Source organism: Mus pahari, chromosome 10 (genome assembly GCF_900095145.1).
Source record: "Mus pahari chromosome 10, PAHARI_EIJ_v1.1, whole genome shotgun sequence".
Lineage (NCBI taxonomy): Eukaryota > Metazoa > Chordata > Mammalia > Rodentia > Muridae > Mus > Mus pahari.
In genome coordinates this window covers 15,878,692-15,934,214 of record NC_034599.1, presented here as the reverse complement: position 1 = coordinate 15,934,214, position 55,523 = coordinate 15,878,692, and the positions used below count along the sequence as shown (strand labels likewise).

The window sequence follows — 55,523 nt, the reverse complement described above, 5'->3', positions numbered from 1 at the left end:
AACATTTCCACAATGGAATATTACTCAGCTGCTAACAATAAATCATTAAATTTGTAGATAAATGGATAAAACTAGAAAAAAAATCCTCCTGAGTCAACCCAGACCCACCCCAGAAAGATAAAGATGGTATGTATCCTCTTATAGGTGGACATTACCTGCCAAATAAATGATAACCAAGCTACAGTCTTAGAGCCAGAGGGGTTTGGTATGGAGGAAGGGATTAGGTGAGGATGTTGGGTCTCCCTGGGACGGGGAAATAGAATAGTTGTAGGAGGACAACCGCAATGGAGCATTGACCCTTCCAACTAGTGTTCACGATGCCGAAAGATAGCATGCACACTAACAGAGGAGAAAGGGATACTGAGTATCACCCAGCTACAACCCTGTTTAGTCTACAGTGGTGACCAGCCGCAAGTCACTGGTGTGATAGTGGCACAAAGCGTGTGGGAATAACCAGTCAACATCTCACTGGAGTTAAGGTCTATTCCATGAGATGGAATTCATCCCCAGCACTGCTCAGGTGGCCAAGAACTTGAGACTGGACAGGCCATGGACCTGGGGAAAAATCTAAATACTACTGTTCTGCTAAAGGAATATAGCAATAAGATGACTCCTAACAACATTCTGCTATACTCACAGATCAGTGTCTTGTTCAGCCATCGTCAGAGAAGCTTCCTCCTGCGTAGATGGGAACAAACACAAGGACCCACCACAGTACAATGTGCAGAGAGGGAGAGACCTTGGAACACTCTGTCTTAAATAAATTCCTCCTGATTTATATCGAAGAGACCAAGGAAACAAGGCATTCTAAACACAGCAGGAATGGCACACACATAAACTCAGAGACTATGGCACCAACCACAGGACCTGCACAGGTCTAAGCCAGATGGGTTTGTCCCAGCAGTTAGTGGGGAAGTGCACATAAGCCCCTATCTCTAGCCCTGAAGCTATTTCCAATTGACTACTTCCCGCAAAGGAAAAATTAGTTTTCTCCTATGGAATTTCAATGGGCACACAAACCACTCTAAGGACAGGTCCCATGTCTGAAGTAGATGGGCAACACAAAATGAATTTAATGGCATTATTGGAGATTTGCCTCACAGGTCTTTGCATTTATATTGGTTTCTGAGTTTGTGTTTTATTGAATTTCTATTATGTACAAATGTGTCTATGTTTCTTGCTTTTATCCTTTGTTTTTTTTTCTCCTGAATGTTTGTTTATGTTATATCTTATTTTATTTTATTACCCCCCTCTTTGTCCCTCACTCTCTCCCCCTCTCTCTCTGTGATAGTTTCTCGGTATAGCCTTGGCTGTCCTGGAACTCACTCTATAGACCAGGCTGGCTTCAAACTCAAGAGATCTGCTTGCCTCTGCCTCCTAGAATTAAGGGTGTGTGCAAACCATCATGTCCATCTGAGTACATGAGCTCCGGAGCAGTTGGGACTACACAATAAAACCATATTATCAGAGAAATTGTATGGGGAAATGTGGAGCCAGGGATATATAAAAAGAAAGAAAGCAAAAAAAAAAATGTAACAATAAAAAAACCAACCAACCAAAACTTCACGAAACAGAACCAAACCCTGTAAGTATAAAAACATAAGAGGAGACTCCAAGATGGCTCAGCATGAAAGGGAACCTGCTGCTAAGCCAGACAACCTGAGTTGGATCCCTCGGACTCACGGCCTGCTGCGGGCTGTCTTCTGCTATGAATTGTGCATTTGCTGCCTTCTACAAAATAAAAATGTAATCGTGTGGCAGCTGTACCCTAGGTCCTTCCCAAAGCACAACAATACACAAGACACTATGAAGAAATGGTTGCTAGGAGTTTCTGTGCGAAGTCATAATGGTGCCTGACTAAATGAAGTTTCTTATGCATAGTACTGAGAGAAGGTTCAGTATGATGTACCATCCAGGTCTACCACAGGCAAAACACAGGGACAGGAGGCTGGGATGGAAGCAAGAAAAGCCTTAGCCACAATGTTTATTGAAATTTCTGCCAAGAAAGAAAAGTATGGCTGGAAAAAAATTTAAGATCAATAATTTTGAATAATTCTAATGAGCAAGAGTATATATAGGTGATGTCTCTATTTCTCTTCAGTTTTGATCTAGATTGATTAAGAACATGGGGCATATGTGCTTATGGGTTCCCAGAAAAGGATAGGGTTTGGGACTCTGTATTAGTTGTCTTTTTCCTTCTTTTAGACTTCATTATTTATGTGTTTGTATGTTTACTTGCCTGTGGGTACCCAGAGACCAGAAGAGGAAGAGTCTAATCTCCTGGAGTGTGTGTAAAGGCAGTTGTGAACATTCCAGTGTGAGTGCTGGGAACTCTGGTCCTCTGAAACAGGCTGTCTCGCCAGCCACCGTTTAGTTGTTCTGAATATGAAAAGTATGGTTCAGTGAGATGGCTCGGTGAGCTAAGGCTTGCCAAGACATGCCTGACAACCTGAGTTTTATCCTTGGGACCCACATGGTGGAAGGAGGGAACAGACTCCAGTGCGTTGTCTGATCTCCTCTCCTACTCCCAATACATACACCAGAAAACAACTACCAGTTATAATGATTATAAAACATGTCCCCAAGCAGTCGAGTTATTTGTAATCTTGAGGAATTACCAGAAGCCAGGAGGGTTATTGTATCTGAAATGTACCCCCAAAAGTTCATGTACTGAAGGCTTGGATCCTAGAACTGTAGAGTTCAGTGTAGGACGGGCGAGCTCTCTGGATCGTGAGGGCTCCGGCTCTTTCAAGGACTGATGCATTTATGAATTCCTAGCTCAATGCGCTTGTGGAAAGGACTCTGCTAGCTTGGTGCTTGTTTATTTATCACCCTTTATCTAAAAGTTGTGAAAAGGGAACAGGAACATTTTAATGACTATGAGGGCTGTATTATGAAACCCAGCTGCTATAAGCTACTATGGAGTAGCATGTTTAATAGGTGGTAAGCCAACAACAGAATCTACAGTACACTAAAACAATGTTTATAGTCCAAAAGTCCTCATAACACCAGCTTACTATCCAGAAGTTATAGCAACCAAGATAAAATGGTGTTGCTTGAAGGAAAGAAAACATAACTCCAGGAATATATCAGGACAGGAATCAGGGCGAAAGTTCACAATAAATATCACTCAACAGGCCTTATTGCTGCCAGCACACATGGACAGAATTTCCACAAAGTTAATTTCTCTTGGGTGTGAATTATACTGCTAACTAAACACTGAACATTGAGTTCATAGTTAACTTTCTAACATTCCTTATCTTCATGAAGGTTTTCTCAACTGTTGAGACAAGTGATTTTAAAATACTTAACAGAACTACAACCTTCTATGCATCTTACATCAGTGATTTCCCTTCATTGTGAAGTCTCACGTATTTTGTAAGGTCCTAGGAAGTAGTAAGGGCTACTTCCTTATTTTATTTCTTTCTTAAATTTACGGGTCATCTTGAGTATGAGTTCTTTTCATGTTTTCAGAGTAAACTGTCACAGATGGGGGCTGTTGCACATTCCTTGACTTCTTAGTGGTGTAAGTCCCAGTCTGACGAAACCAAGACATGAGGGGTGAAGGGTTTCTGGCATTCCTCCTATCTGAAGTGACTGTTGACCGTGAGTTACAAGTGTTTGGTTAGTAGGGAAAATCTATCGTAGGCTTCCCTATATTCTCAACAAAAGGTTTCTCTCTAGCGTGGATTTTTACGTGGTGAATGAGGTTAGATGAGGAGGTAAAGGTTTTCTCACATTCCGTACACTCATAGGGCCTCTCGCCAGTGTGAGTTCGGATATGTTCAGTTCGGCTTGAGGAAGTAGTGAAATCTTTCCCACAGTACTTACACTTATAAGGTTTTGTTCCAGTGTGAATACGAATGTGTTTATTAAGGTATGAGAAATACTGAAAGGATTTTCCACATACATCACATTCAAACGGCTTTTCAACTGCATGAGTTTTTAAATGGTCATGTAGCAGATTGTACCTACGGTAGGCTTTCCCACATTCCTTACACTCGTAGGGTTTGTCTCCAGTGTGAATGGTTAGATGCTTACGTAAGTACGAAGAGTTAAGGAAGGCTTTCCCACATTCCTTACATATGCATGGTCTCTCTCCACTGTGAGTTCTTAAGTGTCTACGCAAGTACGAGGAAGCATGGAAGACTTTCCCACATTCACTACATATATGAGGCATCTCTCCACTGTGTGTTTTTCTTATATGGTTGTGTAGGTAGGAGGAATTGAGGAAGGCCTTTCCACATTCCTTGCATATGTAGGGTCTTTCTCCACTGTGAGTTCTTACATGTCTACGTAGATTTGAGTAAGAATGGAAAGCTTTCCCACATTCTCCACATATATAGGGTCTCTCTCCACTGTGAGTTCTTCCTACATGGTTCCGCAGGTATGAGGACGTGAGGAAGGCTCGACCACATTCCTTACATATGTAGGGTCTCTCTCCACTGTGAATTCTTATATGCTGACTAAGGCGTGGGGATGAAGCAAAGGCTTTCCCACACTCTTTACATGCAAAGGGTTTCTCTGAAGCATGGGTTGATATATGAGTTATAAGGCCTGACCGCTTAGCAAAGGCTTTCCCACAATCCTTACATTTATATGGTTTCTCTCCAGTGTGAGTTCTAAAGTGTTCCACTAGCCTTGAGTAGGTAGTGAAGGCTTTCCCACACTCCTTACATTCATAGGGTTTTTCTCCAGTGTGGCTTCGCAGGTGTCTATTGAGATTTGAAGATCGTCCAAAGGCTTTCCCACAAATCTTACATGGGTACGTTTTTATGGTGTGCACTTGAGCAGACGCATCATGATCTGAGTGGGTGAGATGTCCAGTGTTCCATGCACTGTGAGTTTTCACATGGGTCTTGAAATATGAGTGCTCACTGAAAATTTCCCCACATTGTGTGTAGTAGCAGAGTTCGCGTGCACTGTGGCTTCTGCCCTGTTGATAAAGGGAGGAATCAGGGTTAGACAGTTTCTCAGACTTATTAAAGGATTCCTCTTACATGAGGGTGCAAAAAGGATGATTTTGCCATTTTGACTACAAGCAGGACTCCCTCCTTCCCTAAAGTCCAGAACCATGAGTTCTAATCTTGGAAAGGGGCCTCAGTATTCTAGTAGCTTTGTTAGTCTTTGAGACAGGGTTTTACTGTGCAGCCATGGCTGGTCTGAAGCTCTACGTAGAAAAGGCTGGCTTCAAAGTTAAGAGATCCACCTGTCTTTGCCCTCTGTATGCTGGGATTAAAGGCATATGCCACCATACCTGGCCTCTTGCCTCAGCCTTCTATCCAGTTATCTATCTATCTATCTATCTATCTATCTATCTATCTATCTATCTATCTATCTATCTATCTATCTATCTATCTGAAGTTGCCTCTCTATTATATAGTTCTTGCTGTCCTAGAACTGGATATGTAGATCAGACTGGACTCAAACTTACAGAGATCCATCTGCCTCTGCCTCCCAAGTGTTTGGATTAAAGGCATACATCACCATACCTGGGCTTCCTTCAGTATTTTAATGAAATTATTTTAAGAATCTCAGAAATATTCAGGAATATGTACTCAGGAGGGCTCTATCAGCCCAAGTTTTGACATAGACTCTTAAAACATTTCTCTTAATTAGGTAGATATTACTTCTCTTGTGTATTTATCATTTGTGTTGATTTTTCTACAAAATTCCCAAACTTTCCTGAGTGTGGCAAATAAAAAATCTCCTGGTTAATCTCATAATTTATTAAGACTATTTTTTCTCTCTTATTGATAAATGAATGAATGATAAAGTATGTTTAACTTTTTTGTAGCAAGTTTTCTTTCAAATTGCATGATGTGACAGTAGCTGCTATTTGACCTAAGCTCAAAAGAATCATTAAGATATACGTAAAACTGCCTTAAAAGCTAGTATTTAGTTACATATGTGGGGCCATGTAATTGTGATATCTTTTTTAAAATAATTATGCTGAGTGAGGTAGGCAGAGCTCACTGAGTTAGAGGTCTTTCTTGTCTAGATAATGGGTACCAGCCAGCCAAGACTACTCAAGTAAGACCCTGTCTCAAATAAATAAAATAAACAAATAAGATTGCATTTATGTATTTCAGAGGAGAGAGTGTAGTGCATATGGTAGTGTGCATGTAGAGATCAGAGGACACCCTGTGAGAGTCAGCTCTCCCTTCTACAGTGTGGCTGGACACCCAGTGAGAGTCAGCTCTCCCTTCTACAGTATGGCTGGACACCCAGTGAGAGTCAGCTCTCCCTTCTACAGTGTGGCTGGACACCCAGTGAGAGTCAGCTCTCCCTTCTACAATGTGGCTACTGTGGACCAAACTCAAGTTGTCAGGCTTTGCATCAAGAGTCTTTACCCACTGAGATGAGACATCTTGCACAGAAGAATTTCTTAAAGAACAGGTTTTGTGATAGGTTTGGGACACCTCAAAATTTATTATATTCAAAATACTTCTCAGATACACTGCTTATCCCTCCGGTGTGTATGCCATTTGGTTTGCTACAATGGAATTCACAATCTTCTGTGAGTGAGAGAAATAACAAGCGCCTCTGGTCGGTCTTACTGTTTGTATTCCACTGGAAGTCTGTCCCCTCAAAAAGTCCTGATGCAATGTTGACTCTTGAGTGCCAAGTGGCATTTCCCATTCTGAAGATAAACAGAAAAACAAAATTAAGGGTTGGAGAAAAATAAATGGTCAGTTACAAAGTTAACAATCATGGGCTTTTTTGATTGTCCCATGAACCTGGTTCAAAAGAAAGTAGAGTGTGATCATTTTGACAAGGTCAATAAACTGACTATACTAAGGATGTAAGTTTTCAACGTTTTATTTCAAACTGACTCTTTGAAAATTAAAACTCATGGTGAATGAAAATCGTATTGTTAGGGCTGCAAGGTAGCAAGGATCTGATCAAATATATAACAGACAAGAACCATGAAACCTAATAGGTCATTTTGCAAAATTACATGAAAACTTGAGAAGGCAAAAAGAATAGAGGATTTCCTTTTTCTTCTAGTACACAGCCCACACTTAGAGGCATCAAGTGCATCTTAGGGAGATGTCACATCTGAATTGCACACATACTCTTCCAGACACTCACCTTGGAGATCGCCTCTGTGCAAATCCTCCTCTTCCAACCAGGAGATCAGACTGGGTTTGATGGCCTCACATCCTTACACATGGAAAGTGCATTCATGGAGGAATTCATGCAAAAGAGCATAAAAAATCAGTATAATTTAGTAGCTGCTTGGGTTTTTTTGTTCTGTTTTGTCTTGCTTTGGTTTTGGACAGGGCATCACTATGTAATCCTGGCTGTTGTGGAACTCGATATGTAGACTACATGGACTTCAAACTCACAGAAAACTGCCTGTCTGCCTCCTGAATGCTTCAATTAAAGACATGTTCACCATGTGAGGCCACGTGTTTCTAATGAAAGCAGGGCAATTATTTTAGAGAGGTTGAACAAGCAAATACTGCCTCTTCTATGCCCTGAGGATTAATGACTGCTGATTTGAGACACTCCAATTAATAATTATATACATTCTAAGAAAACACCAATACTCAAGTCAAATAGAAAGTAAAGTGAAACAAAGATAATTTTACTTCCAAATAGCAGGCTACACATTATCAGACTCATCTGGGTTAAACTTACTACTCATTGAGGTTTTGAATCAGTCAAAGGAAGAAAATGACCACCTCCTACACCCTAGGCAGTGCTGGAGATCAAACATAGGGACTTGCATAGAACACCTAGCTCAATCCCAACTGAATAAATATAATTTTTAAAATTTACTTATTCTGGGGGCTGGAGAGATGGCTCAGCGGTTAAGAACACTGTCTGCTCTTCTAGAGGTCCTGAATTCAATTCCCAGCATCCACATGGTGGCTCACAACCATCTGTAGTAGGATTCAAATTTTTATTTATTTTGAGACATGGTCCCATTATGTAGCTCTGGCTATCCTGGAACTCACTATGTAGCTGGCCTTAAACTCACAAAGGCGCATCTGCCTCTGCCTCTCACCATGCCCAGCTAATAACTGATGTTTCTAACAGGGTGATTGGTATTATATAGTACAGCATTTTATGAATTACTATAGAAAATTAAAATGCATTAAGAGCCCCACTTATTCATGGTTTTTCTGTTTGTGTTTAGTCACATATTACCTACCCTGTCCTGAAAATATGAAATATAAATTTTCCAAAAAGTTTTCATATAAAATTGCATAGCATTTTGAGTAGAATTACAGACTCACACTACGCCTCTGCTCTTCCCTGATGCCAGCCATCTTTTGCCATCCATCTTAGCCATGCTGCCTCTGCTACCTTTGTGCTAGTCACTTAGCACCTTAGCTTGTTGCAATATACACACAACTTGCCAGGCATGCTGGCACAAACCTTTAATCCCAGCACTTGCACATGGAAAGCAGATTTCTGTGAATTCAGGGAGCTTGATTTACACAATGAGTTCCAGTTTAGCCATGGCTACATAGTGAGATCCTGTCTTAAAACAAAACAAAAAACCAATATAGCAACAGGTATGCTCATATAGCCCTCATTATTTACTAATGGCCTCAAAACAAAATAGTAGTCATGATGACAATTTAGATATGAGAAAGACAAGTTGTAAAGTGCTTCACTTAGCAAGTTGGTAGTCTAGACAATAAGGCAAAGGGTGGAAGGGAACCCTCTATTCTGAGGTTGCTAACCTCTGCTTTTAGATGTTTCATTTCTTATTTGAGTGTTTTGCCTTCATGTGTATATGTCTATGTGCATACAGTGCCCCAGAGACCAGAAGAGGGAGCCAGGCTCTTGAAGTGGAATTACAGGCAGTTATGAGCTGCTATTCTAGAGCAGGGAATCTCTGCAAGATCAGCGAGCGCTCTTTATTGCTGAGCCACCTCTCCAGTCCAGTGTTCATATCTACTCTCAAGCAGTCTCCAGCCAGATGTTGTAGTAGTACATATCTGTAATCCCAGCATGTAGGAGGTGGAGACAAGTGCATCAGGAGTTCAAGGTCAACCACAACCACAATTGGATCTTGTATCCCCGAATATAAATAAACAAAGATCCAATCTGTGAAATCATGAAAAGGGAATTCATGCAAGTTTTGCTGCAACTCAAAAAAGTTACTACTATATATATAGTTAAGTCCTAACTACAGTTTAGGTATCCACTGGAAACCTTTAATCTCTTGAATCTTCCACAAACAGGTTCTGGGATTAGGACAAAGTCTGCGTGCCTCTTACTTTCCCTGTGTTCTGATCCTTCAGCACACCAGAATATACCAGTCCTCCCCTCCCTTGGAAGCCATGAGAGAGTGGTGGCAGTCTTACCTGCTGAGGCCAGGTTCTGGTAATTTTCCAGCATCACCTCTCTGTAGAGGTCTCTGTGAGCTTGATCCAATAAAATCCATTCTTCTTGGGTGAAGTCCACAGCCACATCATCAAAAGTTACTGAGATCTAATAACACACACACACACACACACACACACACACACACACACACACACACACACTGTTTGAGTAACAATAACATACATACCAATGTTCTCTACAGTTGAGAGGTGAGAACCAATACCCATACAGAAATCTCAGAGCTTCCAGTGACTGCCCGAGGCCTTGGAGGTCCTAACCCCCCACCCCCATCTACACTCAACATGTCTGCTCCAGTCATTTACTACTAACAACCCTTCTAACAGGCGAACAGACCTTGCCACGACCAAACTAGAGGCCCTTCTTTCAATTTTTACTAAGTTGCATATACTGCCTCAGCAGTAACAGATAAATACTCCAAGAAAAGAACACTAGATCTTCCTTATCATGTGTCAGAATAACTGAATGGAACTGGACATAATTAATGTGCATTTAGCATTAGATTAGTTAGTGATTATGGAAATCCTGGAGTGATTTTCTCCTACTATCTCAACCATATCAGAGGTCCCACTCTCTCAGGAATTCAGCTAGGTTCTCAGTTCTTGAGGGTTTCTACTTGTTTTCGAAGCTCTGTCCTGAAGGTGTACATACCTGGTAACAATTTGTCAGGCAATCAGCCACCATCTTTTCTACCTTTCTCTTTTCTTCAAGAACGGGGTCTGAGTTCCTACACAGAGTTTCTGGAAAAGACAGAAGTCAAGAGAAGTCAAAGGAGTTGCCTTTAGTTCTTGCACACCGGGACACCATTCTGCCTTCCACAATGTCCTTTCCTGTTGCTGTGATAAAACCCTGACAAAAGGACTGAAGGAGAAAGGGCTTGTTCTGGCTCTGTTTCAGGTTACAGCCCATCACAGTGAGAAAGTAAAGGAGCTTCAAGTCACATCCCAGCCACAATCAGAAAGCACAAAAGCGACGGATGTATTGCTCACCTCACTCTCCCTTTTATACAGTCCAGGACCCTAATCCAGATAACCCCTCACGGACATTCCCAGAGGCTGACCTTAACCTGGAGAGTACCTCAAAGGAGCGCCCAGAGACCTGTCCTCTCGGTGATATTAGAAGCTGTTGACAATGAATAACCCTCACACAGCCCTAATGTGAAATCTGTGTAATCCTGCACACCAGAGAAAACGCATGCATATCCACAAACATGTGCTACTAAAGCACTTTGTCTCACCTACGACCAGGAAACAGGTTGGTTCACCATGACATCACTGGGAAAATGTCTCATTTCACAAGGAAAACTTTAAGTAGGAGAGGTGACACATTTTTTATTTGTCCTAGTAATATATCTCATGTGTGCCTTTTCAAACACACATACCAGGGGCCTCATTTACAATCCACACTATTAAGCTTTGCATATTGAAATGTTCTCACAAGCTCATGTGTTGACAGCTTGGGAACGCAGCAGAGGTGCAGCCTTCGGGAGGTGACTGGATAGCGAGAGATCTATCACCAATTGATTAAACCACAGATGGACACATAACTTAACGTGCTATTGTGAGGTGGCAGAATTTAGGGTGTGGGACCTAGGTGGAGGAAGGTCACTGAAGATGGTATTTTCTCTGTGTTTCTCCTCTTGCTCTGTTCCTGCTTTGGGGTGAGCAGCTCTGCTCCATGGTACCTTTCCCACCATGATGTTCTGCCTCACCACAGGCCCAGAAACGTGGCCAGCTGAACCTAGATTAAAACCCCTGGAACACTGAGCAATGGTTTTTTCCTTTAAAGATGTGGTGTCAAGTTTTCCTTTGTTTTGAGACAAGGTCTCATGGAGTCTAGCCAGTCCCAAGCTTGATATGTAGCCAAGATAAACTTGAATTCCTAATCTTCCTGGCTCTACCTTCCAAGTCATGGAATTACAGGTGTGCATACTATACCTGGCTTATGTGGTGCTAGATAGAAACAGGGTCTTTGGGTATGCTAGGCAACTAGCCTACCAACTGGTCCTAGCCTCTGCTCCACTGCCAGGCATTTTATCAGAGCGACAGAAAACTAACCCCAGCATGCACTAGTCTACCAAGTGCACCTAGAGTAAACCAATCAGGGCAGTGTGACTGTGCAGGCCTGGTCATGGAGCAGCAGGGCAGTGTGACTGTGCAGGCCTGGCCATGGAGCACACTGGTAGTTGCCATGGTGAAGCTGGAATTGCCCATATGGTCCTTTGTCCATGCTAAGGCAGCCTTGCTTAGGTATCTCAAGGGATAGAGAAACTACACTCCTATGTGGAGCTTACAGGAGCCTCTTCCCATCAATCATCATGAAGCAACAGTTCATTATCATACATGAGAGCACTAAAGATAGTGACCTTGTAATAGGGGCACTACCAATAACTGTCATTTACTGAAGACCAATGCATGCATATGCAATATATTTATATATGAACCCTTTGTGTATAGAGGAGTGCCCACCTTATACATGTAGAGGTCGTAGATTAACTTGGTTCTCTCCTTCAACCACAAGGATTTGGGGGATTAAATTCAAGTCATTTAGCTTGGGACAAATGCCTTTACCTGCTAAATCATCTTGATGGTCCTATATAAAGCTATTTAATTCCCATACCAACCCTCCAGAGTAGACATAATAGAAAACACTACAGGTAACTGTTTCAATACGATAGTTACATAGTGGTGAATTTAGATTGAATGCAGGAAGTTGTTGCAAAGTTCTAATCTTCTGTCATGCTTTGGTTTCTAAATCTAGAACCAGAGATTCTCTTGCCTCAGTTTTCCAAGTTCTGGGATAAAGGTATGTGCAGTCATGGCTTTGATTTTCTGTGATTGTAATTCATGCCTCAACATGATCAGAAGTCAGCCTAGATCTGTACTGTACAATATAGTAATATAGTAGTGACTTCCACAAGTATAACCAATCACTTCTATGACATCTATTTATTTATCTATCTATCTATCTATCTATCTATTTATTTATTTATTTTTGAGACAAAGACTCATGTAGCTCAATCTGGTTTTGAACCTGCTATAAGACTGAGAATGGGAGGCAACTCCCAGCCAGGTGCTATATAAGGTCCAGGTAAGCATACTATGCATATGGCCTGGTGCCACTTCCTAAGATGACCCCAGATACACAGAGGCTCCAGGTGCCACTAAGAGGAGCAAGTAGAGATGGAAGAGAAAGAGAAGCAGAAGGATGTGTGCATAATGAGGAGAGGCAGAACTGGAGTCAGCCTGATGTGAGTAGCCTGTGAAATGACCTAAGGCCATTGTGAGGTCCAGGCCCATGCTGCCAACAAGGGCTATTGTCTGGGTCCTTGGCTCTGCAGCAGCAGGGTCATTTACCACCAAAAGCCCCTTGGCCATCCCTGTTCTGGGCTGCTGCCTGGGACCATGTTGCTGTCTAAGGGTTGTGGATAGCTGTCCCCACCCCTCGCCAGCTCTAGTACTGAGGAGACAGCCCTGCATCTTGCTCAGGAAGCACAGTAGAGCTGGCCTTGGTTTCAGGAGTTGAGGGTGAGCTGGTCCAAGGATGTGAGTGTGGGAAAGCTGGTCTGGTCATTCATCTGCAGTGTGTTGGCATGGGCGAAGGAGAGATGCCCTCCCCTGCCTCGCCACCTGAGGCAATCTGGAGAGCTGGCCTTGGGGGTCATAAGGGTGGGAGAACTGGCCTACTGAGTTGGTCCACCCAAACTTCTACCCTCACTGGCTGCAGCACTTGGGAGAGTGGGCCCTGTAGCTCACCTGGGCACCACAGTAGAACTGACTCTGGTTGTCAGAGTTTCGGGTGAGCCAGCCTGAAGTGTGGGGGAGTGGAAGAGCTGGCCCTGCCCCTCACAGGCTGACAAACTCAGGAGAGTGGGCCCTGCACTTGGCCTGGGCAGCACAATAAAGCTGGCCCTGCAGGCATGGGCTTGGCTGAGGGCATGAGAGTGGGAGAGCTGGCCCTGCCCCCTGCCAGCTGTGGCATTGGGTGAGCTAGCTGGGGGCAGTGCTGCAGAGTTCACTCTGGTGGTATGTGAGAGAGCTGGTGGGCTGACTGACTCAGCTACCACCAAGGCCCTGATCCAGAGACTTGAGTTGGCTCACCCCAACATCTATGCTGTCTATGAACTGCTGGAGTGCAGGAAGGGGCCAGTCCTGCAGATTCAAAGTGGCAGGATCCATGACACAGGGCAACAACAGGATATCTGAGGAGTGCTGGTGAGGATCCAGTATTGATGGTGTAGCAGAAGCCAGAGAGGCCCTGAACCAGACCAATGACTCAATACACTGAACACTTGCCAGTAAAGAAGTGTGGACAAGAGAGGGCAGTGAGTTTTGAGACATAAGCTGGAGTTATCACAGAGAAAGGAGTCTCTCTTGAGGAAATGCCTCCATGAGATCCAGCTGTAAGGCATTTTCTCAATTAGTGATGGTAGGGGGGGAGGCCCTTGTGGGTGGTGCCATCCCTGGGCTGGTGGTCCTGGGTTCTATAAGAAAGCAAATTGAGCAAGCCAGGGGAAGCAAGCCAGTAAGCAGCACCCCTCCATGGCCTCTGCATCAGCTTCTGCCTCCCAAGTTCCTGCCCTGTGAGTTCCAGTCCTGACTTCATTTGGTGATGAACAGCAGTGTGGAAGTGTCAGCTGGATAAACCCTTTCCTCCCCGACTTGCTTCTTGGTCATGATGTTTTTGTGCAGAAATACAAACCCTGACTAAGACAGACACACTGACACACTACAGCTTCCACAATGAGATTTTTTTTTTCTTTTCTTTTGAGGGGTAGGTTGCAAGGGCAGAGGGAATGGGAAGATAGGACTGGGGTACATGATATGAAATAAGCAAAAAAATCAATAAAAAGGTGAAGGAGAGAGAGAGAGTGAGAGAGAGAGAGAGAGAGAGAGAGAGAGAGAGAGAGAGAGAGAGTTTGAACTCCTGATTCTCCTGTCTATCTCCTAAGTGTTAGAATTACAAATATGCAACCTAGCTTGAAGTTAATATTTCTAAAAGTTTGGTTTGCTGGTTAAGTCTAACACAGAATTTGAGATGTAGAACAGGCTAGCCTCACATTCACACAGAATTTGAGATGTAGAACAGGCTAGCCTCACATTCACACAGAATTTGAGATGTAGGACAGGCTAGCCTCACATTCACACAGAATTTGAGATGTAGGACAGGCTAGCCTCACNAGCCTCACATTCACACAGAATTTGAGATGTAGGACAGGCTAGCCTCACATTCACACAGAATTTGAGATGTAGGACAGGCTAGCCTCACATTCACAGAGATGCTCCGGCCTTGCCTCTCGATGACTGCAAACCTGGATAAAGTTTATAATTTTATGGTGCTCCAGCTGACTGTGATTTTTGTTGTTATTGCAATTTTGTTGTTATTGTTATTGTATGATACAGTGCTCAGAGTCTGTTCATGCTAGGCAGGCACTCTAGCCACCAGTCTCCACTTTACCTTTAACAAGTCTTATTCACAGAGGGACTAACTAAAGAGCAGGCCAACCCTGTGGTCATCTTCCTATTTTCTGTATGTGTAAATAGAATACAGACACTCTTGACAATCGGCAGGATCCCTTCAGTTTGCTGACTGACATGGAAAGCAGAGGAAGCAAACAGAACTAGGCATGGCAGCCCACACTGTCCACACCCGTGGGAAGTAAAGGCAGAAAGATTGCTACAGGCTGCAAGGCAGCTAGTGAAAGGATGGCATAAACCCTCTTCATCTCCATTTAAGGACCAGGCTTGATTTTGAAAAGAAGTCCATAAGACACCAACTCCAGGAACTGACCGTAAGTCCCAGGAACAAAGCCACAAGGCACTAGTTCCCCTCCCAAAGAACAGCCTGAGGATAACCACAAGAATGGGAAACTATCTTATCTCAGAATGGGCCATCTGTGCTGGGCAGCCCTATCTCATCCCACGGCTAATCATTCATGACATAGGAATGCAGACCACTGACCGACCACCTGTGACCCCCCCAGCACCCACCAATGAAATTTTAGAATGAAATTACCTAATCCTTTTTTAAAATTCTTCTAATTCCCTTTAAGAAGGCCTTTGAGCCTCTGTCTAGGGTCACCGTTTCAAGTAATGGTTGACCCTGTATGCTGGTTGTTTCTGCAGAAACAAACAGGCTCTTTGTCTTTGCATGCTATCTGAGTCTGGGGTCTTCCTTCAGCAATATTCTGACCTTTACGATAGAGCTACATGGCAAGATCCTGCCCCCAAAACTGAAGAATTATTCACATCTCATTCTTCACAGAAATAGAAAAAGCTATCTTAAAGTCTATATGAAACCATAGAAGACCCAGGATAGCCAAACAATCCTAAACAAAAGGAACAAGAGAGGGATTACCATTCCAGATATACTACAGAGCAACAGTCATAAAAACAATATGGTACCAGCCCCAATGACACTCAGACACTCAGACCATTGGGACAACATCAAAGACCCAAACATGAGCACAAATAATGTCAGCCAATTAAAATTTGATAAAAATGTCAAAAAACAAAACAACCAACCAAACAAAAACAAACCATAAGCAGGAAAAAGAAAGCACCTTCAACAAATGGTACTGGAAAAACTGGGTACCCACACGCAGAAGTATAAAACTAGCCCCATATCTACTAACCCTGCCCCAAAGCTATCTCCAGATGGATCAAGACCTATACCTGAAGCCTGAAACAATGAACCATCCAGGAGAAAAGAAAGCAAGCGTTATTCTATCTGATCCAGACACAGGGAAGGACTTCCCGAATAGGACTTCATTTGCTCAAGAATTAAGCCCAATGACTGACAAAACCAAAAAGCTTCTGCAGAGCTAAAGACCCATCAACTGGATAAGAAATGAGCCTGCAGAAGGGGAGAGAGTCCTTGCTTGCTGTATATCTACAAAAACAAAACAAGAAACAAAACAAGAAACAAATGACCCAATCAAAAACAACAACAACAACAACAACAACAAACGAACCTGCAATCTGAACAGAATTCTCAGAATAAAAAAAGAAAGAAACATCTCACAAATTTTGATCATCACTAGCAATTAGGGAAAACAAAATCAAAACATCTTCAATGGCCAAGATCAACCAACAGCAAATGCTGAACTGGGCTGGGGAAAGGAACCTTCCTTTACTGTTTGTTGGTGGACTGCAAATCGGTAGAGCCACTGTGGAAATCAGTGTGGGGAATCCACCCCTCTCCATTTTTTTCTGAGATAAGGTTTCTCTGTGTAATCCTGGCTCTCCTAAAACTTGCTCTGTAGACCAGACTGACCTCTGCTACCCGACTGCTGGGACTAAAGATGAGTGTCATCACTGCCAGGCTCAAGCATGGAGAACTCTCCAAAAGCTAAAATGAATCTCCCACATGACCCAGCTGCACCACTGCTCCTTGGCACAGGCCTAAAGGANCTGAAATCTGACTCCACAGACCCCTGCTCAGCCATGTTCACTGCTGCTCTGTTCACAACAGCCGGGGACTGGAGACAACCCTAAAAGTCCTCCAACCAACAAATGCAGAGTGAAAGTGGGGTACACAAGACTTATGTAATACTATTCAGCTGTGAAGAAAAAAACAAATCATGAAGTTTGCAGGTAAATGGATGGACCGCAGTGAGTGAGGTACACCAGACCCAGAAAGACAGGTGTCGTGTGTTCTCTCTTATCTGAACTCCAAATCTTTATTCAGATGTGAGCATACAGCCTGGAGAAACTGCAGAGAGCAGGAGTGTGGAAAGGACCATTACCAGTCAGGAGAGTGGGGCAGGAATAGAGAGGAGGGTAGCAGAGTGTAGGTGATCTGAGATGGGAAATGGGGAAGATGGGGGAGGGCTTTAATCAGGAGGGAGGAGGGCAAAATAACAGTAAGGATGTCTGAAAAAGTTATAAGGAATCATACTATTAACTACTTACCTAAAAATAATCCTGTAATACACATAAGTCTATATACACATGTACACATATAGCTAAAATGAAAATTTCTCTGTTGAGATCTCAAAAAATTTGGCCTGTTGCTACATACTGTAATGCTAAATTCTGTACCCAAAGGTCTAGGCCTGCACATGAATCCTCACGTTTGCCAGCTTTCGTTGTGCAAACCTTGCTCCTTAAAATTTAAAACTATCGGTTAAATAAGAGTGGCTACAGCCAATTACCGGATGAATGAGAGGTAGGCAGTTTTGAGTTATCTGGTTGTGGAAGGCCTAAGGAGGAGGAGGAAGAACAAGGAGGAGAGAGAAGGACGCGCCATGAGGGGAGATGGACCAGGAGCACATGGCCAGGAGAAACAGCAAGTATCTGGGCACACCACTGAGGAGGTAGCCAGGCCAGCAGCTAGAAAAACAGATTGGGGGTGACCCCCAGTATCTGTCAAAGCCAAATAAAATAACCATCGGCTGAGTCTCATTCATTTGTAAGTTTGTCGGAGATAAGTTTAAACTGGCTGTACTATACTTCTCATCTGGGCTGACAATTCTCCCTCCAAGAACCAAAGACCACCCAACAAAAGGCATAAAATGACTTCTTTTGAGTTGTTGGTTGGGTTGTCCAACAGACTTGCAAAACACACAGGCTATTGCTATTGCCCTCGCTTGCCCCTCAGAGGTGGAAGAAAGTCCCTATTGCTGAAAACACCACGCAATTTTATATATGCACATAACAAAGAGAGCAAGGATGGGCATATGGGGGAGTTTAGAGGAAGGAAAAGTCTGGGAGTCCCTACTCACATGATCAATAAACCAGACACAACAAAAGTGCTCCTGAGAAGTTTAAACATGAGTACCAACATGAAAGACTTGGTATGACCACCATGCTCCTTGGTGCATCCAGCACAATTTACCACTGTCCTTACCTGACCGACAGCACTGAAACTTTAGAAAGTTTCACCGGCCAGTGCAACATTCCCTGAGTCTTGAAGTAAAACAGACCAGCAACTGGACACAGCAGGTGGTCACACCAGTTGTTTTGTCTGAGACATCATTATGTAGCCCAGGCTAGCCTCATGATTCTCTCTGCCTTACTTTCCAAGTTGCTGCAATTATTGACCTCTGTTACCGTACACAGCTTCAACTGGTCTTCACTATGGCATGCACTGACAACGTTAATGTCATTTTCTCCATTCTACTTTGTAATGAGCAGAAGGCAGTCTGCACTGAGCTGACACCGTGAGCGAGCACATCTTTACAACACTACCTCTCTTAGCTGTCTACTCCCCTTTTTTTTATACCACTACACAGTCCCCAGAGGACTTAACAGAGCTCTGAACCAGGGTAATTCCCACTTTTTTTTTTGACACTCTATAAGGATGTACAGACCTAGAAACTTCACGTAAAGAGAATAGAGTACCCCTATTCTCAGCAGTAGAACGCCATAATCACACAGTATCTGTACTTTATGTACAAAATGTAGAGTGCAAGGTTGAATGAGCGGTTTTACTAGCAGTCAAGTCAAGAGGAAGAGAGGTGAAGAAAGAGAAAGGAAATGGAAAGGGTGAGTGAGGAAGGAAAGGCATGGAACAGGAAAAAGGTTAAGATTAAGGAAATAAACATTTAGCAGGCGGTGGCAAAAGCCTTTAATGGCAGCAGAGGCAGGCGGATCTCCAGGAGTTGAGGTCAGCCTGGTCTACCTGGCGAGTTCTGGAAAAACCAAATAATATTCACCTCCCAAAAGAAATGTTTACTCCTAGATACCTACGGATACTTTTTCTACCCGAATGTCATGTGGCAGAATTAATCAGCCAGTGCCAAAGACAAAGCCACACTCTGCAAGGAACAAATCACAGCCTGGGGCGCTCACCCGAGCTCCACAACCACTGGGCTGTGCGGTGGAGGCGGCGGCGGCTGCAGAGCGATGGCCCGTGGCGGGCTTCTGTGCTGGAAGAGGAATCTGGAAGGCGGCTAGGGAGGCTTCTGCAGAGGGCGAGCGAGCAGATGGAAGCTCGGAGAGCATTCGCCGCGCCGGAGGGAGGCGGGCTGCCCGTGAGACCCGCCCGTCCCCGGCTTCGGGCCTACGGGGACCGCCCCTCGGCGAGCTGCACACACAGCCACGCCTTAAACGGACCCTCCACGGCCGCCGTCACCCCCCATCCCCGTCTCGGCGACTTCCTAGACGTAAAGATGAACCGGAGGTGAAGACACTGCGAACTACGGGACGGAGCCATCGCTAGAAAAGAGTAGGGCCTTTGCAGGCGTCACTTCCGTTTCCATCCTGGCGTGAAGCCCGGGAGATTTGGGTCCCAGCCACCTTGGACAGAGATAAAATTCTAGGAGCTGGAGAAAGGGCTTGAGTATCGTTCGTGGAGAGGACCCAGGCTGGATTCCCAGTACCCACATGGCAGCACACAGTCGTCCACCAAGCCTGATCTAAATCTTAACCCCCGCCCCATCTCTCTTCTTCCCTCCTTCCTCCCTCTGTCCCATTCCTCCCTCCTTTCTTCCCCTCTCCATCCCTCCCCCTTCTTGTTTTAGCCTTAGCCTAGGCTTGGTGCCACAGAGGCAGGCAGAGTTCTGCGTTCAATGCTAGCCTGGAAATTGAGACTGTGTCAGAGAGAGAGAGAGAGAGAGAGAGAGAGAGAGAGAGAGAGAGAGAGAGAGAGAGAGAGAGAGAGAGAGAGAGAGAGAGAGAGAGAGAAGAGAGAAGAGAGAAGAGAGAGAAAGAAATTGAGAATATTCTCGAGCCCAAATGAGTGAATATGGCTGTCTTAGTCAGGGTTTCTATTCCTGCACAAACATCATGACCAAGAAGCAAGATGGGGAGGAAAGGGTTTATTCAGCTTATACTTTCCACATTGCTGTTGATCACCAAAAGATGCAGGACTGGAACTCAAGCAGGTCAGAAAGCAGGAGCTGATGCAGAGGCCATGGAGAGATGTTCTTTACTGGCTTGCTTTTTCCCTTGGCTTGCTCAGCCTTCTCTCTTATAGAACCCAAGACTACCAGCCCAGAGATGGTCCCACCCACAAGGGGACCCCCCCCCTTTGATCACTAATTGAGAAAATGCCTTGCAGCTGGATCTCGTGGAGACATTTCCCCAACTGAAGCTCCTTTCTCTGTGATAACTCCAGCTGTGTCAAGTTGACACAAAACTAGCCAGTACATGGCCCACAAATACAGATTAGAACTAAAAGTTCCATACGCAAATATGCTGTTTCATGATATTATTACAGTAACAAAGAAAATCGTAAAGCATATGACATGTTCCCAGACCTTAACACAACTGATTTCATGGTGGAAAACTCAGCCACAAATCTCAGCGTGTAGACAGAACCACTGGCCAAAATGAAAACAAAGACCTAATCCATCTAAGTCATAGTTCTGGGAAAGTCTTTAAAGGTACAAACTGGGCCGGGCGTGGTGGCGCACACCTTTAATCCCAGCACTCGGGAGGCAGAGGCAGGCGAATTTCTGAGTTCGAGGCCAGCGTGGTCTACAGAGTTAGTTCCAGGACAGCCAGGGCTACACAGAGTAACCCTGTCTCGGAAAAAAAAAAAAAAGGTACAAACCTTGCTGTTTGGCTTCTGTAGCTCTCTTTCTGGCTAACTGTTCTTGTTAAGTGAAGTAAGTCGCCAGGATATGGGTTTTGTGTTTAAAAGCTCACCCTGAGAAAGGCTCAGCGCTGCACTGGGATCCTGAACACCCAGCGTAATAAAGACCTGGCTAATAAAGACTTGGCTTAAACTCATGTCTGAGCAGTCTTTTCTGGTGGATACCACACTATAAGCACAACACTCCAAATGCGTTGGTCTGTTCCAGAAAAAGAAAATCTCTACTATAGACATCAGATGCAATCGTCGTCTTTTGTTTAGCAGAGACTAGTGCTGTTTGTATAGACCTAATAGTCACAACGATGTTAGGTCACACACAGGGCAAGAAATGGCTCCTAAGGGTACTCAAGACTGTTTACCCCCCCCCAAAGGCTTTTGTCAAAGGCTTCTTTTGCACCTATTGTGATTATCATGTGATTTTTGTCTGTTAGTCCATATATGTGACTTACTACATTTATTGACTTGTGTGTTTTAGACTATCCCTGCATTTCAGGGATAAAGCCAATTTACTCAGATGTATAATCTTTTTAAAAATGTTTTTAGAGTTTTTATTATATTCATTCATTTTATTTTATATATGTTTTGCTGGCATATATGTCTGTGTACCACATGCATGTTTGGTAGACATGGAGGTCAGAAGAGGGCATCAGATACCCTGGAACTGGAGTTACAGATGATTGTGCATCAGCATGTGCTGGGAATTGAACCTGGGTCCTCTGCAAGAGCAGCAAGCATTCATAGTTGCTGAGCAATCTCTCGAGATCCATTTGTAATCTCTTAAATGTATGTTTGTATTCTATTTGCAAGTATTTTAATGAGTGATTTGGGGGTCTATGTTCTGTAGCTGAGTCTTTTTGTTATCATCTTTATCTGGTTTTGATATTAGAGTGATACTGGTTTCATAGAATAAGTTTGGGGGTGTTCTCTCTCTCTCTCTCTCTCCCTCCCTCCCTCCCTCCTTCCCTCCCTCCCCCTTCTCTCCTTCCCTCCCTTCTTTTTTCTTTTCACAATTTAAAAGCACTGGCTATAGCAGTAAAAAAATTCTACTGTAGATTTGAAAGTTTGATAGAATTTGGCTATAAATCCATCTGTCCCTGGGCTTTTTTTTTTAAGCTGGAAGACTTTTCATACCATTTCAATCAGGAGTTATAGCCTGATGATTTTGCTTCAAGGTTCATTCTGCACAGTTTCTTATTCTATCCCAAGGGGGACTTTTGATCGGGCTTGACAAGTCTGTTGAATTGCTGCTTCTTTTCAACTGGTGAGCTTCATTTTCCTGAAGGATATTTCAAACCCATTCTGATGCTGAGACTCCCATTGTTTCACACTGGGGGTTCATATGCTGCTGAGGGATTCACCTCAGTTGATCTGAATCTGAAACAACACAAGCAAACCCACCTCCCTCCCCATGGGCCCATGTGCCTGCCTGCCGCTTGCTCAGATGGACACCACACCATACAGACACTTTCAGCCTATCTTTAAATGAATCTCCTGTTTCTTTCCAATGCTTTTCGGCATAAGGTAGTTATGCTTATCCAAGATCTGAAGACTTGAAGTTTACAGAGACTTCATAAATTGTTCACAAGGGAAAACTGGATAACTGTGCCCCGCTTTTGCCTTGCCCTCCAGTCTGCTCTGTACAAATGCATTATATTTGTACTTAACATGACTACAAACATAATTCTGGGTATATTAAAGACAGTTGATTTATAAATAATAATAATTAACTTTTATGTTTTAATTGCCTTTGTTTTAATAGTTTATTACAAATGGGTAATTTGTTGTTTGTTTGTTTTTTGAGACAGGGTTTCTCTGTATAGCCCTGGCTGTCCTGGAACTCACTTTGTAGACCAAGCCGGCCTCGAACTCAGGAATCCGCTTGCCTCTGCCTCGAGAGTGCTGGGATTAAAGGTGTGCACCACCACACCCAGCTACAAATGAGTAATTTTTAAGATAAGAATTTTATAAATTAAGGTAATTTATCCACACAGTTTTGAAATGAAACTCTTTTAGTACCAAAGTAAACTTTAAGCTAAAGTCCAAGCAGAAACTGGGAACTTCATTTTCTTGAATTTTTGTATAAGGTATTCTTTTAATGTAAAGTAACTTAAGATATTTTATGTTAAGTAGTTTGTCTTATTATAAAGAATACGATTGCAGGTGAACATAGTAAAATTGGATTTTATAAGGAGATATAAAAATAAAAATTTGTGCCATTAGTCTTTACCTTAGTTTTTGTTACAACTTGGTTTTTCAAATGGTTAAAACTTAACAAAGTTACCAAAGACATAAAGGGTTATCTTAATTATACATACACTTCACTGTCAGTTTTTATTACCATAAATCATTATGACCTTTAGGAACTTATAAATCCTAGTTTTCAAACATGCATCATCCTTGTCTCATCCTCCACAAACTCTGTATAACTTACTTAGGCCTTCAGTCATTGACTGAAGATTTTATGTTTTTGTCTTTATCTGTGATTTTTAATTTTAAGACAAAGTCTCTTTTTATAATATAAAAATCCATTCTTATCCAAAACTTTCTTCCTCAGAATATTTTTAAGAAAAGTTAAAAATATTTATTTTTAACACTTTTTCATACCTATTGCACTGATTTGAATTAGAATGGCTCCTATAGGCTCATATAGTTGAATGCTTAGTCACTAGGCAGTGGCTTTATTTGGAAGAATTAGGGGATGTGGCCTTGTTGGAGGAAGTGTGTCACTGGTGTGTGTGTGTGTGTGTGTGTGTGTGTGTATGTGTGTGGGGGTTGCTTTGAGCCTCCATTGAAGGTCTCCGAGAGGCCCTTCTTGTGATGACCAAATTGTGGCCACCCTGTCCATTGCAGACTTTACAGACCTTCATCCATTGAGGTGGATTGCTTCTGCCCAAGGAAAGATGTATTCCATCTGATCAGGGTGGCTGGGGTTGCCCAGAGCAATATTTGCTATTGCCCATGCCAGTTGAGAGTTTAATGTACCCTCTGATGGCCATTTGCTAGCAAAAATGGGCCATTCAGATTCACAGAAAGTGCAGACATGGCCTTTGGTGATGGGATAATCATAATTTTGATTGACTATAGTAGGCTAAAATTTGTCAAACATTTTCATAATGCAACTCAAAGGTGCATTGGGCTTACTAGCCTTATTGCCCATTCTGTCTGTCCATTCAATTGCCCCAAGTTCAGACCAAGGAAGACTTATGGTAAAGACAAAAAAGAGACAAAACAAAAACAAAAACAAAAAACAAAAAACCAAAAAAAACCCCTAAAAACCACCACCAACAACAACAAAAAACAAACAAAAAAACCCCAACCCCCAAAAAACCCCAAACAAACAAACAAACAAACAAAAAACACAGAACAAGACATAAGGGACCAAGAAAGAGGTGAATGGTATGACATCTCTCTAGTGCCCTGGATAGGAGCTAATGTATTTTGTTACATACCTTATTATTCCCAAATGGAAGCCCAACAGAACTAGAAACAGGTGGAGACACAGAGCTTGGAGTTTGCCCAGCTGGTTTCCTGTCTTTCTTTGGGGATTACAGTTCAGTGATTGGATGAATCTCAGAAGAGACCTTGAACTTTGGATTTTTAACATTGTTGAGACTGCTATAGACTATGAGGACTTTGAAAGTTGGACTAAATGCATTTTGCATTATGCTATGTTTAAGTATGGCTCATAAGCAGGCATCTGACCCTGAGTTTGGATATCCAGCACCTATGTAAAAGTCAGGTGTGGCTGCTTGTACCCAACTCAAGCACTGTAACCAGTCTGGGTGAATGTCTGGGTGGGTGCCTTACAGAATGAAGTGGAGAAGAAATTGAGGTAGACATTCCAATAATATCTCTGGAAAACACAAACACACACACACACACACACCTAAAATAAATATTTTCTCTTTCTTTCTTTCTGTCTTTCTTCCTTCCTTTCTTTCTTTCTTTCAGACATTTTTATTTATTTCATGTATGTGGGTATACTGTAGCTGTCTTCAAACATACCAGGAAAGAGCATCAGATCCCATTACAGATGGTTGTGAGCCACCATGTGGTTGCTGAGAATTGAACTCAGGACCTCTGGAGGAACAGTCAGTACTCTTAACCGCTGAGCAGTCTGTCCAGCCCCTAAATATTTTCAAATGATAGAATTGATTTGGAGTTCTTTTCTTTTGCTTTCTTCTCTTTTCTTCTTGAGTCTTCGCTGCCCTGAATGGCCAGCCTCTAACTCATAGTGATCAGTTTGCCTCTGCTTCCTGAGCGCTGGGATCACAGGTGTGAGCCGCCTGCCCCAGCAGATTTCGTTTTAATTAAGCCTGGCTGAACATAGCTGGATATGATGGCACATGACCTTTATCCCAGTGCTCTAGATGCAGAGGCAGGAGGGCCTCTAAGTTCAAGACCATAGGGTCTACAGAGTGAGTTCAAGGACAGCTGGGGCTACACGGGAAAACCCTATCTCAAAAACTAAACAAAGATAAATAAAATCAATAAGTATCAACTTGGGAGATAACTGGCTTTGTGTTTAGTACTCACTGTGCATGTAGAGAACCCCAGTTCAGTTCCCATCACCCATGCTTGGTGGCTTAAACTAACTGTAAATCCAGCAACAGGGGATTTGATGCCTCTGGCTCTGCAGGCACCTGCGTTCACACACAGACGCCCTCCTTCACATATAATTTTTTTTTTAATAGGTGGCTAGAGTGAGGGTTCATCAAGTAAAAGTGTGTTGCTTGCAGAGGCCCTGGATTTGGTTTGTGGCACCACAGTGTGCTCATAGCCTTCATCCCATAACTTCACTTCCAAGAGATCTGAGCCCTTTTCTGGTCTCCAAGGACACTGAACACGTGGTACACAGACATGCATGCAGGCAAAACCAAACCAAACCACAAAACAAACCCATACCCATAAAAGAACTTTTAAAATTATAATTAAATCTTTAAACAAAATAGAAACTTAAATATTCTACCTTTGGGACTTCCTCCACTATCTGGAGTTCTTTCTTACTTTCCTCTTTTCTTTAATAAATGCATGTCAATTCTGCTAAAAAAAAAAATCTTTTTAGGAGTTAGGTTGGGGTGTATCACCAATGCTTTCAAAGCTGAGATAGTAAGAATGTAAAGTTCAAGATCAGCCTGAGCAACAGAGTGTTGCTCAAAAGACCCTCACTCACAAAGACCACAGAGATCCACATCGCTGCAAACTGCAAGAGGATTCTTTATTCATCCAATGCGTTGGGGACCCCCCTCAGCACCCAGGCAAGAGGAGAGACTCGAAACGAACAAAGAACACACTTTTTATACTTTGTATGGGGCAGATTTAGGCAACAGGGCTAGCTGGCTTATTCTCATTGGTGTAGCAAGTAACCCTTTCAGGCATTGGTGTGTTTTTATGGGGTGTCTACCTCTGGCCTAGTGAGTCACTCTGCCTGCCCTTATGGTGGGTTATTATGATTGACCAGCAAAGCAGCACTGCATTTGAACTTATTAGTCAGCTATTAATGTCACAGCTATTTTGGGGGGGTTTTAAAAGATTTTTATTATTTCATGTTTTACATGCAACTATGTCTGTGCACCTGTGCATGCTTGTCTCCATGGAGAGTCCAGAAACTGGAACTGTAGTCAGCCACGAGTCACCATGTGTAAGCTGGGAATTAACCTGGGTCCCCTGTAAGAGCAGCCCCAAGACTGTTTCAAAAAAACAAAGATGCAAGGAAAATCCCCTGGATTACCTTTCTGTAATTTCCAGACTTCTCATTGAATTTATTTATTTATTTATTTATTTGATTTTTTTTTTTCCAGACAGGGTTTCTCTGTCTATCCCTGGCTGTCCTGGAATTCAACTCTGTAGACCAGGCTGGCCTCAAACTCAGAACTCTGCCTGCCTCTACCTCCTGAGTGCTGGGATTAAAGGCGTACGCCACCACGCCCAGCAGCTTTCTTTTTTAAAAAAGATTTATTTATTTAGTTTATGTATGTGAGTATACTGTAGCTGTACAGATGGTTGTGAGCCTTCATGTAGTTGTTGGGAATTGAATTTGGGACCTCTGCTTGTTCCGGTTGGCCCTGCTCGCTCTAGTCAACATGGCTCGCTCTGGCCCAAAGATCAAAGATATATTTATTATTTAAATAAGTACACTGTAACTGACTTCAGACGCACCAGAAGAGGGCGTCAGATTTTATTATGGGTGGTTGTGAGCCACCATGTAGTTGCTGGGATTTGAACTCAGGACCTTCAGAAGAGCAGTCAGTGCCATCTTGCCAGCCCTAAAATATCTTTCTTAAATGACATTTTTCTTAAAAAAAAAAAAAAAAAAAAAAAAAAAAAAAAGCAAGCATGGTAGCACACACATGGGTAATACTGGGTGTGATCTTTTATACTTCAAAAAAATGGGCGTGGCTCAAGGTCATCCTCCACAAAACTGCTCTATTCAAGAGGATGGGAAATGCTGTTGTACTGAGAGAAGTTCCCTAACTTAATAAGAACAGTACAAAGTGTAATTTCACTTTCCCAGTTCATTTTGGTGTGGCAGAGTCTTTAGAAACAGCAGCTACCCTTCCAGGGCCTGGGCAGCTAGTGGCAGAGTCTCCCTCAAATAAGCAAGCCCCTGGGTTTCCGCTCCAAGAGTACAAAAAAAAAATTCTTTAAAAACTTACATGAGGCGCCAGTGTCAGAAAGTGCCAGCAAGCATAACTGGGCTGTACGTACGTAATCATTACAGAGGATCATGTGACTTAGGGATGAGACAGACTTCAGTGTGCATGAGTGAGTAAATGTAGCTCTGTGCATATCAGATTCCAAAGAAGCCCCATTTTTATTACAGAGAGTACACCAAGCTCTTTCCTTGCTGGGNNANNNCNNGNNCCCNTCTCCAGGGTGACACATTTCCTGTCCTATCTGTACTTCCCATGTCGGTTAAAGTGTTTGTAGAGATAGCTGATCCGTTTGTTAAGGTTGTGCAGGTCCTCGATGAACATCCTAATGTTACAGCTATTAATGTCACAGCTATTAACATCACAGGGAATTCTAGCAAGGTCAGGGCGGTTTGTGGTCTTAGAATTTAGTGTGGGGCGGGGTAGAAGAATTTTTCTGGGGACTGTTAATCTTGTTTTGGCAGCTGTAGGCTTAGTCTGGTCATTTTGACCACTAAAGTATAGTTTGGAAAGTCCCTTCAGAGGGGTAAGGGACTAGGTATCTTGAATTTATTTTGGATTCTATACTCCCCCCTTTTGCTCTGGTGCATTTCAATCCTCAAATGATGTGTCTCACTTTGTTACAGCTACTGATATTGTTGTCTGAGCATCAAAACTTGTACTGTACTTAAGCAATTAAGAATGCAAGGGACAAAGGTTAAGAGCAGAAGCAGGATAAGAAGGGGGAGTAAGCAGGACTAGGTAGGGACCCTTCCAGCGAGGCTTGAGGGTCTGGGCGTGATGCAGGTGCACGTAGATCAGATCTCTGACCTGGAACTGGTGAGATGTCTTTGGAGTACCCAGCTCGTACGCTGTGGCCAGTTGTGACCAGACTTCTTTCTGAACCACCTGCAAGCTTTTTACTAGCTTACAGATCAGTATTATAACAACATATGGATTCAAACACATCATTTAAGACAGTGATGGGCACAGGAGCCCCATAAAGTATCTCAAAAGGAGTAAGACTGAATCGAGAGGGAGCATTTCTGGTTCTAAATAGGGCGAGGGGGAAGAGCATCACCCAGTCTGCGCCAGCCCCCATGGTTAACTTTGTCAAGGTCTCTTTTGGGGTTCTAATTTATCCTTTCTACCTATCCTGAGCTCTGAGGTCTGTACACACAATGTAATTTCCATTCGACCTCTAAGTACTTGGCCACGCCCTGACTTACCTGGGCAACAAAGGCAGGTCCATTATTTAACTCTATTGCTTTTGGCACTCCAAACCTTGGAAAAAAATTTTCAATAATCTTCTTGACAACCATGCGAGCAGTCTCATTTTTACAGGGAAAAGCTTCTACCCATCTCGAAAATGTATCCACAAAAGCCAGAAGGTATTTATACCCATATTTTCCAGGTCTACCTCAGTAAAGTCTACATCCCGGTAGATGCCAGGTCTGTCTCCCCGGTTCCTCTTTCCTGGATCCACCGTGGTGCAGCAGACATTGACTTTTTGGCAGGGCACACACTTGTGCGCCACCTGCTCCACAAGGTGTTTTAACCTTGGTACATGGTACTTAGTCTTGGAGAATGTCTGAATGAGCTTGCTTACCCCTAGGTGAGTCCACTGGTGCATCTGTTTGATCATAGCCTCTGATTGTCTTTGTGGCAGGATTGTCTTTTCCCCGGAGGTATACCACAGTCTCTTATTTTTGTTGAACTGGTGACTGGAATCTTTGGAAATGAGGGCTAAGTCCTCTGCTGTGTAGGTAAATTTGGGATGGGTTTTTCGGGCTCTGTTGCCAGGAGCACCGGCAGGGCCATGGTTGCAACTGCTCGTGCCTCTTGGTCTGCCATGTTGTTGTCCCTTGCTGTCACCATATCTCTCTTCTGGTGACTAGGACAGTGGGTGATGTTTACCTTGGCAGGGCCATGGAGGCCCTCAGTAGAGCCAGTATTTCCTCTTTGTTCTTTTCTTTTCTTCCAGATGTCAGTAGATCCCTTTGTTGATATATGGCCCCATGGATGTGTGCTGTGGCAAAAGTGTGCCTGCTATCCATGTAGATATTGAGTCTTTTTCCTTTTCTTAATTCTAAGGCCTTAGTGAGGGTGATCAGTTCCACCTTTTGGGCCGGCGTGTCCTCTGGCAGGACCTGTGTCCAGATAAATTGGTGTCTGTCTACCACAGCTGCTCCCTTCTAGATAGCTGTTCCTGTCTGTGAACCAGGTAACATCTGCGCCTTCTAGTGGCTGGTCTGTCAGGTCATTACACTACCCATGTGCCTCAGCAAGAACTTGCTGACAGTCATGGACAGGGGACTCCAAGTCTGGGTCTGGGAGCAGGGTAGCTGGGTTTAGGCTTGCGGGGGCGGGGGCGGCAAAAGTGACTCTATCCAAGTTGAGCAACAGAGTCTGGAAATGGCTCATATGGAGCGTTAGTCAGCCATATCCAGGGGACTGACAAACTACACTCTCTAGGTCGCGTGGGGCTGAGATCACCAAGTTCTGTCCCAAGTCAATTTATCTGAGTCCTTGACCAGTAACGTCACAGCAGCCACTATGCACAGACAAGCAGGCCATCCTGCAGCCACAAGGTCTAATTTTTTGATAAGTATGCCACAGGTCTTTTCCAGGGATCCAATCTCTGAGTAAAAACTCCTTTGGCAATACCTTTGTTTTCAGCCACAAACAGATGGAAGGGCTTAATCACATCTGGGAGGCCCAAAGGTGTAGTTGACATTAGGGCAGTCTTAATGGCATCGAAGGCCTGTTGTTCTTTACTTCCCCATACGAAGGGCTGTTTATCTCTTGTGAGGGGGTAAAGTGAGGCCACTAATTCAGCAAAACCTTGGATCCACAATCTACAAAAGCCTGCAGTGCCCAGTAACTCTCTAACTTGTCTTGAACTGGTCAGTGGGGGAATATGAAACACAGTCCCTTTCTTTCTTTCTTTTTTTTTTTTTTAAAGATTTATTTATTTATTATATGTAAGTACACTGTAGCTGTCTTCAGACACTCCAGAAGAAGGCACCAGATCACATTACAGATGGTTGTGAGCCACCATGTGGTCGCTGGGATTTGAACTCAGGACCTTCAGAAGAGCAGTCGGGTGCTCTTACCTGCTGAGCCATCTCACCAGCCCCACAGTCCCTTTTTTGAGCTTCAGAGAGCTACCAATGCCCCTCTTCTTCTTCTTGGGGCAGTCTCTCACCCAGTGTCCTTTTTCTTTACAGTAAGCACATTGATCTTTAGCCAAAGGCTCTCTGCGGTTGCTCGGTACTGTCTTACTAAGCTCTCTAGTTTCCCTGACTACTGTGGCCAGTATTTTATGCAAGTTTCTCTCTCGTCTCTTCTCCCTTTTTAATTCCCTGGCTTCCTGTTCCTTCTGCTTATCATTCCCAAGTGCCAGCAGTATCAGCATGTGCCACCTTGCCAGGCTAATCTTCTTTATTTACCTCTCTTTGTTCCTGTTTTCCTGACTGTAATGGAGATCTCACGCAAAGTTCTCTCTCTCTCTCTCTCTCTCTCTCTCTCTCTCTCTTCCTCTTCCTCTTCCTCTTCTTTGCTTCATTTGGATGTTATCCAATTATCACATCCCCATCCTGTCTCTCATCCTCCCCCATAGTTTGCCTCTGCCCTGGTTTATTCTTCTGTCTCACTGCACATCTCTGATTCTTACTCTGTTCTCTGTCATTGTCAGCTTGTCCCTGTATCTCACCACTTGTGTTTGTCCTTCTGCCCATCATGCTTCCAATTTCTTTATAGCAACCCTTCTTATTTTCTGCCTCTCCCCTCTCTAATCCCCTTCTTCTCTATTTCCACCTCTCCTCACTGTCAATCTCTCCATTTGCCACTGTCATCCATCTCTCTATTTCCACCTCTCCTCGCTGTCAATCTCTCCATTTGCCACTGTCATCCATCTCTGGATTTCCACCTCTCCTCACTGTCAATTTCTCCAGCTGCCACTGTTGTCCATCTCTCCTGAGTCTGCTGAAGCTTTGCTCTTCCTTACCCTCAAGAGCTCCTTGCCTAGACTCTCTATGGGTTTAATCTTTCTCTCTTCTTAGCTCACTTCTTAGCAGCACTTTCCTTCCTTCCTTCCTTCCTTCCTTCCTTCCTTCCTTCCTTCCTTCCTTCCTTCCTTCCTTTCTCCTCCTCTGTACTTTCTTATCAACCTGCGCTAACTTTTCTTACTGATTTGTCCTGCAATCCTTCTAGCTTCAGTTTCTATCTGTTATCTTGGTCAGATTGGTGGAGCACTTCCCAGCCTTGTGGAGACGAGACCCCACCATTAAGAGTCTGTCAATAGCTTTTCAGGTGCTCCCTACCTTCCATGAACCCAGCGCCCACGATAGGCAGCTGAGAGGGCCTCCCATCAGCGCCCAGAAAGTTCTTCCTAGCCTCTGCTGACAATCATCTCGTGGGCTGCCATTCTAAGGGGCGCAGCACACCTCGGGGTCTCTGGTGAGGATAACTCCACCTGCGGACACCCCACAGAGGATCCACACCTCAGTCGGGCATGTCGGGGCCTCACTCGTGCGTGGCACAGACCAGTGGTGAGCACAAAGGGGATGGGAATGGGGGTGGGGCTGCCCGAGGAGGCACGGGAGCATGGCAGAAGCAGGGCAGCCCCTGCCGCCTGGGGCACCAGACCAGTAGTGCTCACAGCCTGCGCTGGGCCACTGATGTCTCAGGGACCACCCCTGGTCTGCTATTGGTCCGCGGGCGGCCGCCTGGGCTGCACTGGGCTGATGTGCCAGAACTCCCTCGGCTCCAGGTTTGTGGGCAAGGTCAATGGTTGCCACCTTGGCAATCCAAGGATGGCAGCCGCGCCTGCACCCCGCTGGCTGCTCCCTGGGATTGGGGAGAAAAAGGGGGAAGATCTGAAAAGAGGAGGTCAGCATTGGGGTCTGACAGGATTCTCAGGTTTTTCCCGGAGGGCATAAGTACCAACTGGTAGGGGACCTGTGGATGGGAGAAAAGGGCAGGCCCAGAGGGATGGGTAGTGTCTGTCCCATGATTCTCAAAACAGTTGTCAGTTGTCAGTCTAAGTCCGAACACAAAGAGACATACAGAAACCGTCCAGATAAAGTGTCACAGTAATACCTCAGAAACGGAAAGTAACCAAGACAAACACAACCAATACAGGGCTTCCTAGACACAATTCCCACAGAAGCCTGATACTACCGGTACCAGGTGGTAGCTGCCTCCCAGCTACCGCTGGGACCAGGAGGACCTCTCTGAGCCACCCTCCCAGCGGGAATCTGGAGCATCCTCCAGTTTCCAGTGGCCCGTGATGTCTCAGCACGTCTGTGCGTCACAATAATCACCCAGAAGGGTCTCTCTCATGAGAAGAACCCCAGAACCTTAGACATAACCAGCCTTGCAAACCTGAGACCTACCCGACCTCGCAAATGACAAACACAGACAGTGGACACTGACAAGACAGGCAGGCAGGCAGACAGACAGACAGACAGACAGACAGACAGACAGACAGGGATCCCACTTTACCTTGCTCGAGCAGCCCTCTGATGTACAGTGTCTGGGTCCTCCTGAAGAGGGTCTTCCCATCCAATACACCAAATGTTGGAGTCTGCCAAAAGACCATCACTCACAAAGACCACAGAGACCCACATCACTGCAAACCGAAAGAGGATTTTTATTGATCCAACACGTTGGGGACACCCCCCACACACACACACACCCAGCATGCAGGCAAGAGGAGTGACTCGAAACGAACAAAGAACACACTTTTTATACCTTGTACGGGGCAGATTTGGGCAACAGGGCTAGCTGGCTTATTCTCACTGGTGTAGCAAGTGACCCTTTCAGGGATTGGTTGGTTTGCATGGGGTGACTACCTCTGGCCTAGTGAGTCACTCTACCTGCCCTTATAGTGAGTTAATTATGATTGACCAGCAAAGTAGCAGTACATTTTGAACTTATGGGTCAGCTATAAACGTTACAGCTATTAATGTCATGGGGAATTCTAGCAAGGTCAGGGCGGTTTGTGGTCTTTCTCAGAATTCAGTGTGTGGTGGAGTAGGGGAATTTTTCTGGGAACTGCTAATCTTGTTTTGGCAGCTGCAGGCTTAGTCTAGTCATTTTGAAAGTCCCTTCAGAGGGGTAAGGGGCTAGGTGGTCTTGAATTTATTTTGGTTTCTACAAGAGCAAGACCGAGTCTTGGAGTGTGGGGAGGATAGACAAAGAAACTTAGTGTTAAGGTGCTGGTTTAGTGTGCACAGAATCTCCAAAGTTGATGTTTGAAAAAGACAGTGCCACTTCCCTGATTTCACTTCTGTTGATGATAAAAACAGATTCACTATAAACAACTCGGGGCAAGAATGGGTTGCTTGGTCTCCAATTCCAGATCATAGTCCATCCTGGAGGGATGTGAGGTCAGGAATTTAAGGATATGTCTGCTTCCTGCAGAATTACCTTCCACCAAGGAACTCACTTGACAGCTAAAGAAATGCAGCAGAAAACTTTATATGACCCAGCACAGGGAAAGGCCAGGGCCAAGTAGTGGGAGTGGGTGGGTAGGGGAGCAGGGGCGGGGAGTGGTATAGGGAACTTTCGGGATAGCATTTGAGATGTAAATAAAGAAAATAATAATAATAATAATAATAATAATAATAAAGAATATTGAAAAAAAGAAAGAAATGCAGCAGAAACCATGGAGGATACTGCTTACTGGCTAGCAGGTTTGTGCTCAGTTATTTTTCTTTCAGTTTTGTTTTTTGAGACAGGTTTTTCACTAGGTAGCCCTGACTACTTTCCAACTCATGTTTGTAGACCAGGTTGATCTCAAATTCAGATATCTGCCTGTCCCTGTCTCCTGAGTTCTAGGGTTACAGGTGTGAGATACTACACCTAGCTTTCAGCTACCTTTCTTATACTGTTCTGGGTGGCCTGTGTAGGGAATGGTGTCACCCATAGTGGGTTGGACTCTTCCACATCAATTAACAGGACAATTCCTTATAGATTTGCCCATAAGCTAATCTGATTTAGGTGATTCCCCAGTTGAGATTCTTTACCTAGTTAATTCTAGGTGTCTCATTTAAAGGTGGGAGCCATAATTTTAGAGAGTTTATTATAAACTGATTTCCTGAAAAAATCAAACTGAATACATACATATAACCACACCTAGAAGTGCTTTTGTATCCACATCCATTCATTTTGGAGGTGTTTGGGATGGAATCCAGGGCCTCATGAGGATTAGACAATACTACTTGAGTTACACCATCCAACAGCAAGGTAAGTAAAACCAGGGATGTGAAGTATCAAAATACCTGTACAAAGAGCATACATCAAAATGATGGCATTCAAGCAGAAATATAACAGGAGGCTGGAGGGATTTCTCAATGGATAAGATCATTTGCTGCTCTTTCAGAGAACACAAGTTGGATTCCTAGCAGCACACAACTAGATATCGGGGATTTGATGCTTTTGGCCTCCATGAGCGTCCACATTCATATGCTGATATATGATTTTAAAAATATTAAAGGGGGTTGAAGAGATGGCTCAGTAGTTAAAAGTACTTGCTGTTCTTGAAGAGGACCTAGGTTCAGTTCCCTGTAACCTCATGGCAGCTAGGACTATCTGTAACTCCAGTTCCAGGGGCTCTGATGCCCTCTTCTGGCTCTGTGGGCACCAGGCATGCATGCGATGCACAGATACTCAAACTGGCAAAGCACGTATACGTATAAAGCAAAAACAAAAACAAAAATCTTTAAAAATAGTAAAATAAATATTTTAAAAGAAGAAGCGATAGAACAGATGCTGGGTACGGCGATGCACCTCTTCAATCCCAGTATTTAGGAGGTGGAGACAGACAGACTTCTTTGAGTTAGAGGCCTGCCTGGTCTACACAGAGAGTTCCTGGCCAGACTGAGCTATTCAGTAAGACCTCCTCTTGAAGGAAAGACAGGGACGTCTACGTGGACAAAAGGCGAACGAGGATGAACAGCTGAAGATACCCTGTTTTCTCAGAAAGTAAACTCATGGGGCTGGAGAGGTGGCTCAGTGGTTAAGATCACTGATTGCTCTTCCAGAGGTCCTGAGTTCAGATCCCAGAAACCACATGGTGGCTCACAGCCATCTGTAATGGGATAAGAACCCCCTTCTGGTGTGTCTGACAACAGAGACAGTGTGGTCACAAAATTCAAATAATAAATCTTCTTTTAAAATTGAAAAAAAAAAGAAAGTAAATTCATTCTTTAAGACCAGCAGCATCCTAAACCATTCTTTCATACTCACCTTGGAGGTCTCCTCTCTGCAGTGTTCCCACATCTTCTAACTGACAGATTAGGCTGGGTTTGAGCAGTTAACAACCTGTACACGGGAATAATGCACAACAGAAAAGGCTCGTGGAAGCACAAGACACCTCCAGAGAATGTTGCTCTTCATTACAGCCATGAAATCATTTAAGAAAGGCTGATGTGGTGGTTTGAATGAAAATGGCCCCCCATAGGTTCATAGGGGGCTGCATTAGGAGGAGGTGTGGCCTTGTTGGAGAAAGTGTACCATGAGAGTGGGCTTTGAGGTTTCAGATGCTCAAGCTGGGTCCAGTGTGTGTGTCTCTCTCTCCTTGCTGCCTGATGATCAAAATGTAGAGCTCTTTGGCTACTTCTCCTGTACCATGTGCGCCTGCATCCTATGCTTCCTACAATGATGACAATGGACTAAATCTGTCAACTGCAAGCCAGCCCCAGTGAAATGGTTTCCTTCATAGGAGTGGCTGTGGTTATGACATCTCTTCACAGCAATAGAACAATGACTAAGACAGCTGAGAGTGACCTTTCTCTGTCTCTAAAAGATCATCTTTGAATCCTGAAATTCAAATCAATGACCACGTACACAATTATAACTAACACTCTCACCTAGGAAACTTAGTTAAATCAAGACTGTCTTCCATCCACCCTTCTCCTCATCTCTTTTTCTTCCTCTTTCTCTCCAGCATCTTAGGCTGTGTATCTTAGGCTGACCTCAAAATCACTTTGTAGTTGCGCTAGCCCTTGTACTCCTGATCCTCCTGCCTCTGAAGTGTTAGGATTACAGACATGCATCACCACACCTGGCACATGGACCCCATTAAGACATTTTTGCTATATTTGGAGGACAAAGAACAACTTGAAAGCATTCTCTCTATCATGTGAGTCCCAGGGATTGAACCCAAGTCATCAGGCTTGGCTGCAAGTAACTTTACCTTCTGAGTCATCTTGCCAGCCCTTTTGGATCACATTTTAAGGACAACAACAGTATAGATTGTAATTCACCAGAGACGGGACTAGGCTTTTGTTATTTCTCCCTGGACTCAGAGCTGACTTCAGTGATGCTGAAATACAGTTGATACATAAAATTCCTCTCCTCCCGCCAGGCAGTGGTGGCACACACCTTTAATCCCAGCACTTGGGAGGCAGAGGCAGGCGGATTTCTGAGTTTGAGGCTAGCCTGGTCTACAAAGTGAGTTCCAGGACAGCCAAAGCTACACAGAGAAACCCTGTCTAGAAAAAAAAAAATTCTCTCCTCCCTAAGAGACCATGAAGGATGATGGCAGTCTTACCTAATGAGGACAAATTCTCCCGCATAACCTCTCTGTAGCAGCATCTCTAAGTTTGGTCCTTATAACCCACTCCTTTTGGGAGAAGTCCACAGCCATGTTATCAGAGGTCACCAAGTCCTAAATCATATACACGCGAGCCTGAGTGTCACGTGACAACGATCATGTCTCCATAATGTTCTGTGGAGAAGAATGAGACCAAAGCCTACACAGGGTTCTGAGGGTTTTACTGGCCATAGATCTTCATGACATTGGTGACACGTAAGAGGATTTCACAACAACCAGACTGGGAACTCCTGTCGTCTTAGTCTTCCCACACCACAGGGAAGAAGACCTCAGATATCACACATGCTCAGCAAATGCTCTACCACGGGGCTACATCCCACCTCTTTCTTTCATTTAAAACATTCTTATTACATTTATTTATCTACGTGTGTGCTTTCATGTGGGGACATGCATACCACTCTGAATATGTGAAGGTCAGAGAACAACTTGAGGGACTCAGTTATTTCTTTCTAATATATGGGTCTGAAGATCAAACTCAGGCTGTCAGGTTTGTCCACAGGTGCCTTTACCTACTGAGCCTTCCCACTGGTGTCTTCTCTGTGTTTTGTAGTTTAGGTTTATTTGTTTATTTTTTAATTAATTAATTAATTAATTTAATGCATATGAAAACATGGTTGCTGTCTTCAGACACAGCAGGAGTGGGCATCAGTTCACATTATGAGCCACCATGTGGTTGCTGTGAATTGACTCAGGACCTCTGGAAGAGCAGTCAGAGCTCTTAACCGCTGAGCCATCTCTCCGGCCCGCTTGTTTATTTTTGATACAGGGTCTCTTTTTGTAGCCCTGGCCTTTGTCTTAGGAGCTAGAATTAAAGGTGTGTGCTAAGCCACTCAGGTATTTTTTATTATGAAACAGAATATTAGTAAGCCACAACCTTCTAAGTAGCTGAGATGACAAATATGCGCCACCAAACCTGGTTCATTTTCTTATTTAATTTATTTGAGTCAGGGTCTCATGCAGGCGCATCACAATCAGTAACTACTGAACCATTAGAACAGCATTCAAGGCACGCCTCTCTAAGCCGAGAGCCCGGCTGTCTGGGAAAACCCACTACGTCCTGAAGTGAGGTTCTATATATGAAGGAACTGGGTTGCTGGGCTGGGGAGCTGGCTCAGTGGTGATAAAGGACTGACTATTCAATCATGAAGACCTGAGTTTGACTTCTCAGAGCCATTGTGAAAGTCAGAGGCAGCATGCTTCTGTAGTTCCAGAGTTACTGCTGAGTTGAGAGAGGGAAACATGAGAATTCCTGGAAACTCCTAGGGCTTCTAGTTCACCATACACAGATGTGAACAATGAGACCCTGTCTCAAACAAGGTGGCCAGTGAGGAATGACGCCCAGATCGTCCTCTGACCTCCATATGCATGTCTCACACACACACACACACACACACACGCACACGCACACACACACGCACACACGCACACATACACACACGCACACGCACATACACACATACACACACACATACACATGCACACACACACAAACACACACACACACACACACACACACACACCTGCTCTTAAGCACATGGTGGTTCACAACCATCTGTAATGGGCTTGATGCCCTCTTCTGGGGTGTCTCATACAGTGTACTCATAATAAATAAACAAATAAAAAGCTTAGAATCTCACTATGTAACCCAGGCTGGCTTTGTACTTGGGATCCTTCTGTCTTGGCTTTCCAAGGGCTGAGATTACAACTGTGAGCAACCAGGTTTCCCACTAAAATTCCTTTCTTCTTCCCTTTATCTCTTGCAGTGTGAAGGTAACCACAGGCTCTGAGCCAGAGTGTCCTTTTCTACTACCAAAGTTATTTGCGTCGTTAAATGACTTGCTCCACTCCTAAGAGCACCCCGAGTTTTGTCACTATACTCTAAGCATGTATTTAATTGTATTATATTTCATCATAACTTAGGACATGCAGGAATGAATTTTGCAATTTTACTTTTTTCAACTATCTTTTAAAAGACAGGTTCTCATATAGTCCAGCAGGCATCAAACTCAATATGTAGCTGAGGCTGGCCTTCAACTCCTAATCCTCCTGCCTCTACCTCCCAAACGTCCAGATTAGAGCTGTGTGCTACTCTGCCCAGTTTCTCCATAACAGCTGAGTCATTTCCCCGACATAACCCTGATCTGAGTATAGGTGGCCTTGTGGTTTTGTGTCTGTGTGTGCTTACGTGGAGAGGCTAGGGGATGATTTCAGTGTCTCCCTTAGTTACTTTACCTTTTAAAGACTTCGTTTTATTGTTTTAAATTATGTGTCTGGGTACGAGTGCCTGGGGAGGCCAGAGGACACTGGATTTCCTGAAGCTGGAGCTACAGGTGGTTGTGAGCCACCAACACAGGTGCTGGGAACTGAAGCCAGGCCCTCTGCAAGAACACTACCTGCTCTTAAGCACTGTGCCATCTCTCCAACGTAAAAGAACTCTCGCTGAACCCTCTGGTTAGACTGACCAAGTCACTTCTGAGATCCTCTTGTATTGTCGTCCTCAGCCTCTGGGTTGCTCATGCCACCAGATGTGGCTTCTCACACAGGTTCCGGGATTATACATGTGTGCTACCTGCTACTCACAGCCGTGCTACTCACAGCTGTGCAAGTGCCTACTCCAGAAAAAAAAAGGCTTTTATTTTTATTTTGATTTGGTTTTGCTTTTTGTAGTGTACGTGCACATGTGTGCAAGTAGGGCAAAGGAGGACGCTGGGCATCCTGCTCTATTGCTTTCTGATCCCAAGACATATTTCACTGAAACTGCAGCTAGATTGACAGCAAAACCCAAAGATCCTCCTGTCTGAACCCCCCCCCACACACACACACACAGCACTACAGTTACGGACACATGCACAGTCATTCTTGGCTTTTTATGTGTGTGCTGGGGATTTGAACTCAGGTCCTCATGCTGGCAAATGTATCCAATTTGTGCCTAGAGTACAGCTTATGGGTGACCTCAAGATGTAAGTTCTAGTCAAATGGGTGATACTAGCTCTGATACAGGGCCATTGCTGGTGAGATAGTGGGGAATGGGGTGGTTTTAAGGCATCAGCAGCAGTGAGGAGCACCCATAGTGAGTGGAGCATGGGAGTGGGGTACTCTTTCCAGTGGGATGGGTGTCTACTGCTGTGCTTGGAAGAAACAATGGCTTACATGGAAATGTGAGGCTCTACCCTGTACATACATGAAAGCATTTGGGCAGGTGCTGGTAAAACCAACAAAACCGAAAATTACAGCAGGCAAAAGGGACTTGCCATCAAGCCTGGTTATCTGACTTCAATCCCTAGAACCTCCACAGGGAAAGGAGAAACTAACTTATCCTTTGGCTGCTATACAAGTGCTGTAGTACATGCATGTCTATACATACATACATACATACATGTTGGGGTCTCTCACCTCCACTAACCACTCTCCCTCTAAATATTATATTGCGCCCCCTGCAGACAGACAGGATTGCCACTAAGAAGACCTCCCCAGATTTCCCAGAATGCAGCATAGTCAGACTGCCCTACATCGTCATCATCACCGCCCACTCGTTCGGACCCGCCTACTGGATCACATCTGCGCTCACAATCGACCGCGCGCCAGAGAGAGACAGAGAGACTCAGGGGTAGGGCTAAGGGTCCTTCCTTGTCCCATTAATAAGGGTCATGCTCTGATCAGCGCAAACCGCCAGGGCATTCATTTTTCCCTTTGCAGCCCATCTTATCTTAGGATGTTTAGCTCTTCAGTACGAACCCAGTGCAAAGTGTTTTGTGCCCACGCAGATACACACACATACACACACACATACACACACACACACACACACACACACTAAATGTAGAAACAAAAATATCTGGCAGGATCTGGTCACACAACCACTACACTCTGGCCTCAGAAGAAAAAGACATATGTGGTGTTCTTTGTTGTTTGTTGGGGTACTAGGGTTCTAACATGGACCTCGTACATACTAAGCATGCATTCTACATGTGAGCTATGTCCCCAGCCTGATGTGACCTTGACAATTGTTTTAGCCCCTGTGAGTCAAGAGAACCTCAGCATTCGTTCTGAATGAGACAATTTTTAGACAGGGACCAACAGTGTGTGTTGTAACATGGGCAAGGTGTCCAGGATCTTACTCTACAGCCTGGGCTAGCTTAGAATTTACTATGTATCACGGGCTGGTCTTAAATTTGGAACAACCCTCCACAGCCTCCGAGGGCTAAGATTAAGGCCTGAGCCACCACATTCAGCTTGGTTTTGTTTATGCAGTGCTAAGGATGCAGCCTGAGGCCTCACACATGCTAGGCTAGCACTCTACTGGGTCCAGCCTGGACCCTAGGTTTTATAGGAACACCCTTGCTATTTTGGTGGGGTTTTCATAAGGCAACATGTTAGGAACCAGTTGGTCCCCTACACAGCCTGCCTTCGGCAACTTAGTGCCAGCCATGCCATCACCAGCAGCCAAATGGAACATATGTCCTCTTTTAAAGGTCCCTGCCATCACTGCCTGCTTTGTTTCTCACTCTGTTTTTGTCTCTCTCTTTTTCCTCCCCACTTGATTAGAGGCATCCTTTGTATACCGCCCTCCATTAGTGAGATCTGTTGTGTGGTGTGATCTCTGCAACATTCCTTGGCTCCAATCCACCAAGGTATTCTTCCTTCCACAGCAAAGCCCTAACACCAAGTATAGTTAGCAGCTGAATATGGAGGATCACTGGCTTAGGGTCTGTGCGACACTCTATGCCCTAGCCATCCTGGTGTGTAGCCAGCAACTGTAGTTTTAAGGCTCATGGTAGCAGGCCGAGAGGCGTGAGGACTGGGGTGTGGCCCGTCGGTAGAGTGCTTGGCTAGCATGCAGTAGGCCCTGGCTTCCATCCCATTGCATAAAACCAGATTGGTGATACACGCCTATAATCCCGGCATTCAGGGGGTGGAGGCAGGAGGTTCATGAGTACAAGGTCATCCTCGGCTACACGGTTTGAAATCAGGTTGGAATACATGAGACACTGTTTCAAAAGAGGGTGCTGTTTCTTCCTATATAAATGGATATGAGCCCCAAGACTCCAGGAAGCATGAGACTACTGAAGCCATTACCATGATGGAGTCTCTGAAGGAGGTCATGGGAGGAGATGTTGTGTATGATTCCCATGTGTGGAGATGAGAGAATCATTTGAAGCATTGATTCCATCCTTCCATCGTGTCCCAGGAGTTGAACTCAGGCTGAGCTGTCCCATCAGCCCGCACTCGTAGGACTTTAGTAAGTGTCCAACACTTTAAAAGAAGATGCCAGCGATGTATTATACTTGTCAAGATTCTGTCTGTAACAAGACCAAGGTATTTACAGTGGTGTGGAAAAGGTATACTGTGGGCAACCTGCTGCTGAGAGGAAGTGGAGAAAGACTCTACACCGAATGCTCCATCCAAATCTTCAACAGAATAATAATGGTGCCATGGTAATTTTTTTTATTTTATTGTGTGGGGTTTCACTTCATGAGAATATATACCTAGAAGTAGATTTGCTGGGTCATATGGTAAGTATACATTATTAACAGGGTTTTTTGTATAACAGTCCTGGCTGTCTTGGAACTTGCTATGTAGACCAGGGTGGTCTCAAACTCAGGGATCTGCCTGCCTTGTGCCACCATCGCTGGGCGACTGTATCCTTTCTCAAGCTGTGAGCTGGTCTTTCTCACCTTAAGTTGGTTCTTTCACACACTTTGTCAGAGCAAGGAGAAAATAACGAATGTATTCAATATTTTGTAATCAGTGTGAATAACAAACCCTTAAGTGCTTCCCTCTCTCTCTGTTATGTTCAAACAACAAACTGGCCATTATCCATTTAAAATTACTTCTCTCCATTGACTCTCACCCCAAGGTGCCAGTATTATGCCCGTTTTGATGGTCACTGTTTCCCGAGTACTGAATGTGGACAAACTGCCCTGGGAATCACCACAATGCAGCAGGTATGGTGACGGACGCCTTTAATATCAGCACTGGTTAAGGCCGAGAGAGGAGGATCATGAGTCTAAACTAGCCTGGACTACCAAGGACTCGGATTAAAAAAAAAAAAAAAAAGGGGTTGCCCAACTCTCTGAAATTATCTTTCTACCCAGCGCTTGCCTAAAATCGTCGGATCACCAGACACCTGCAGCCACTTAAGAAGGGCCTCAACTAAACGTATGCTGTCAGGTTAATTTTTTTCTTCTGAAAAAAAAAAAAAAAATCAAAGTTCTTTAGGGGCTTTTGAAGAAGGGACCAGAGCCAGGCATGGAGGCTACGCCTAGTAATCCCAGAACATCAGGGTTACTGGGCCAGGAGGATAGAAGTTCGAGACCACTCTTGCCTACATTGTGAGCAGTTGTCTCCAAATGTTTACAAAAGAAAAAGACCGCAAAAACCACCCCGGGGACGCTGTGTCCTGACAGGATACTTCCTGCCGACCCAGGCGCGCCGGCTTCTCCGGCTCCTCCTCCAGCCAAACTCTCCACGCCACTAAAACCGCTCCAGCCACGAAAGGACCAACTCAGGGCCTACACCTATTTGTTCTTTGAAAAAAAGGAATGGCGGCGGAAGAGAAGACTGCGTTATGGTGTCACATCCGGGGCAGCCTCAGGCGGGGCGCGAGAGCTCAGGCCCAGCGGCCGCCGGTACAAACCCGCTGGTACAAACCCGCCGCGACGAGGCTGCCAAGCACGCAACCGCCTGGAGCGCAGACTTTATTGTCTGGCTGGAACAGCGGGGGCGGGGCATCCTTCCTGGGGGAGGGGCCTCTATCTCGGGGGCGGGACCTCGTACTCCGGGGCTGGGCTACCTACTCTTGGGGTGGAGCCGCTATCAAGGCTGCGGGACCAAGGGCTGTTGGTTGAGCTGAGGCCGGGGCTGGGAACCCAACAGCCCCGGTTGAGTACCAGAATCCTACTCTGGAGCGGGTCTTGGACCCAGCGGGGAGCCTACACGTCCAAGTTCGGTCTGAAGGTGGGGCCCGGGTAGAGTGCGTGGTGTGCACAGCGGGATAGACCTGAAGAACAGGGTTTCACGTAGGGACTTGCCCCACCTGATGCTCAGAAAAGCCTTCTGCGAGTTTTGCCGTCTAGCTTTTCACTAAAGCAGTCCAACCTACGCAGACTGGTTAGGAGTCACGTAATGAGATTTGTGCTAAATGCACAAGGGCGCAGAAACTGAGAACAGACTGGCAAGCCGAACAGGACAGGCCTCTGCTGTAATCCTAGTATCCAGGGTGTGGCTCTTTTGTTGAGCCTCTGTGCACCACGTTTGAAGTCCTGGATTCTAACCACAGCACAGCAAGGGAGAACAAACAAAACAATAATACAACAACACAACTTTAAAAGCTCTGGGATTTACTGTGATGGAGGAGGGGTGCCACTAAGAAATCTATTCCTTGCTTACTGTATCTTTTTCCTTTTCTTCTTCCTCTTCCTCTCCTCCTCCTGTTCCTACTCCTTCCCCTCTCCTTTTTTAAAGTTGGTGATGTGGATCATACCTAGGGCCACCTTGGACCTGAGGACCTGAGATCGATCCTTAGAACCTATGTAAAACCAAAAGCCCGGTACACATTTGTAACTCCAGTGCTGGGATAGAGAGGGACTTACTGGCCAGCCACCCTAGTCCACTTGCTGAGTTCCCGGGCAGTGAGAATTGTAAACATACCTTAACCCCTTGCAGTGTTTGGTTTGTTTGTTTTGATTTTTCTTTTAACTCCTCTGGGGCTGGGCTCTCTTCGTTGCACAGTGGGAGTCTGAAACTGTAGTCCAGATCCCCAGCTTTTTGGTTTTCTTGAGTGTAGGCATTTGGAGTCCGGAGCGTTGCAGGTATGGGTTGGGCAGAATCCCTTTCAAATTTATTTTTGAGACAGGGTCTCTTTCTGAAATTTCTATTACAAATTCATTTAACGTATGTGGTGTGTGTGTGTGTGTGTGTGTGTGTGTGTGTGTGTGCGTGTGTGTATAAGGACATCTTGCGGGAATCGGTTTGACCACGTAGGCCCCAGGAACTGAACTCAGGTTCAAGGGCTGGCATGGCAGCAGAGACATCTTGTGGGTGTTTGGTTTTTGTTTTTTTTTAAACTAATTTTGAAAAACAAATTTTTTAGTAATTTGAGCATGTGTATAGTCTAAAGAATAAAATTCATGATCATCAATGAGGAATGGGAGCTGAGTATGGGAGCTACACGCCTATAATGTTAGCACTCTGGAGGCAGAGGTAGCAGATTCGGGAGTTCAAGGCCATTCTCCACTACAGAGCAGTTTGAGACCAAACTGGGCTTCATGAGACCCTGTGTCAGAGAGAGAGAGAGAGAGAGAGAGAGAGAGAGAGAGAGAGATGCTTGCCAGTATATGTAATGGAGTGACCCTAGACTCCATCCCCAAACACCAAAGAGAGCTTGTAAGAGGAAAACATTACTTATAGAAGCTTAACCTGAAAATGCTCTTGTGGAAAAGTCCAAATTTTCTTCAGCAGAAAAAAAGGAAAATTAAATTATGCTATCCTTGCTGAGTGAAATAGTTTTGGAAGCAGTAGCATGCAAATTGTGCACAAAGTTAGTTTAAAAAATTCTATCGGTTGAGCTGAGGGTGTGGTCCAGGTTCAAAGCAGACTAAAATCATATGTTGTCTCGGCCACTTCCTCCCTTCCTTCTTCTCACTCCTCTCATCATTCCACCTCCTCTTTCCCTCCCTTTTTAACTCACCCCACAATCATTTTCTTTCCTGTGCCATATGGATCCAACCTTTGACTGCCTGCATACTGGGGAAGTGCCCTGGGATTAGTATGCCCTCCCCATCCATCACTGACGTCCCTGCTTGAGGTTCAAACAGTGAAGGATGCCCTCCTAATACGTAATACCCCTCAACGTGTTAGAAAAACAGATGCATTTTTCCAGCTAGAAAGATGCTTCAGTGACTAAGAGCATTTCCTGCTCTTGCTGACAACCCAGGTTTGATTCCCAGCACCCACATGGTGGCTTTGCCATCCATAACCCCGGTTCCAGAGGATGACTTTCAGTGGCCGTGGGCATGCAGGTGGTGCACAGACATACATGCAGGAAAAACATAACACAGAAAATTACAAAATTTAAAAAGAGGTCCCACTGTGCCCAGCTCAGGGCAGCTCCTGGGGGTTTGGTTCTTTTCTTTAACTCCTTTGTGTGCGCAATGCACCCTCTTCTGTAACAAATGCAGCCCAAGGCTCTGCAGTTGGGTAAGGAGGGACTCCAGCAGGTTGGCTCACTCAGGGCCCTTGGGAAACAAACCAGTGAGGGTCTTCACTAGCAGGTACTGGTTTGGGAGCAGGGAAAAAGGAAGAATATGGCCTGGGGAGTGTGAGCAGATCGCCATTGCGGCAGGCGAGAGCGCCGTGGCCGGTGCATAGCCAGTTTGGTGTGGTTGGTTTTTTTGTAACTACACGTTATACAGGTCCCGAATTTCTGAGAGTCCAGTCATAAAGGCGATGTGGGGTGGGCAGCAGGGCTGAGAACTGAGCACAGCCGAGCACTCCCATCCGCTACTCCTTTAGGGGCCAGTTTAGGGAGGGCCGAGGCTGGGCCTCTTCCCACTTCCAAGCTTTGACCTTCTAGAGTAGCTGAATCCTGGGGTCACATGTCAATCCCAACTATACCAAACCCTTAGTGACTGACTTTGGGCAGAGTGGAGGAAAGAGAGTGAAGTAGCCCAAGGGGTTTTAAAAAAAAACCTAAAACCAGTAAAACCTCCTGGACTCACAAGATTGCTCAGTGCATTGCCATGAAACCTGACAGCCTGAGTTCAAATCCCTACATGGTGGAGAAAGAGCACCAATTCATAAAAGTTTCCCTTTGTGCTCCACACATGCTCCCTTCATAAGTAAATATATTAATTTTTTAAAAATTCTAATTGGATTGTAGAGATGGCTCAGGGTTAAAGACTCTTGCAAAGGATTTAAGTTCGATTCCCAGCACCCATGTAAAACAGCTCTAAACTGTAACCCTGGCAGCTATAGGGGACCCTCCAGCCCCTGCTGGCCCTGTGTTCTCATGCACACACCGGCATACAGACATACCCATAATTTAAAGATAAAGTATCCTTTAAGATTCTGAAGAAGTGGTCTCCAGCCTCTTGCCTCCACACGGAACCAGCCCCATCTTGACAGGATGCGGCCCAGAGAGGAAGCTGTTAGCACAATCAATCAAAAGCCAAGATATTTATATTTCCAGGATGACCCCTAGACAAGGCCTCTCTAACACCGGGGTACTTCTTTGTTGGGAATATCTGAACTCTTGAGGGAGTGAATGGCAGTTTCACTGTAAGGGAAAGAGGTCTGGAGAACTCTTGGCTGGAGCCAGAGGTCTGGGGTAGAGTCCCAGAGGGCCTCATTCCTGGGGAGGGCCTCATTCCTGGAGTCATGATCTGTTTTGTGGGATTTTGTTCGTTTTTGAGACAGAGTCTCACTATGTAACTCTGGCTGACCTGGAACTTGCAAAGATCTGCTTGCCTCTCTCTCCCCAAGTGCTGGTATACAAGATGTCTGCTACTCCAATTAAAAAATTTAAATTTTATTATTTTATGTGTATGAATGTTCTGCCTGCGTGTATGTATGTATGCATACCATGTGTGTCCTGTGGAGATCAGAAAAGGGCATCAGATCCTCTGAGACTGGAATTAGAGATAGTTATGAACCACCATGTGGGCACTGGGAATCAAACTCAGGACCTCTGCAAGACCCACAAGTGCTCTTGACTGCTGAGCCAACTCTCCAGTCCCCTGGATACCATCTTTTAGGGCTCAGTGGAGGACACTGTCAGCCCACCTGGAATCTGGCTCAGATTCAGGACAGCTCAGAAGCACTAAACAAGAACTCAAAACCTGTTCCAAGGGTAGACTTTCCGGCCTGATTTCCAGGATTCGGATCAGTGAATTCCTCTATATTCGCATGATGTCAAGGAAGCTATACATCCCATCTATACTCAGTGAGATGGGCTTAGGCAAAGTCATAGCATGTGGCAGGAGTCATGTGTACTACATGCAATATGTGTGTACATGCAATAAGATGTATGAATTACATAGCCATGCTACATAACAAGTCAGGTGTAAAAAAAATGCATGTTTGCTGGGATTATTTTGACTTGTGCAATCTCACTGTTGTCCAGGCTGGCTTCAAATGGACTGCCTGCCTGGACTTCCTGAGTAGTGGTGACCACAGATGACTGCCACTATGCCCCAATTATACTGTCTCTTTTGTGGGTTTTTGTTTTGATTTGGCTTGGTTTTATTTTGTTTTTTAAAGCTTTATTATATGTAAATACACTGTAGCTGTCTTCAGACACACCAGAAGAGGGAGTCAGATCTCATTACAGATGGTTGTGAGCCACCATGTGGTTGCTGGGATTTGAACTCAGGACCTTTGGAAGAGCAGTCCGGTGCTCTTAACCACTGAGTCATCTCGCCAGCCCCTGGTTTTGGTTATTTGAGACAGGGTTTCTCTGTGTAGTCCTGGCTGTCCTGGAACTTACCCTATAGACTAGGCTGGCTTTGAACTCAGAGATCCACCTGATTCTGCTTTCCAAGTGCTGGGATTAAAGGCCTGTGCCAGCACCGCCCAGCTTGTACGGAGTTTTAAAACTAGGGTAAGGGCTGTTGAGAAGATTCAACAGGGAAGGTGCTTGCCTCTAAGTCTGATGGCCCGAGTTTGAGCGCCAGGACCCCATACAGTAGAAGGAGAGAAGTGACTCCCTCAAGTTGTCCTCTGACCTCCACATACAAGCTGTGGCATGTATTCACATCTGCACACATGCATACACATACACAAACTAATAACAAGGTTTTTCCATGTATTTCTGGGACCCATTTCCAGTTCACAGGCTGGTTAAGTCACATATTACAGTAGTAACTTCATCAAATACTGGCTCGCCTATAACACACAAGGAACAAAAGCCCTGCGGGGGCACCAGCCCTAGCAAGATCAGGCCTGCCAGCAGAAGGCAGCCATGCCAAGAGGCAGAGAGGGAAGGCCAGGAGGCAAGTGTCAAAACCTCCCCTCCCATGGCAATATGCCTGCCAGTGCCTTTGCGTTGGCTGTAAGAGGGTACAGGGACTTCACAGACCAGCTCAGCAGGGACTTTGGTGGTCATCAGCTTGGCTCTTTCGCTAGCAGGCTGGATGTCATCTCTTCAGTGCCCATGTTGGTCTCTGACAGTCTGATGTGCTGCAGCTGCAGGTAGCATCAGTAGCTCGGGATCAAGGAGCAAGCGTGGCAGAGGTACTGAAGATGACTGTGACCTGCCCACTGTGGTCCATAATCGACATGGTCAGTGCCTGGAGGGGCTTCCTTGGGGGCTAGCTCAAGGAGGTTGGAACTTGGACTGCACAGGACTGTATAGCTGTTCAGATAACAATTTTTTTTTGTCTGTTTAATAAATTGGGCAAAAATGGTACCAGGGCCTGGAGAGATGGCTCAGCAGTTAAGAGCATTTCTGCTCTTCTAAAAGACCTGAGTTCATTCCCCAGCACCCACATCAGATGGCTCATGACTGCCTGTGACTCCAGCTCCAGGGGCTCTGAGGCCTCTTCCCTCTAAGGACATTGAGCTGAGTGCATATACACCTTGCACACTTACACATCATTTTTAAAAATTCTAAAAAATAAAATTGTCCTCCCTGAGTATAGATTAGGTGGCTTTTAAAAAAAGAACAGTTTCTGTTTGTGGAATGATTTTCCCTGTCTGTTTTAAGAGAAGCTTTCACAGAATGCATAGGTCAGCTATTTGGGAGAGTCTACAAAGCCAACAGAAAGGCTGTGGAAGGGAAAGGCAAGAGCTTAAAACAACTCCCAGAAAAAAAAAAATAATTAAAAGTGAGAACTGCTGGGGACGATGACTCAGGGGGTGAAGAGCTTGCAGGACAGGGATGACCTGCGCTGGGTCTCCTGACCCATGCAAAACAGGGTGCAGAGAGGGGTCTGTTGTCTCAGGCGTCCATGAAATGGGAGGTGGGGACGTAAGGCACCAGAGGCTGGCAGCCTGGAAGTTTGGGTTGGAAAACAAGACCCTGTCTCAAGGTGGAAGGTGAGAGCCAATGCCTGAAGTTGTCCTCTGACCTCCGTGGTCCATGCAAAGCTGCAGTCATCCATAGGAACACACATACACACACACACACGCACACAAACACACACACATACACGCACGCACACACACACACACACACACACACACACACACACACGCACGCATGCTGAAAGAGAAAGTATTGGCTCAGGATCCCCAAGACCGAATTCTCAACACAATGATGATATATTTGTCCCAGAGGGACAGAGGATAGGGAGAAGGGACAAAGATAGAACATAGAGGAAGAGAGAGAATGGGGAAGGGAATAAAGGGGAAAGCGGGCAAGGGAGAGGGGGAAGAAGTATTCATCCCGGCAGGGAAAGGACTGCCTCTGGATCAAGAGGAGACAGATGTGGCCCATAGAAAAATAGCAGTTCATAAAGGTAAAGGGGGAAACCCATACCAGGACGAGATATTTCATTTTAATTGGGCATGTTAATTGGGTCAGCCAAAGGGGACTTTTGGTTTCGGACTTCAATACTTTGATAGCTGGACCTTGGTGGCCAGCTTCAGGAGGAGGGAATGCCAAATAAGGGAATAGACCTTGGGGGCTAGCTTTAGGAATGTAATCTAATGGTTTTTCCGCAAGGCAGAAGGAACTGGGGAGAACGGTAAAGCCTAGAGCCATATTTATCACACTCAAGTTGGCCAGAGTTGCTTCACATGTTCACAAGGATTTTGAAAAAGGAACAAAAACAAAAATAAATACAAAGAGAAAACAACATGAAGAAAACTTTTACCTATAATCTTAGTATTCAGGTTGCCAAGGCAAGAGGATGGAAAGAAGTTCCAGGCCAGCCTGAGCTACAGGATGGAACCCTGTCCCAGAAAACAAAAAATAGGAATGAAAAAAATGGCCCAGCAGTTAGGAGCATAGGCTGCTCTTCAAGAAGACCCAAGTGTGAATTCCACCCCCAGCATGGTGGCTTACAACTATTTATAATTCCAGTTCCAGGGGATTCAATGGCTTTTTCTGGTCTCTTTGGGTACCAGACAAGTAAGTGTCACACAGATACAAATGCAGGCCAACACCCATACACGTAAAATAATAAAAATAATAAATAAAAATGGGAGGGTATGGTGGCACACAACATTAATCCCAGCACTCAGGAGGCAGAGGCAGCCGGATCATTCAGAATTCAAAGCTAACCTAGTTTACATAGTGAGTTCCAGAGTAACATAGTGAGACCCTGTCTCAAAACAAAACAAAACAAAACAAAACAAGAAACCCCAAAACAAACAAACAAAAAGCCAACAACCAAAACAGAAACAAACAAAACAAAACAAAATAAAACAAAAAGACAACTGGACAAAAGCAAATGTAAAACCCACAAAAACAAAAACAAATAAAAGTCAGTCAGGCATGGTGGTGCACACTTGTAATCTCAGTATTCAGGAGGCAGACGGAGAAGGAGCCAGCCTAGACTGCATAGAAATAATGACATTATTTAGAGCTACTAGAGGCGTGGGGAACCCCTGATTACCTGGCTAATGCAATTGTATGAGCTAGGTGTCACTGGTATTAAACTGGATGCTAGAGACTTAAGAGTTGTCATTGTCACTGCAGAAACTGCAATGTGCAATGTGTTCCAAGAATGGAGCTTAAGGGCTTACACTACAGATGCACAGGGCAGGCCAATTGACAGTAGCAACCTTTTGGAACTGGCTATGAGGGGCACACAAGGACAAATACTTGAGTGACAGTTTGTGACACATAGCTAATCTCCCATGCTACTCCTTAAAGGATTGTGTGCCAACAATGGGAGAATCCTGGAAGCATTTGGTGTCTGTTGGAGGGGCTGATGACCTCACCACCATACCTTTAAGAACACAAATCAGGAGTAGGATCATAAAATATTTAAATATTAAAATATTTGTTTATTTATTGTGGTGGGTACAACTCATGCCGGAGAGTGTGTGCGGAAATGAGAGGGCAGCTTTGGGGAGTTGGCTCTCTTCTTCTACCATGTGTATCCTGGGGATTAAACTCAGACCATCAGTTTGGCAGCAAGCGTCTTTGCCTCCTGTTCTATCTCACTGGCCCTGAAATACGATAATTAAAACCACATCTCCTACTTATAAGCCAATTATCAGGACTCTGCTAACAAGTGATGTAGATAATGTATTGACTGTATTTTTAAGACTGTTTCACACAGTGGGAAGTTGAGTGACTGGGCTCTGGGGAAGTGACCTTCCCATGTGCATCATAGGAGGAGAGCTTACATCTCTCAGAGGCACATGTTCACTGCCCTTCTTTAGTCAGAAGTGCCATGTGATAAAATAGATGGAGTGACTAGCCAAGAGCTGTGACAGATGCTTAAAGATAAAGTATCACACACACAGAAAGCATCTTTATCCTCTGGAAAGCCCCCCAACTGGTGCTTCTTTGGTAGTCCCCATCACTATAGCAGTTCCTTCGGCTTTATTTGTTGACTTGCTCTCAAAACTGGAAAGCCCAACTTCAGAAGCTAGGGTGACCTGTAAAAACTCTAGACCCTTCATTAAAGTAATAGTTGGTTGGAAAAAAAACAGGTCAGCTACCATATCCCTAACTTTGGCAGGTACTGGAGATGAGGCTTGTTTAATTTATGCTATTCCAAAACAGCTCACAGAGAAGTCAGTTACAACTACTAGATTAGGGGAGGAGATTTATGATAAATAAGCAACAGTTCCATTCAAAAAGTGGCCAGCTTCCTAAATGGGGGAATGAAGTAACGATAATTCCTACCCAAGAGTAGATTTTGAACATTGATATGTTAAAGGGATTAAAAACTGTTTCTTGCAGGCCTCAACAGGCACCTGGGCTGGTGAGCTATTAAAGCAATTCGAATGAAGCAGTATCGCCAGGCAGACAGGAAGAAATATCCCAGACTACGGAGGATTTGGAAGTACATATTTTGTTGCCTGCTACCACTTAGTGGAGAAACCCATATGGTGTTAGTAAAGTAAATGATCGTGGAAGAGGACCAAAGACTGCTGGAGTTAAGTAAGGAACTCCCTGCTGCTGTCCAGGTGATGTCACCTCTTTAGAGAAGCACAGAGCCATCCAGGCACTTGACTGTCATAGATCTGGCTAATGCTTTCTTCACTATACACCTGTCCTGATCAATGCAAGCAGTTTGCTTTTACCTGGCAAGGGCAAAGAATATACATTTCCATGTCTACCCCTAGGATGGATTCATAGTCCTTCCACATGCCATCACCTCATGGCGGAGCATTCAGAGAGCATAAAGGTGCCTGTCTCCATTCAAATGATGCATGGCATCGGTAATATCATGCTGTGCAGGGTGGAGGAAGATGCAGAGTCAGAAGCTTTAGTGTTAGTGACTGCAGGATTAAAATAATTTGGGTGGGAAATTAACCCTGTGAAAATTCAAGGAATGAAAACTACTGTTTAATTTGGAGAAAGTATTTTGTAATCAAGGCAGACAGGAGATATTATCTACATTCAGACAGAAGATTTTAGTAGTTAAAAAGCCAACCCACCAGTCTAATTGGTCTTGGCACGGCCATCCCTCATCTAGGACAGTTTGAACCTCCTATAAAAAGTAACTAGAAGCAAATTTCAGTTTGCATGGGACCTAAGCAGGAACAAGCATTTGAACATGCAAAATAGACAGTACATGGCCTTAGAGCTCTGGCTGGCCACAACAGGCCCCACTGAATTACAAGCAACAGCTGATGGGATGTATGCCAACTGGAGTCTGTGGCAGGGATGAGGAGAACAGAGGGTGCTTCAGGCTTTTGGAATAGCAATCTGTCCTCTGCCAGTGAAGCATAAACCCCTTTAGAGAAACACTTACTGGCTCTTTCTGGGCTCTGATTGAAATTGAACCAATCACCGGCTATCGTGAAACACTGATGAGATTCTGCAGTCCAATTACAACGTGGACACATCTTAAGCCTACCACTCACAGAACAGGGCATGCACAGGAGCCCAGTGTCACTAAGTGGAAGAGGCATGCGCAAGACAGAGCAAGACTCCTAGTGGGGTCTTGGCTACATGAAGAAATTAGGATCATGCTCCCAGCAGAATCTGACTGCCCCTCACTTTGGATGCTACAACAGAGTCTCCAGTTAATTTGGGAAAGTCTTTTGATCAGTCGTCTTCACTGCCTCTGGTATGAGCAGCCAATAATGCAGAGTTACATGCTGTCTATAAAGCTATTCAAACTGACTCAGGACAATACCACGTGTACATAAAAGTGGTCTGTGGCAAATTAAATGGCCATTTGGATGGCCTGATAGTGAAAACATGAAGGACCACAAATGGCAAAGAAGTATGGGGAAAGCCAGTATGGGAGGGTATTGGCAATGGTCAGTCAGTGACACTGCACTTCACTGCGATGCTCACAGTACGTTTGCAGGCCTCCATAGAACAGCTCTTCAGAGCAAGAATCCAGACTCTTTAGCTCAGATTTCACTGAGTGTGGAAGCTCCCTCTGGTAAGCACTAAGGAGTTTCTCCCAAATGTAGACATTTTGGGAAGTGTGCTCACAGGTGGGCACAGGACTATAGGAAGCCTACTTCTCGGGACATTCTAAAGCAGAATATCTTCAAAAGTGTCCTCTGCCAGCAAATGCAGAAGTGGGATATCCTGCATCATTAGAAAGATCATATTTGGGGCTGGTGAGATGGCTCAGCAGGTAAGAGCACCCAACTGCTCTTCCAAAGGTGCATAGTTCAAATCCCAGCAACACATGGTGGCCCACAACCATCCTTCACAAGATCCGACTCCCTCTTCTGGTGTGTCTGAAGACAGCTACAGTGTACTTACGTATAATAAATAAATCTTTTAAAAAAAAGATCATATTCATCCGAGAAAATCACCAGACAGATCTGGCAGAGCAATAATGTGGGAGCATTGGCTCAATGTTAAAATTGTCAGTCTATCTGTGTGGCAGTAGATTCCATTATCTGGGTAGTTGATTGTATGCCTATGTGCCCATGCTACCCAAATGAATACTGTATGAACTCTTTAAACAAAGTCATGACACTCCCATACAAACCTAGAGTGACAATGAAAGCCACTTCAAATTTGCATTTAATATAGCAGTGCACTAAGATGTATAGTATAGAATGAATTTTTCACATTTTCTATCATCTGTAAGCTGTGGACTTGGTAGAAAAAAATGTGACGCTATATTAGCCAGGACCCTCTAGAGGAATAGAACTCGTAGAATGAGTCTCCTCTCTCTCTCTCTCTCTCTCTCTCTCTCTCTCTCTCTCTCTCTCTCTCTCTCTCTCCTATTATATATGTGGCTTATTATATATAATTTTAT

General features: G+C 44.6%; 1 protein-coding gene across 1 annotated transcript; it reads right to left on the bottom strand.

Annotated features, from left to right (window-relative positions):
• Positions 1-1,966: 1,966 nt before the first annotated feature.
• Positions 1,967-19,560, bottom strand: LOC110327678 (zinc finger protein OZF-like). Its single transcript, XM_021206809.2, has 6 exons — positions 19,164-19,560; positions 10,021-10,109; positions 9,330-9,456; positions 7,096-7,167; positions 6,561-6,643; positions 1,967-4,936 (listed from the first exon to the last, which is right to left on the bottom strand). The coding sequence occupies exons 2-6, from the start codon at positions 10,051-10,053 to the stop codon at positions 3,626-3,628; spliced, it is 1,626 nt and encodes a 541-aa protein (XP_021062468.1). The 5' UTR covers positions 10,054-10,109; positions 19,164-19,560; the 3' UTR covers positions 1,967-3,625.
• Positions 19,561-55,523: the final 35,963 nt, after the last annotated feature.

Coding starts and splice junctions, on each gene's coding strand:
- LOC110327678 (XM_021206809.2), bottom strand. CDS start 10,053: ATGGTGGCTGATTGCCTGACAAATTGTTACCAG. Junction 7,168..9,329: donor CCAGAACCTGGCCTCAGCAG/GTAAGACTGCCA, acceptor TCCATGTGTAAG/GATGTGAGGCCATCAAACCC. Junction 4,937..6,560: donor CTTCCAGTGGAATACAAACA/GTAAGACCGACC, acceptor CTTTATCAACAG/GGCAGAAGCCACAGTGCACG.